The sequence below is a fragment of the Myotis brandtii genome, unplaced genomic scaffold (assembly GCF_000412655.1).
Source record: "Myotis brandtii unplaced genomic scaffold, ASM41265v1 scaffold628, whole genome shotgun sequence".
NCBI classification, from domain to species: domain Eukaryota; kingdom Metazoa; phylum Chordata; class Mammalia; order Chiroptera; family Vespertilionidae; genus Myotis; species Myotis brandtii.
The window spans coordinates 764,342-824,470 of record NW_005370403.1 but is presented as its reverse complement, the minus strand read 5'-3'; the positions used below and the strand labels follow the sequence as shown (position 1 = coordinate 824,470).

The 60,129-nt window shown below is 49.1% G+C and overlaps 1 protein-coding gene across 1 annotated transcript; it reads left to right on the top strand.

Annotated features, from left to right (window-relative positions):
- Positions 1–732: 732 nt before the first annotated feature.
- WDR11 (WD repeat domain 11) lies at positions 733–44,611 on the top strand. Its single transcript, XM_005880168.2, has 29 exons — positions 733–860; positions 4,753–4,864; positions 5,481–5,634; positions 6,593–6,766; positions 8,767–8,953; positions 11,581–11,746; positions 12,160–12,274; positions 13,313–13,508; positions 14,031–14,134; positions 16,884–17,060; positions 17,900–17,984; positions 22,350–22,456; positions 24,460–24,535; positions 29,024–29,132; positions 31,033–31,157; positions 31,899–32,046; positions 33,171–33,277; positions 33,711–33,825; positions 34,135–34,306; positions 36,633–36,741; positions 37,585–37,647; positions 38,739–38,804; positions 39,745–39,922; positions 40,488–40,583; positions 41,044–41,209; positions 41,640–41,737; positions 42,126–42,271; positions 43,393–43,472; positions 43,741–44,611. Exons 1-29 carry the CDS (start codon positions 733–735, stop codon positions 43,896–43,898), a joined length of 3,717 nt encoding a protein of 1,238 aa, XP_005880230.1. The 3' UTR covers positions 43,899–44,611.
- Positions 44,612–60,129: the final 15,518 nt, after the last annotated feature.

Below are 60,129 nucleotides of genomic sequence, written 5' to 3'. Positions count from 1 at the left end.
TCCCTGCAGTGTTGCAGCTACGCCCTGGTCAGAGGGACAGTCCTGGGGCAGGAGAGACAGACAGACTTGCCCCAAGAAGAGGAGACAGGAAGAAAGCTCATTTGCCAACCAGCCCCCTCCCCCCAGGGCCTCTCTAGTGCCCCAGGAGAAAGAGGAAGAGCCAACCAAAGAAGAACCAAAAAAAAAAAAAATTCCAGGTAGAGGAAGCAGGGTAGACAAAGGCCAGCACCGGGAGAAGAGAGGCGTTACCCTGGCTGGCTCACCCCCAGGAGGCCTGCCTGCTTCCTGCTGCAGCCCAGGGGTCAGGGGAAGGCAGGCGACCTCCAGCTGAGCCCGCCCCAGCCTAATAGGTGCTCTGTGAACACGTGTGGTGAGTGAGGATGGATGGGGGCGTGGAGGGGAGAGACTATGCAGGAGGCGGGGTTTCGGGGGGTGGGCCCCGGGGTGTTAAAAGCATTAAGGAGGCTTTTACTGCGTCTGACATGCTCTGTTTTAGAAAAACAGGTACTGTTCAGGGACAGACCATTTCCCCACGTTTAAAAATCGATGGTGTGTTGTTATCACTTCCTTAAATCACTAACGTTCGCATCAAGGTACGGACTGCCTCCTGTGGAGGATGAATGAGCCCTATGCCCATGGACCAATGCCAATAAACCCCGACAAGAACATATCAGCACGTAGCGGAGTCCTGAGGGGCCAAGCAAAGCAGATCCCTCAGTCACAGACACCGTGATGGCCGACAACGGCTGCTCCATCGCCCTCTCTGCCTGGCTTTCAGCCCCGAGCTCTCAGCCAGAAAACGCAAGACGTAAAATAAAGACATTTGAACCCACTGCCGTTTTACTGGAGGGGAAGTTAGGGTAGGAAAGGGAAAACATCACTTAAACGTGAAATGTAAGCCTGGCTCCTACAGGGAATTAACTTTCTGACGAGAGGAAGATTCGTGACTTCTCTGCTCTCTCCCGCAATCCTTCATGCACACGGGGCAGACGTGCAGAGCTGGGCACCGAGCAAAGCCAGGTGTGACCGTCTAATCAATCTGCCTGGAAGCCCCGGGCACTGACTTCACCCTCAAAATCGCATCCCTCGGAGGGAGGGGCCGCCTTCGCAGGGATCTGCTGGCGTGGTGTCTAGACAGGCCTGGAGGTGGGGTGTGGTCTGTGGCAGTCTCTCCCCTCCACCCGGAGTGCCTCCCATGGAATAACTAAATAACTTGTATATCCACTCTACCAAATATTGTGAAATCATTCAACTGGTAATTATGATCAGATTTAAATAGTGTAAATATGATTCTGATAGACTGTTCAAATAAGAACTGAAGATGTACGTGTATTATGCAACTATGTAAAACATATCTTCATTTGGCAAGAACTGGGAGAAATGTGTTAACACAGAAATAATTACATTAGCGAATGACGGGTATGGATATATTTTTAAGTTCTTATATTGTTCTTCATGTTGCAGAAGAGTCCAATGAGATGGTCTCGAAGCAGCACTTTCAGCAAAGGCCAGGGCACTGGGAGACCCTGCATTGTCTTTTCCTGGCATCTGGGCTGCTTGATTCCGTCTGTCCACACTCAGGCCTTGCTCTAGGGCATGTTTGAATCACGTCACTAGTCTTGAGTTATATCTTAAATTACAAGTCGGTCACCTGCCCTGGGTAGAAGCACAAGTATGACACTCAGAGATTCAAAGAAACAGTGGCAAATTGGCAATTATTTTTAGTTGCAACAATTAGAGGATTCTGTGAAAGAGCGGACAATGGAATTCTTAAACCTGCGAGAACGTCTCACAATCTATTTCCACCAAAGCCCAAGCTTGTTAAGAGGAGAAATCAATAGAATCATTTTTTCCCCTAAGAAATCATGATCACATATCAGATGCAATCCGATTAGGTTAATCGGATTTAGGAAGTGCTATCCATGAGTAACAATGTTAAGACACTGTTTATTTGAACTAATAAAACCTGAAAGAGAAACCAAATACGTCTCACAATCTATTTCCACCAAAGCCCAAGCTTGTTAAGAGGAGAAATCAATAGAATCATTTTTTCCCCTAAGAAATCATGATCACATATCAGATGCAATCCGATTAGGTTAATCGGATTTAGGAAGTGCTATCCATGAGTAACAATGTTAAGACACTGTTTATTTGAACTAATAAAATCTGAAAGGGAAACCAAATAAGAAAGTCCTCCAGTTTGAATAAAAGAGTCAATAACTGGACACGCACACCCAGGCAGAGGCTAAGTGGCCCCAGGAATGAGCTCTGCTGGCAGGTCAGTTGTGTGGCCACCTCTCCTGGGTACAAATTGTGGTTATGTTCCAGTGGGAAAAGGGGAGAATGAATGTTGGGAGCCATTTAGCAATCGGTAGTCACAGAAGAATTTTAAGAGGGGAGTGATACGTTTAGGTCTGTGGTGTGGGCCTCTCGGTGGCCCCGACACATCAGAGGGAAGGGTGTGGTGCAGGGAAGGTGGACAGCAGGCAGGGAGCAGCCAGGGGTGCCATGGCCAGAGAACCACTAAGAGCCAGACCCCGTTCACTGTCTTTAACTGAGTGGATTTTGCAGGTGGTCCCCGAGGAAGCTGTTTTATAAGAGCGGTAGGTGGACACAGGACCTGGGGGACAAAATACCAATATGTTGCCCCTTTTGTTGACCGAGGACCTACATGTGTTAGGCGAGAACCAGACATCTGTTGGAAAGTGCTGCAGGGAAGGGATAAAGGAAGCGATCTGAGCAGAGGAAGGCGAAGAGGAGAAACTGCAACATGAAAGCTCTTCCAACAGGCACCCCGGCACCTGGCCTCGGGAATAACGCTATTTCTCTAGTATTTCCAAACCAGATGTGGAATGTTCTCCACACTTAGACATTTTTATATTCAAGCCCTTAATCTAATTCTCTTTCTCCATTGCATCCAGCTCATCCCACTCCCTCGAGTCCTCTGTGACCTACAGGAGCAGCGCTGCCTGGCACTGGTGTTGCCCAGAGTTAACTGGCCAAAGGCAGAAGGGCTACCTGGGCCTTTTTAGCTCTTCTTTTCACGATTTCCAGCAAGATACGGAGGCCTCGGCAGTCTCACAGTGGAGAGAACAGGCGTGACTGACGGGAGCACACTTCTTCCCAGGCCCATCCCAGGCCCAAACACAGCTGCAGACCCTCAGGGCTGCGGAACCCTCAAGGGGCGGAACCTGAAGGAGGAGGAATCCGAAGGAGGCGGAACCTGAAGGAGGCGGAACCTGAAGGAGGCGGAATCCGAAGGAGGCGGAATCCGAAGGAGGCGGAACCTGAAGGAGGCGGAACCGGGAGTGGCGGACAAGGTCAGGGATAACCAGGGGGTGGTGGAATCTTGGAACCGGCGGAACCAAGTGGCGACGCCCACGGAGCCGCCCGGACTGTGTTGGGAGCGGAAGTGCAGAGGCCCCCGCTTCCGGATTGCCGGACCGGGACTGACCGTCCGTGTCCGCCTGGTTCCCGGGTTGGAGGACCGGGACTGACCGTCCGTGTCCGCCTGGTTCCCGGGTTGGAGGACCGGGACTGACCGTCCGTGTCCGCCTGGTTCCCGGGTTGGAGGACCGGGACTGACCGTCCGTGTCCGCCTGGTTCCCGGGTTGGAGGACCGGGACTGACCGTCCGTGTCCGCCTGGTTCCCGGGTTGGAGGACCGGGACTGACCGTCCGTGTCCGCCTGGTTCCCGGGTTGGAGGACCGGGACTGACCGTCCGTGTCCGCCTGGTTCCCGGGTTGGAGGACCGGGACTGACCGTCCGTGTCCGCCTGGTTCCCGGGTTGGAGGACCGGGACTGACCGTCCGTGTCCGCCTGGTTCCCGGGTTGGAGGACCGGGACTGACCGTCCGTGTCCGCCTGGTTCCCGGGTTGGAGGACCGGGACTGACCGTCCGTGTCCGCCTGGTTCCCGGGTTGGAGGACCGGGACTGACCGTCCGTGTCCGCCTGGTTCCCGGGTTGGAGGACCGGGACTGACCGTCCGTGTCCGCCTGGTTCCCGGGTTGGAGGACCGGGACTGACCGTCCGTGTCCGCCTGGTTCCCGGGTTGGAGGACCGGGACTGACCGTCCGTGTCCGCCTGGTTCCCGGGTTGGAGGACCGGGACTGACCGTCCGTGTCCGCCTGGTTCCCGGGTTGGAGGACCGGGACTGACCGTCCGTGTCCGCCTGGTTCCCGGGTTGGAGGACCGGGACTGACCGTCCGTGTCCGCCTGGTTCCCGGGTTGGAGGACCGGGACTGACCGTCCGTGTCCGCCTGGTTCCCGGGTTGGAGGACCGGGACTGACCGTCCGTGTCCGCCTGGTTCCCGGGTTGGAGGACCGGGAGTGCCGGTCCGTCTCCGCCTGGTTCCCGGGTTGGAGGACCGGGACTGACCGTCCGTGTCCGCCTGGTTCCCCGGTTGGAGGACCGGGACTGATCGCAGACGTTGCGCAACCTGGTCCCAGGCGCTTGGAGGCAGAGGAGTGTGGCCTCCAGGACCCAGGACAGGAGTTGCTTTATTCCTTCTCGGCTCTGTGTGCACGCACATCTCTTAGAGCCTTTTTTACCCAAATGAAACACGAATTTCAACAAGCATTTTTTGAGCTCAGCCAAACCTTTTATTTAAATGAGATCATGTAAAAGGCTGACCTTTGAGCTTAAATAATAAGGTTACTGATGGTAATTAATACCTATTAGTTATATCTGTCGTTTATCTAGGATGCCTCTTGCCCTGTTTTACTTGAATTTCCACATTGCTGTTTTGTTAGGGGCTGGCAAGGTTTGATTGCTTATGGATGCCATTCCCTTGTGGTGGTGGTCGATGCCAGCACTGCCCAGACGCTCCAAGTTTTAGAAAAGCATAAAGCTGATGTTGTCAAGGTAAGTCCGATGCCTCTTTGGCCCTGTAACCGGTTGTCTGTTCGAAAGTGTTAAATATCACACACTCTCATTAAGTCATACGTGTACATGTTGAACAGCTTTTAACTATAACAATCTATTTGGGGTTAACCTACTCCTTCCACGCATATGACTTAATGTCCTTCCAGGATGAGCTATGAAATGCTGGTTCTGAGGTGACTTCAAAGCTGATGGGAAACACCAGCGCTGTCATTCGCTGGGCCTCTCATTCATTATTAGTTCTGAGCACGTAGCATGCACCAAGGGGAGAGATGGAAGCCGTCAAACAACTCATTGTCTAGCGAGGAAGATGAAAGCACAATACGGTGTGATGAGTGAGACGTGCGTAATGCACTGTGGGGAGACCAAGGGGCTGCATATGACCTAGCGGTAGGGATCTGGGGAGGATCACGGGAGTCTTCGTTTCAGGGCCCTCTAGGCTGCAGGTAGGCACATAAAAAATTTGGGGAGGAGCAGGGCAGGAAAGAGGACGAATATACACAAAGGGAAGTAGGTGCCTATGGCTCAAGGACGGGACACACGTGTTTAATTTCATCCAGCGCAAGTGTTTCCTTGACCCTCTTTCTTCTTGATGCAGGTTAAGTGGGCCCGAGAAAATTACCACCATAACATCGGCTCACCCTACTCCTTGCGCCTCGCTTCTGCCGACGTCCACGGGAAAATCATCGTGTGGGATGTGGCGGCCGGAGTGGCTCAGTGTGAGATCCAAGAGCACGCCAAGCCCATCCAGGGTGAGGGAAGGCTGGCTCTGTGTTTGCATTCCTACCCTTCCTCTTAGTGTGTGTCCCCCCTTCATTTAATCCCATCCCTTCCCACTTAGCTCTTGATTGTGTTCAGCCTGGTCTCCGGATCTGAATCTAGTTGGTTTTTTTTTTTTTATCCTTATTAATATACTTCTGGGCATATTTCCTCAAATCTCAGCTGATTTGAGTTTTGGTAAAATGCACTAATTTCAACATCCACCTCAGTCATGCTTGATGAGAAAAATTAAGCTGCTACAAACAATCTTGTAAATTAAGCTACAGGATAAGTAAACGTGGCCAAACTGCTATTTTATATTAGCCCTTGGTGCTTACTTTTCATTAATAGACATCAAAATTTTATTTTCATTTTTATATAGATAATTTGTGTATTTGTTGTCTTAAAACCAATAAGAGTATGCTATGAACTCAAGGCTTTGACTGATGGGCTGTTTTGAATGAGTGAATTTTTAAAAATGACAGTTTAAAAAATACTTATTGAGTACTTACTATGTTCTAAGTACTGAGCTAGATATTTATCTTGTTTATTGTTGTGAAAAAACATGAAACTGCAAAGCCCCATTAAATAATTCCACAAAAACACTAGGAAAGCCCGGCACCAGAGATCATGCCCGGGACAGTCTCTGACATAAAGTTTTAAGTATTGATTACTGCAGATAGCCTTGTATTTTCTTTGAAGTAAGATTTCAGATTACTTTCCAATTTTGACCTTGAGATGCTGATGTCCACGCATCTAATTTTTATATAAAATTAACTTTCCTATGCAGTCTTGACACATAGACACACATATGCTACACTGCGTGGGAGGATCGTTAAGATTTTAAGGATTATGTAGAAAACAGCACACTACTAAATACCAAGGCCAGTCAGCATGCAAGTGTTTTGAGGTGGGTGATCACTGAGCTCTGCCCTTGTCTGGTCTTTGCAGACGTTCAGTGGTTATGGAGCCAAGATGCCTCCCGAGACTTGCTGCTCGCCATCCACCCGCCAAACTACATCGTGCTCTGGAATGCGGACACCGGCACCAAACTCTGGAAGAAGAGCTACGCAGACAACATCCTTTCCTTTTCTTTCGACCCGTTTGATTCCTCCCATTTAACTTGTGAGTAATGGTTTCTGTGGAAAATGAGTTGAGGTGTTTATCATATAGTTAACACTGTATACATGTCACATGCGTTCTATATCAAAACTGTCCAAACAGCTGAGCAGAGGGGGAGACACACCTCTGAGCTCCTCCTACAGACGTGAATCATAACCTGCAGCTGCTGATGCAGGTGCTGTCATAACCCATAGCGTTGGCAGGTGTTTTGATACTTAGATGTTTGATTCAGCAGCTGGACTCCACTGTGTTAAATTTGTGAATAGAATTAGATTAGCCAGAGAGAGAGTCGCTGTGCTGTTACCAACTCAAATTTAATTAAACTTGTTTTTTCTGGAACATTTAAAGAACCTGAGTTAAGGGTTTCATTTAATCTGACCAAATTCAGCCCTTCCTTTTTAAAAAAGCATTGTTCTAACCAGTGCCATAACCAGATGCATGCAGGGAACAGAAGCTGCTCAAGGGAGTTTTTTCCTGCAGAAGTTGCTTTTACCAACGTGCAAAGTAAAACAGGATAAATTAAGTTTTGTTTTTAGATATTTTTATGACTGAATTACTTAGAAAACATTTTTATCCATTTATCCAACAGATGTTTCTTGAGCTATTACTCTATGGCAGTGGTCAGCAAACTCATTAGTTAACAGAGCCAAATATCAACAGTACGACGATTGAAATTTCTTTTGAGAGCCAAATTTTTTAAACTTAAACTATATAGGTAGGTACATAGTTATTAACTTAATTAGGGTGCTCCTAAGGCTTAGGAAGAGCCGCACTCAAGAGGCCAAAGAGCCGCATGTGGCTCGCGAGCTGCAGTTTGCCGATCACTGCTCTATGGGAGCCGCCTCTTCTAGGGCCTAGAATGTATCTGAGAAACAAGGCAAGGACCCTGCCCTCATCGAGTTTGCGTTCTAGTGAGAGGGAGTCAGGTCTAACCTCAGAGCGTAATGAATTGGTAACGTCCAGTGTATTAGAGGTTACAGGTGGTAGAACAAAGTGAGACAGGATAGAGGGAACAAGGGAGAAGGGGGTGGAGAGTGGCCAGTTGTGTTGGGTGGAGGCCACTGTTGGTTTTCTACTTTTACTCTAGATCTACAGAGAAAAAGAACTCCCTAGACATCCTAAGATTCCATCTGAGGATCAAGAAGAAAAAGACATATATTTAGACTGAGTAGTTCATGATAATCATAAATTTATATCATCAAGTCAAATATTTGAACCTAGCTAAGTGTGATAGGCAGAGCCTCATGTATATGTGTATATAGGGTGTCCCTAAAAAATGTATACACACTTTGAATAATTATAAGGGCAGTGTTTATTAAAATACATTTCATTTTTGAAATGTAATAGAATCTACATTGTGTGTATACATTTTTGGGGGACACCCTGTATATATGGGGTTTTGTGATTTTATATTCAGAAAAGTATTTAGATGTTGCAATTATGTGATATAATGAGGGAGGGTTTTTAATGAAAGTCCATGCACTGAATTTGAAAGAACAAACATTTGTTTTTTCTGCCAGGAACCTTCTAGTATCTATTTTTTTTAAAAAAATATATATTTATTGATTTCAGAGAGGAAGGGAGAGGGAGAGAGAGAGAGATAGAAACATCAATGATGAGAGAGAATCATTGACCGGCTGCCTCCTGCACCCCCCCCACTAGGAATTGAGCCCGCAACCCAGGCATGTGCCCTTGACATGAATCGAATTCAGGACCCTTCAGTCCACAGGCCGACACTCTGTCCGCTGAGCCAAAATGGCTAGGGCTCTGGTATCTTTTTAATATAAAACATTAATTTAGAATGCTGAGCTTGGAGGCCTCGGATGAATCGTAACGGGCCACCTGTTTCACTTCAACTTGGAGAACATTCCGTTACGTTATGACTGCAAACACTGCCAGTTCTGTACTGTTAAAATTATCGTTACCTTGCTCTCAAAATCATATTGGAGAAAACTGTGCTAAACTGGATTAAACTTCAATCGGGTTTGCTTCTCTCCATATAGTACTCACCAGCGAGGGTATTGTGTTCATCTCAGACTTCTCCCCCTCCAAGCCTCCCTCAGGCCCTGGGAAAAAAGTCTACATATCCAGCCCGCACTCTAGCCCAGCTCATAGCAAACTGGCTGCCGCCACGGGGGCTAAGAAGGCTCTTAATAAAGTCAAAATCTTAATCACTCAGGAGAAACCTAGGTAAGTTACAGTGTGAAGCTGACAACAACATTCATCTGTTTATCGTCTGTTCCTGAAAAAATCGGTTTTGAACTTGTACTGTGATTGATTTTCTTCACCTCACCCTTTCTCCTTCCCACTTTTGAATTTATCGGAGGAAAAATATTCTTTTTGTCTCCTCCCCTGAGAGGAGACTCAGCATTTAACATGGCTCCTTTGTTTCCACTCATTGTGCCAAACCCCCCCCACCCCCGCTGATTTCTTCCTGATTAACATTTTTGACTTCTGATATTTACTTTTGAAATATGAATGAACGTTCTAACATTGTGGCCATTGAATATATTTGAAATTTGAGGACAAGATCTGGCTTTTTATTTTAAATAAATTTTTCTGACTTAAATGCTGTGCAATTCCATGAGCTGTAAAATAAGCGTATTTTTCTTATGCATGTAAAGATGTTTCTCATACTGGTTAAGGGCCAGGATTCTAGAGGAAATTGTAGCTATCTGACTCAGAAAATTCTTTGATCTTGCTTAGATTTCACTCTCCCAATCTCTAACATAGTGTTTTAAGGGATTTCACAGGGTTGCTGTGAGGATTAATAGATGCAGTAATCTAAGTACTTAACACAGTGGCTGATACTTAATAAGCATTCATTTGGCAAATCCTAGCTATTATTGTTCATATCAGAAACTGCAACTGAATAAAATTTTATTTTACGTAACTAATTTTATGCATTAGAAATAGATTTCTGTTTTCTTCATAGAGCCATGATTATACTTTCATTTTTTATTGCCTTGGCAGTTTTTTTTGCATTTATTTTAAAAGAGCCTTTACTTTTAATATGCTAAGATTATTCTATCTAGACTTTGTGGTAATTACCTGAAAAATATATGGTAAAATACAAATTGCTCTACAAATACATTTTTAATTTATATGTAAATATCATTTTTATATATTAATCTACAGGCTGGTTAAGTCCACTAATTTATCCCCCACCTTGTGCCAAAATAATTTAAGATAGCTCCTTAAATAGCTCATGAGAACTTTATTTTTCATTGATTCTGTCTCATAAAGAAATAATTATTTTGTAGTCTGAGTAGTTTTATAAGTTATGATTTATACATATTACATTTTTTCTCATATGAATCATGTTCACCTTGAGTTTAGGGGAAATGAATTATGAATACCGTCAAGTAGAAGTGCTTTGGGTTTTCACATACATTATTATATTTTAATCTTGCTACAATCCTGGGCAGTAGTACTGGTCCCATGTTATAAATGAGGAAACTGTGTCTCACATTGTTTTAAGTGTTACTCAGCTCACCCAAACAGGAAATGGCAGGGCCGGGCGTTTAATGCAGTCCACATTCCTCTCTCTAGTCCTCTAATCTAACTTTATTTTAAATTTCAAAACCTTATAATAGTATTATTATGTAGAAAATAGAATATAACTGTATGCCTATTCCTATTGAAATATATTATAAAAAGGTTATGAATGTCTAAGTATAAGCAATAATCACAGATTACTAAAATGCTTTGTTGAGACTCTAACAATCTTTTAAAGTCCTCATGGAGTTTTGTATATTTTATTTACACAGAAGAAAATGCTATGGTAAGTGAGTAAATTGCCCTACCTTGTTTCAAAAAAGATTTCAGGCAGCTTAAAAGGAAAAGAATCGCCGCTGGTGTGGCTCAGTGGTTGAGTGCTGACCGATGAGCCAGGAGGCCAAGGGGCCTGTGCCCAGGTTGTGGGTTCGATCCCCAAGGGGGTGTGCAGGAGGCAGCCTGTCAATGATTCTGTCTCATCATTGATGTTTCTCTCTCTCTCTCTGCCTTCCTCTCTGAAATCAATAAATATATTTTCTTTAAAAAAGGAAATGAAGACAGAGTAAAATATATGGTAAAAAAAAATATGGTAAAATACAAATTGCTCTACAAATACATTTTTAATTTATATGTAAATATCATTTTATATATTAATCTACAGGCTGGTTAAGTCTTGCCCAAGGCCACACACAGTCCACTGACCAGTGTCTCTCGTTACTCTAAACGTTTTGTTTTATCCTGAGTCTTGATTTCAGCATCTGTTTAGTACTTCTAATTGCAAATAAAAGTAAAACTACTGTCCTGTGAATGCCTAGTATATCATAGACTTACTCTTCTCTATATTTTTCAATATTTAGAAACACATCTCACTGAGCCTATACAATATTATTGTCATAATTTGGGTTTTGGCACGTGGTGGAGGTTTAAGTTTTAGATACTCGCCTCTGTTGGTCATTTCATAAACAGTTGTACATTCTCATTGACAGTTTTTTTAAAAAATATATTTGTATTGATTTCAGAGAGGAAGGGAGAGGGAGAGAGAGATAGAAACATCAAAGATGAGAGAGAACCATTGATTGGCTGCCTCCTGCACGCCCCCTACTGGGGATCGAGCCCACAACCTGAGCATGTGCCCTTGACTGGGATTGAACCTGGGACCCTTCAGTCCCGATGCGCTCTCCACTGAGCCACACCGCCTAGGGCTCTCATTGACAGTTTCATGTGGAAAGTACAAAATGCAGTTCTTGATTAGCTTTACCTGATATGAATAAACCTTTGACTCCTTTCTTGGTGCCTAAAGTACAGCTTTGATTTTTTAGTGCTGAGTTCATAACCCTCAACGACTGCCTGCAGCTGGCCTATCTGCCTTCCAAAAGGAACCACATGCTGTTGCTCTATCCCCGAGAGATCTTAGTCCTGGACCTCGAGGTGAACCAGACCGTGGGCGTGATTGCGATCGAGCGCACGGGCGTTCCGTTTCTGCAGGTATCGGCGTTTATCTCTGCCTCCCCAGAAGTCGGGGGTAGGGGAAGAGTCTAACCATGCAAAGGGCCTTAGTTCAACTCTCTCTTTTCTGTTTATTAAAAATTAACAATGTTGTTGCACATTTCTTATTTTCTTACACTTTTGATTGACTTGATGTATCCTAGAAATTCTTCTGACTGATCTGGAGATATTTACCAAACTATTTCAGTTACATGGATAAAGACAAATTTTTATGATTATAAATGGATCTTTTAAATGTTCATTTAGTTTTAAAACTTGGAAACTATGTAGTATATTTTTGTGTTTGTTTTTTTCTTTAGCCTATATCCTGTACATATGAACTTTTGAATTCCACAGTATATACTTTTTAATTTATCTTGTTTTAAAAAAATAAATGAATCATCTGTTTAAAGGTAATACCCTGCTTTCAGCGAGATGGTTTATTTTGCCTACATGAGAATGGTTGCATAACTTTACGTGTTCGAAGATCTTATAATAGTATTTTCACCACTTCAAACGAGGAACCAGGTGAGTTTCTATCTACAGTAATGTTACTTACTTTTTTTCAGAATTATTTTGTAAAGCAAGTACCAGCCAATCTTAGCGTTAACGAGAGTCCTGGCTTTGAGAAAGTAGAGTGTGTTACGCTGTGAGGCCTGGAACGTCTCCCGGTGTTACGGCAGTGCCCCTGCGTACCACACGGTGCAACCAATGGTCACTCCTTGGTGGCTTCCAGGGCCGAGGAGATGTGATCTTCTGTGAGTTTTCTTTAGCACAAGCCCAGCCTGGTGGGCACATTTATTACTTCCTTGACCTTTCCTCTGCTTCAGGAGTTTCCCTGGAAAGTGACAGGTAAGTAAGGCCCTAGGTTGTTGCGTTGTCAGTCTCAGTCTTACCCTGGAGAGGCACAGTTCTGTTTTGTGAAGTCCTGCACTACATAAAGTTGAGAGTAACGTTAACATCTTTTGTCAAGTACAGTTATTTGCAGGCTTATTACAGACATGTAAATTAGGATGGTCTGTAGTGCACTGTTCATGATGTAATCATATGTCACCGTTCAAAGCCTTTTCTTTATTTTAGAAATATTAAAAAACAAGCTATCTTTAAAAATATATATATATATGTATTTATTGATTTCAGAGAGGAAGGGAGAGGGAGATAGAAACATCAGTGATGAGAGAGAATCACTGATTGGCTGCCTCCTGCACGCCCCCTGCTGGGGATCGAGCTGGAAACCCGGGCATGTGCCCTTGACCAGAATCGAACCCGGGTCCCTTCAGTCCACAGGCCGACGCTCTATCCACTGAGCCAAACCAGCTAGGGCAAAAAACAAGCTATCTTGATTATAATCGTCATTTTGGAAATGAAACTTGGTGTAGACAATCAGTAAGGTAATTATCTGTATATTCTGATGAAATTGTTGAAAGAGAAGCCATTCTTGACAGATTTTCATTAGTGAAGGACTGATAACCTTCTTAGTGGAGGCTTTATTTAAATTAAAGGAATTACGAGTGATGGTGATGTGGTTGCTTCCTGATGTTGACAAGAAGGCATCACTGTGTTCAGATGCAGATCCCGTCCAGGAGCTCACCTACGACCTACGCAGCCAGTGCGACGCCATCCGCGTGACGAAAACCGTCCGCCCCTTCAGCATGGTGTGCTGCCCCGTCAACGAGAACGCCGCGGCCCTCGTGGTGAGCGACGGCAGGGTCATGATCTGGGAGCTGAAGTCTGCTGTTTGCAATCGAAGTGCACGGAACAGGTCAGTCAGTCAGTAGGGCTGTTCCTTTGTTTTCTGTTTCTTTTTTTAAAAAATTGCCAGAATCATGTAAAAATAGCAGAGACTTTTAAAGATATTTAAAATATTTTAAAGTGATAATTAAGACTTTATGTAGCCCTAACCGGTTTGGCTCAGTGGATAGAGCGTCAGCCTGCGGACTCAAGGGTCCCCGGTTCGATTCCGGTCAAGGGCATGTACCTTGGTTGCAGGCACATCCCCAGTAGGGAGTGTGCAGGAGGCAGCTGATTGATGTTTCTCTCTCATCGATGTTTCTAACTCTCTATTCCTCTCCCTTCCTGTCTGTAAAAAATCAATTTAAAAAAGAAAAGACTTTATTCTATCCCTCTCCCTTCCTGTCTGTAAAAAATCAATTAAAAAAAAAAAGACTTTACGTAAACCTGCTAGAGGTATTTCACGTGTGGGTAAGAAGAGTTGAATGCCATGACCTGAACTTGTGGTTGGTGAGTTGCTGTCTTTGATGCAGATTTTCCGGTGTCCTTGCAGCGGCTCCGGCGTGTCGCCTCTGTACTCCCCAGTATCGTTCTGTGGGATCCCGGTGGGGGTGCTGCAGAACAAACTCCCCGACCTCTCTCTGGATAACATGATCGGTGAGCTTTTGTTGTTCTCTGACTTTCCTGTTGTGGATTCTTTCTAAAGGGCAAAATTAATAGTCTCACTGATTTGCAATTACAAAGTCAAAGTTAATACTTGAGAACACTGCCATGTAGAGAGCCCGAGCTTTGTGCATCCCAGGTACACAGTGATATTTCCTGGAGGAATAATAAAGAACTGAGAAGGGTTGGAAACAATTATTTTAACTTGAGACATACATTGTCTTGTTTACATACTGGTGAGTCTTACTTTCAAATATTTATTTGCAGTTAAAATATTGCTTCCAACTTATTTCATTATTATAGGGCCAGTATAAATTAAACGAAGAATAAAGATTTGTGATTTCAAATATTATACAACTAGAAATTATAAATACTGTATGCCAAGCAATTTTGATGTCTAATTCTTTTAAAATTGTAGCTGTGGTTTATAAAGGATTTTCTGTATCATTATTTGTTCTTCCATAATGTAATTGAAAATCGCTATTATTTAGTAGGATATTTTGTTGACATGCTTGATAGATGATATATAAGAAAAGTGCATTACCTTATTAATCTTTTTTATGTATTTTTTAATAGATTTCAGAGAGGAAGGGAGAGGGATGGAGGGATAGCAACATCAATGATAAGTGAATCATTGATCTGCTGCCTCTTACACGCCCCCTATGGGGGATCAAGCTCACAACCTGGGCATGTGCCCTGACGGGAAATCGAACCTTGGCCTCCTGGTTCATAGGTTAATGCTCAACCACTGAGCCACAGCAGCTAGGCACTTATTAATTTTAATCAGAGAGGACATTTATTGGTTGCTCAGTATTAGGTTAAGTGCTGTGCTAAATGCTCTGTAGGTAGATGATATTGTGTCCATTTCATGTTTGTGGGAACTGAGATCCCGAGAGATTTTAAGAACTTCCTTAGAACCACACAGCCAGTAAGTGGCAGAGCCAAAGGTGAACCTGTTCCCCTGGTCTGGAGCCTGCTCCTTGGCCATGGCCTCCAGTCCTGGCTGCTCCACTGTGACCGCAGCAGGACCGGACCGGACCCTCCAGCCTCGGCTTTCTCATGGCTCCTGGAGACGCTTTTATATCTCAGATTCTCCCTCTTACCTTCCAGGCATAAATCCATGTAAAGAGGTTTGGACACAGACTCGTTTTGCAAAATGCATTTTATCAGTAACACAATTTCTGAGTTAATTGACCTTGTCTGCACTTGATGAAAATATTAAATTGAAAGGAATTACAAACACACACATGCACAGAACTAATTGGTAATATGAAAGACACTGGGATTTTATGCTGTTTAGGGATCTAAGCAATATAAATTACACTTTCAGGAGACAAAAGGACATGGATTGTGCACTCGTTCTTGACTGTAGTTGATTTAAAAGTATTAAACAAAGCTTTGTTACTTGAAAACATTTTAATTAAATTTTTAATTTGAAATTCACTATGTACTTAATGATCATTGAAAGCAGTTCAGAGGCCTGGTTTCTGTTCGTTGGGTAAAGGCTGCTGCTTATTAAGGCTGTCCCTGCCCTGCAGCGAATTGCTGCTGTGGAAGGTGCTTGCACTGATGTGTGGAAGGTGCTTGCACAGATGTAGGTGTTTGCACAGACGTGTGGCAGTTCTCAGGAGTCGCTGCACGGTGCTGGGGGTGGTGAGCGTATAGCTGCCTGTGAACTTCTCATTCCTTTGGATCCGTCTTTTGTAACCAAAAACTGATACTAATTGTAGGACTGATCCTAAGGGATCACTTTATTTGCATTAAATTGATGGCCATTTTTTTCTGTATGTCTTACGGATTTTAAAACAACTTCTTATTAAAAGAACTTCGTAGCTTTGAAAGATTATATTCAGAGTCCTAGCACACACTCCTAGTATTTACATTTTTCCCTTAAACAGTATATGTATGTGTGTATTCATATGTGCACTCACGTATTCTTTACTGTAGTATTTTTGACATTTTAATCCAGTCATCAGTAGTGGTTTATAGGAAGAAAGTTTGTTACCCTTGTTAGTAAACAGTATTGCTTTTGTTGTAGTCTTCAGATTCATATTTGTTACACTCGTTTTTAGTGGAGTCATCTTTTTAGTTGGAGACTTGGTTTCCTAAGTATGAATGTTACATCTGAAAGTTATGCCATTTAATACCTAGCTCTTGACAGTTACAGGTTATATGCAATATACATTATTTTATATATTTACATATAATGGGTTTAATTGTAAAGCTTAAACTTTGTAAGATTTCTTATAGAAATCCAAGTGAGTTCTTGAACCTGTTGTGTGGTATTACTGATTCTGGGTGCCTTTTACCACGTCATCGACAGAGTCACTCCACGGAAACTTCCCTCTCACCGCGTCCCCCTGATTGGTGTTTGGTGCCCTCATTCCAGGAGCTTTGGCTGAAACAGTGTTTCTTAGGAGACAGGTTGGCCATTCTGGAAGCACGCCCTGGAGTGTCTGCCTTGAGGTGCCCGGCAGGGCCGCCGTCCTCTTCAGCCCACGGCGCACCGCTCACCCTCCGGACCTGAGTTTGGCCATTCTGGAAGCACGCCCTGGAGTGTCTGCCTCGAGGTGCCCGGCAGGGCATGGCAAGGCCCACAGCCGAGGGCAGGGCCGCCGTCCTCTTCAGCCCACGGCGCACCGCTCACCCTCCGGACCTGAGTGTGCTCTTCTAGGCCTGCAGAGCGTTCCCACTGCAGATCGCATGCAACACAATTAATGTATCGCTATTGATTACCAATCAGGGCAAAGCGCGATTGCTGGGGAAGAACATCCCAAAGGCTCCGTTCTGCAGGAAGTGCACCTCAAATTCCTGCTCACGGGACTGATTTCAGGACTGCCCGCACCACCATTTACCGTCCGTATGTGTCCCCCGTTGACCACAAAAAACATCAAGATGTATCAGCCATTGCTTGCTGTTGGTGAGTATTGGACCTGTTTGTGTTTGTTGGTTTGTTTATTAAGACATTTTTATGGATTTCTAAAGAGAGGGAGGGAGGGAGGGAGAGAGGGGGAAGAGAGAGAGAGAGAGAGAGAGAGAAACATTGATTTTAAGAGGCAAACATTGATTGCTGCCTCCTGCACGGGTATGGAGCCTGCAGCCCGGGCATTGTCCTGACCAGGAATTGAACCGGCAGCCTTCTGATGCACGGGATAATGCCAACCCACTGAGCACACGTCAGGGCACAGACCTGCTTGTTTTTAATTTGTCAGCATGTTTTATATTTTATAAGACTTTTAACTTCGCTAGTTACTGGAAAATCCTTGTTTATCTTTGAGAATAAAGAGGAAGAGGCTAAGTGAAATTGTTTTCTTAAAGATGTGATTTGTTGGCTTCTGGCTTTCTCCCCAGGTCTATAAACATGTGATTTGTGATTTTTTTTTTTCTAAAATGAAAACCTGACCACATTTATTTTGTTACTGGTATGTCTGAGTTATGCTAGAATGTCAGCTTAATGGCTGACATGTGAGTACTCACGGCTCATTTGAATATTGCTATTTGGCATTGTTTTTTCTTCCTACTTTTTCATTACTATCTTCTGAAAGTGATTTGAATTTTAAGGTTCAGTAAGATTTCAGAGCACACAAGATCAGGCCCATTTTTGATAGGAAAGAAGACAGAGAATTTTAATTTTTTTATCTCTTAGCTTTGGTCCCTTTTATAAAAGAGAAATGTTGTAAATGATTGAAATCTTGAGAAAAGACTCATGTTGGAAAGATCTGGAACTCCCGCCAGGTAAATGCTCTCCTGTTTGGACAGGCACAGGTAACGGCTCCGTCCTGGTGTACCACCTGACCAGCGGGCTGCTGCACAAGGAGCTGAGCGTCCACTCTTGTGAAGTCAGGTGAGTGTCCTGTGTTGCCGACATCACACCAGGCAGAGGCTCTGCACGGGGTGCTCTGCAGTGTGGCCATGCCACTGGGAGCTTCGCACAGTCAGTATTCACGTCCCGCCGGCGGCTGCTCAGCCAGGATGAGCACTGACTGCTGCCTGTGTAAGGGCGTCCTGCAGGGGAGCATTGCCCTCACTTCCGTTGCTGTGACTTAATGGTTTCTCCTGCCCTTCAGGTATTTTACTGGAAATCACTGTGTCTCCTTGTTGAGGTTTATCTAGCTGGTTTTTCATTTCTATATAAAGATCCCTTAGTAGGACTATTTATGAAAATTTGAATAAAGTCATTTTAATAGTTAATCTCATTTATGTTTTTGTTTAAGCACCATGAGAAAAGGACCAAACTCTCTAGCATTTTTAAATTTCGAGCTGTGAACTGTTTTGTGAGTGTGCAGACATAGTGAGGGAGGGCCAGAGTGACAGAGGGCTGCGTGCCTCTTGCTTTCTCTCTTCTCATGGCCTTGCTTTGCTGATTGTATGGCTGTTACCCTTTGATGCCCGAGCAGGATGGACTGTATAATATAAAGTTATTAAATTGCCAGTATTTTTGATGATCTTTTAACAAAAGTATAGAGAAAGGCCGTTTTCTGTCCTCTGTGCGTTATAGGTCCAGGTCCCATGCGTGTGTGACAATTCTTAGTGAACCTTAAAGAGCACGTTATTCTGAGTAAACGCATTTCTGAATGGGCAAAGGTTAGCCCTTCCGTATCAGAGCTGCTGACGGGGATGGACGTGCTGAGGAGGTTACGTGGCCTCCTTCTCCCAGGTGCAGTGCTCTGTGGCGCAGCCGGAGTGACTGTCCACCCTGTGCTGCCCCTGCAGTGTCTCCCTGATTCGTGCTGTGGAGCAGGATTGTCTCCAAAAGCTGGCCTCTTCCTTCTCTTCTTCAGGAGTCCCTGCTGCTGACAGCTCCTCCTCCTTCCCTGCCCACAGCTCCTCTCTGACAGGCCTCCACCCTTTCCCTATGGCAGCACCAGCTCTCACTTACCCAGTGCTTGCTCTCGGGTTACTAGTAGGCACTGACACTCTGCAGGCATTCCTTCCATTGAACCTCCACTCAGTTCTCAGCGGGAGGCCTGTCCTTCCCAGTTCACTGTGAGGCCTTGGATGGTGTGTGCACCCGGGTGAGCAGGAAACGCTTTGACAAGAAGGCAAAAATTTGACTGAGCCAGGATTCATGTTAGGACTCTGGTCCAGGCCCCTGGGGAAAATCAAGCACATTTTACTTTTTTCTGAACACTGAAGTTTTTAATAAAGGCAGTAGCTAGTTCCCAGTGAGCTGCTCACTTCTTAAAGTAAGATTTGTTCTCCTTGCCCAGTTGGGTCCTAGATGTCAGTTAGTCCATGACTTACAGTTGCTATGGTAATACTTACTACCGAGTGACACTGAAAGTGCTTAGAAACCGTTACCTGGGACTCCAGATAACTCTAGGGATACACTCCTCACACAGGCTGGTGGGAAGGATACACAGATCTGCACCCTTTTTCATATGAATTCTCCCTCTTAATTGCCATTTTGAAGATAATTCACCTTTTATATTCAGAGATGGTACCCAAAAAGATGCTGACATCCTGCTGTCTCTGTGCTTCAATTAATGCAATTATAGTATCGTCATTAAAAGCCATTATGAAAATCTCACAGCGTGTGATAAAAACTGCCAGACTTATTAGCAATCAACCAGAACACTCTGGATATTCACATGCAAATTAAAGGCCAACTTTTAGAAAGTTGTTTTTCTACCACAGGCTAAATGTGTTGTTTAAAACCACTTAGTCGTAAGTACTTGATCTCATGCACGCTCATGGTCAGGGATCACCCAGCTGCAAGTTGCCTCTGGGTGGTCTTTGAAAGCCGCGGTGTTTTAACTGTTACCTTTACAAGTAGGCATTGAGCAGCTTCTGTGCCTGCAGACAGACAGCTGCAGCTCATGATCTGTTGGAAGATTCCTGGAAGTAGGTAAAGTGGATACATGTCAGTTTTCTTAGATTATTAGCTTGTGTCTTTGTCCAGTAGACTAGATTAATAATAATAATACTAGAGGCCGGGTGCACGAATTCGTGCCCGGGTGGGGTTCCTCTGCCTGGCCAGCGATCGGGGCCGATCGAGGCTGATCAGGGCCAGCCGGAGGAGGTTGGCTGTGGGAGCGCACTGACCACCAGGGGGCAGCTCCTGCATTGAGTGTCTGCCCCCTAGTGGTCAGTGCGCATCATGGCAACCAGTCGTAAAGGTGGCTTAGGCTTTTATATATATAGATAGCCCAATACTATTTTCAGTACTTACCATGTTTCTCTTTTATTAGTGTAGATAGCCCAATACTATTTTCAGTATCAGAAATTATTAGAACAGTAGTTTATATGGGTATCAGAACATTGACTGGCTCAGAGTTGTTTTGAGGGAATGGAGTGATTTGTGGAAAGTAAAATGATCTCTGTTTTGTCTTTCAATAAATTTGCAGACGTTTGTTTTATGTAATCCCAGGACGTCAGGGCCTGTCAGGAAGTGTGTGCTCCCCCCAGCACCACGGTTAGAAGTAGGAGGTGGCATCCATCCCCGGGGGGGTCCGCAGGCCCAGCTGGAAACCTTAGGGGTCAGAACCCCAGACGCCCACCAACAAGTTACATGGCTCAGTAGTTGGGGATCCTACAGAACAAGCCTGGATGGAGTCGGAGAGCGAGCTGCTGCCTCCCCTTGTGTGTGGAGCTCGGTGCCCAGTGTCACCTGAGCAGTGGTTTCTATTCCTTAGAGCAAGCGCTGGGGTGCTTAGCTGTGTCTGACAAGAGTTTTCATCCTTTTGAGGAATAATCCCCTTGTCTGATCTACTCGGAGGTCCAGCCCGATTTTCTTTCTCTGCAGTTGAGCAGTAGGTGTGGGACGGATCTACCGGCTGCTGCTGGAATCGGCTCAAAGGCAGCACGCCCGGTGCTAGAATCAAATAAAATCTAATAACAGCCACCCCCGTTCTGCTATGTCTGAACCCTGGGACTTCCTGTAAACCATGCGGCAAGCACTCCTTGAGTATGTGTGGCACTGACAAAAGATAGAACGTGAGGCTTTTCTCAACCTCATTCATTTAATCTGAGGAATTTACCGACCGGGTGCAAGCGTGTCACGTGCCTGGTGAAACGCGCCGGCACCTCCCTTCAAAGAGAGAGAGTACGTCTAGGTCTAGTGCCGTTTCTCAGCCAGCTGCCCTGTCCCCTTGTCCCCCCGTCCCCTTGTTTCCCTGTCCCCCCATCCCCTCATCCCCCCGTCCCCTTGTCCCCTCGTTCCCTCGGTGGTGCAGGCTTCCAGGCACAACCCTGTGCGCCCTCGGGGTCTCAGCCTTATGTCCTGGAAGCCTCGCCTGCCCCGAGTGACGGACAGCCCCTGTTGGCCTCTGCAGCACTCTCCTGCGTCCGAGGGAACGTGGGATGACTGTGTGAGCGTCCTGCCGCATCAGAAGCTCAGCAGGGCCGCGGTTGTATCTTCCTCGTTCAAGCCGCATTCCCAGGGCCGAGCCCAGGCACCAGCATGTCCTGGGGTCTCAGCAGGTGTATTTTTATAAACATGGAGTGGAGAGCGGGCAGGCTGGAATGGTCAGTGTCCAGCGACAGTGGCCTTCCTGTGCGGAGCCCAAGCAGTTCAGACGCCAGCAGCGAGGCTTGGAGAGCGTGCGCTGCGGTTTGTGTGTCTGATTGAAGCCCTCAGACTTAGAGAGCAGGAGTCCAAACTGATTCTCCTCTTGTTCAGTCTGAGGAGAAAACTAATGAGTTTGTTACACGTTTGGGGAAAGAGAAGCAGGAGACACGGGCCTTTCCCAGCGGCAGTTAACCAAGTTCCCGCTACTGTGTCACCGTAGGTGTGGTCAGTGTTTACCAAGTGGGGAGGCCGCTTCCAGGTCTTACGGCTCAGTGGGTGGTGTTTGCTTCGGGAATTTATGCCTCTTGACCAAGAATGTTGATAAATTTGATAAAATTCCTAAGTGGACTCAACGTTAAGCAGTTTGCTCAGAATATTTCTAAACCACTTGTTTTTAAGCAGAGAAATTCCCAGAAACCACTGCAGCGTGACTCCTTTACCGGATTTTAAGTTATTTTATTGCTGCTACCGATGCCGATAACCAAACTGTCTTGTCAGTATTTGGAGATAAAGTTTTAACTAGAAATAATTTCATATGTGTTGGAAATATATGGTACTTTAGGCTCTAATAAAAGGTTATATTAATATTGCTAATTAATTAACTTGTATAATTTAGGTCTTGGGAAAAACTTACTTGTCAAATAACTTTTTCAAACAGAAAAGGTATTAGATTAATCTGTGTTTAATTTCTCATTCTAGGGGTATTGAGTGGACGAGTTTGAATGGCTTCCTTTCTTTTGCTACGTCGACACCGAACAACATGGGCCTGGTGCGGAACGAGCTCCAGTTGGTTGACCTTCCCACAGGTGTGTGCACTGGGCCTGTTGCAGGTGCCGGTGGTTGTGTTGGTCGGAGCCATTGCCATTCTTGACGCTCTGAAGCACTGGCTTCCCCGCGGAGCTCTTGTGTGCTGGGTCTGTCTGCTCACGTCTCGGGGCTGTTCTCTCACAGTTGTCCTAGGGAAGACTCGGCGTTGTTTGTATGCAAATGGTGTTGCCACACGTGTGTGATGAAGGGCGTACCATGGGCCTGAACAGGCAGTTTCATAAATACCTGGCATCAGTTCTTCCTTTATACCTTGTTTTAGCCAGAAGTACAGTTTTAAAATAAGTCCAGGTAGCTCAACTCTATTAGATTCTTTTTCAGAATTTTGGACTTTAAAGGAAACCCTTAAAAAATTTACAGGTAAGGATTGTTTCTAAATGATCAAATCTAAGACATTTGATAGTCTCTGGCTGACTAAATAGGGAGATTTAATTTGGGAGTTTAAAGACTTTACAATAGGAAACTTCCTGTAAAGTAACTTGTTCAGAATTGATAAAAACCTACAGCCCAAAGAATTTTAAAGTGAAAAATTTGGAACTAGAATAAGGTGAGGATTTCAAATTATTTTATAGCACACGCATTGATTTAAAAAAAAAAATTTTTTTACAAAATTGTGGTTTCTTTAAAATGCCATAGCAATATGAATATACGTAGATGGTTTTAACCAATAAGATGCGTATGTGTGTGTAATGTGTGAGTAATAAATCAGGTATATTGTTGCTTCCTTATATTCTCAATGTGTATTTCCAAGATCGAGTTGAGAACAACTAAGGTACATATCAGAGTGTTACCAACCCTCAAGGACTTGGCGCCACCTGCAGGCCAGTGTTGCTCTCGCTTCCCTGGAAGTGACCTGGGTCCCAGATTCCCCAGGTGCCAACAAGCCCCTGGTCTCCAGTCACCAGGTGGTAGCCTGGAGGAAAGGGCGCTCTCTAGTGTCGTTCACTAAAACAAGCAGACAGACCAAAAACCCTGTTCACTTTTTCAGTCGGCTCGGGTTCAGGACTTGTGATAACTTCATCTGTCTTTTACAGTCTGTTTCTGAGGAACAAATTCCTAAGGACTAGTTATTGGCTTTTCTAAGTGGGAGACTGATGGCATGAAGAGCAGGGAGGCCTGCAGGCGTCAGTTGTCTTTAAATTGAGTATGTTTTCTCTTGATTAATGTGGATAAGACACTAGGAAGACATATTGAAATATATTTGTTCAGACATAAGGTACAATTTGCTTTTTTTTTTTTAAATCCTCACCTGAGGACACGCTGAGGGTTTGGGAGGGAGAGGCGGGGAGAAACATCGATGTGAGAGAGAAGCATCCATCGGTTGCCTTCTGTGCTGGGGATCGAACCACAGCCCAGGTGTGTGCCGGCCCGGGAACCAGCGGCAACCTTTCGTGCACAGGATGCCGTTCAGCCGGCTGAGCCGCTCCCGCTGGGCACGCGTTTGTCATTAGAGAAAGTCATTGGCTTCTTCGGCAGGTAACCGATTCCTGTCATTCCCCAATTTCAGTTTGTAGAGAACTTCTGATAGGAACATGTCCGAATATTTCAGTTGGGTATTTTGCAGCTGGAACAAGGACTCTTACATACCTGTCCGAGCTTTTCCCCACTCGTTAGTATTTGTGAGTGTGGGGATGTGTATATTCCTTTGAATGTACAGTAGTTTTACAGGGACAGTTCTCCTGTAATGCCTTCAATCTTTAGAAATTGATATTTCTAAATTTCTAAAAGTAAATTATTGAAGGACACCACAGAAGAAATATAAGAAACTGTAACAAGTGAAGATACCTTTTTATAAAATAGAATTTGAATATAAGTAACATATTATTGGTCTTTAACTTGTAAAACTTTTGAGAATATGGTTGGAATTTGATGAGACAGAAGCGGAGGGGAGAACAGGGTCGCGGGTCAGAGTGCTTGGTGCAGCTCCTAGTTTTCTGTTTTATGGGCCGTTTTTTCACGTTGTCATTAATGTTTTCAATTAAAGGCAGGAGCATTGCTTTTCGAGGAGAACGAGGCAATGATGAATCGCCCATCGAAATGATTAAAGTATCTCATTTGAAGTGAGTATCAACCTAAAAACCCCTATGGTGTTACTGCAGTGGAATCTCAAGGAATCGCTGTCATCTCTAAGAGTGAGAATGTGCTAAGACCCAAAGGCGCTCTCTTCATGTTAGCAAATGGTGACATGCAGCCATAGCAAAGGAAATAATTTGATCACAAAATTAATTTGCTATCTCTTTTTAAAAATATATTTTTATTGATTTCAGAGAGAAAGGGAGAGAGAGAAAGAGATAGAAACATCAATGATGAGAGAGAATCATTGATTGGCTGCCTCCTGCACACCCCACACTGGGGATCGAGCCTGCAACCCAGGCATGTGCCCTTAGACTGGAATGGAACCCAGGTCCCTTCAACCTGCAGGCTGAGGCTCTTTCCACTGAGCCAAACCAGCTAAGACAAGTTGCTGTCTCTGTTTCTCTACTTGTACAGAGATGAGGGTATTTGTGTGGATCGTATTTTATTAGGTGGTAAAATCAGCAGCCCTGTTTTGTTCTCCTGCAAATCGACGTAAATCCTGCCACCCACTAAGAAAAGGCAGTTTGTTCAATGGTGAAATTCTCTTGTACTTCCACCTCATGGTGGTTTATTAAGTGAAAGAACTCACTTTCTTTATTTGTGATTTATACCCATTTTAACTCCAGGACATTTCTGAGTTTTTTGTTCCAAGGGGAATATACAGCAGGATTATTAACCATAAAGACTAAATGAAAACCGAAAGATCAAAGACAGAAGTAGTAAACTCTCTAAAATAGTTTTCAAAATTACTGTACCTTTCCTAGGATCTTTGCATTTCCATGTAAGATATAGAATCAGTTTATCTGTTTAACCAAAACAGCTTTAGATTGGGGTGGCATTGAACCCATAGATCCTGTGGGAAGAATTGACATCTTATGTTTTGTGATTCATGAACGAGGTGTATCTCTCTACTTACTGAGATTTTCTTTAATATCAGCCATCAGTAAGCCACCTTGCCTTTCCTGAGTGAACTCCACTTGGATATGATGTGTTACCGGATGTAATTTGCTAATTTTTAATAAATTCTGGTTTGATTTGCTAGTATTTTATCAGAGATCTTTGCATCTATGTTCATGAAGGGCATTGGCCTGGCTCTGGAGTGAGGGAGGGTTGGCCTTGTAGCTGCATTGGAAGGCTTCGCTCCTCTTCTTCTGCACGAGTTTGTGTGGGATTGATCATCATTTCTTCCTTAAAGAGGAATTCACCAGGGGAGTGCTCTGTATCCACGAAGGAAATTGAATGTAACTTATATTACAGGGTGAGGCAAAGGTAGGTTCACAGCTGTTCATATGGGAAGTCCTATATAATAAAGAGCTACTAGTAATATGCTAATTAGACCAAACAGCACAACGACCATCTGGACAACCTTCTGGGCGAGGCCGAGGCAGCTGGGGCTGTGAGGGCCAAGCCCCTTGCACGAATTTCATGCATCGGGCTTCTAGTAATATAATCCTATCTAATAATAGACAAACATGGTAATTGACCATACCTTCGCTACGCTGCCCATTGGCTAATCAGCGAGATACTCAAATTAACCGCCAACAAAGATGGTGGTTAATTTGCATACGTAGACGCGAAGCTGCGGAGCGAAGACTGAAGGCGGCTCCAGCCGGAGCAGCAAAGGCTTTGAAGGCGGCTCCGGCCAGAGCGAAGGCCTTGGGTCCCAGGTGCTGGAGGAAAACCGGTGCCGGCAGCTAGGGGAAGGGAAGGCCTATTGCACAAATCTTTTCGTGCAACAGGCCTCTAGTAATTAATAATAATACAAGAATAAACTGTTTTAGGTATGCACAACTGTAAACCTACTTTTGCCTACCCCTTTATATAATTTTTTACCCCCAAGGAACTTTGGTAGTTGCTGTATTTCAAGTAACGTCTATTTCATTGACATTTTTGAATTTATAGATATTAACTCGGCTTTTTTTTAAATATATATTTTATTGATTTTTTACAGAGAGGAAGGGAGAGGGATAGAGAGTTAGAAACATCGATCAGCTGCCTCCTGCACACCCCCTAATGGGGATGTGCCCACAACCAAGGTACATGCCCTTGACCGGAATCGAACCTGGGACCTTTCAGTCCGCAGGCCGACGCTCTATCCACTGAGCCAAACTGGTTACGGCTAGATATTAACTAGTTATCATATTCTCTTATTCTTTAATGTCTGTGATCTGAGTGATGTCTGTTTCATTGCTGATATCAATAAATCCTGTCGATCAATTTCATTATCTTTTCAAAGAAACTCCTTTAGTTTCTTTTTCTCTGTGGTTTTCTATTTTCTATTTCATTGACGGCCATGGTTATCTTTTCTTTTTCTTCTGCTTTGGGTTTAATACATTCTTCTTTTTAAGGTAGAACCTTAGATGATTGAACTAAGAAAGGTCGTTCTGTAAAGAAAGATTTAAAGTAAGCATTTAATGCTGTAATAAGCACTATTTTTCCTGTACCCTACAATTATTTTGATAAGATTATTTTCATTTTAATTTATTTTATAATACTTTAAAATTTCCATGGGATAATTATAGATACATTGTTTCATTTCAAAATATTTGGAGGTTTTCCAGGTGTTTTTCTCTTAACCTCTAGTTCCTGTTAGAGTCGGGGAGCATGTTTTATTCTACCTCAGTCCTTGTTCCAGGGCCCAGAACGTGCTCCACCTTGGTGCCTGTGCACGTGCACCTGGAAAGGCCGTGTGTTCTGTGTGGATTAGAATATTCCGTACATGTCTGTTCAAGGTGGTTTACGGTTGTTCTTACTGATTTTCCGTCTGCTTTTCTATCTGTTACTAAGAGACAGATGAGTGTTGAAATTTTGAACTTGCGGGTTTATTTCTTTCTCGAAGATCTAAACTTCTTTGAGTATTTTATTTTATTTTTTTTCGGTATGGCAAAGGTGGAAATTTACTGAAGAACATGTACAGACTCCCACGTGGGGAGGGGGATAGAGTCCCCTAAACTTGTTTAAGTATTTTACAGCTCTGGTATGAGGCACATACATATTTGGTCTTGCTACATACTTTTGATTAGTTGACTCTTTTATTGTTGTGAAATGTCCTCTTTATGTTTGGTAATTCTCTGATGAAAAGTAATTTGGAGGTGTCTGTCCAGGTCGCCGCTCCAGCTCTCTCCCTCAGTGTTTAGGGGTATCTTTTCTAACCTTTCACTTCTATGTAAGGCTGATTTCTTATAGACAGCATATAGTTGGGGCTTGTTTTTCTCTTTGCTCTGACATTTATATTTAAAGTAGTTATCAAAGTGGCTTATGTTTAAAGTGACCATTTTGCCAGTTGTTGTTTTTTTTCATTTTAAATGAATTAATGTAGTTTTTATTTATTATGCTTAATTTCTACTATGCAAAATATCAGTTGTTATAATCCACACAAACAGTTCTTTGGGGGAGGTTCTCAATAATTTTTTAAAATGTAAAGGAGTCCTGAGACTAAAAGGTTTGGGAATTGCTCAGTTGAACTGTTTGGGCTCAGATCTCTGCTGGGGCCGTCAGTCTTGACGCCACACGTGCTGCTGAATTCATAAATCTAACGCAGCGGATCGCGTTCTCCCTGAGTGAAAGCCTCCAGAGACCCACCGCTCTCTACAGAGTAACTCTGCTCACCCCACTGGCACGTCAGGGTGCGTTAGGTCTATGATTGCGACCCAGTTCACACTTCAGTCTTCTTCCTCGCGCTTGATTGCTCTCAGAAACTCTGCCCTTCAGGCAGCGGCTTCCCCCAAACCCTGCGTCCTTTCCAGCCCTTTGCCATTTGTGAAAGCCATTTTCTTACTGTCAAAATATGTCTCTTCCATAGTGACCTTTCTAGCATGCACCAGAGTCTGTCTTTCGTCAGGTATTGACATACAGGCCTTAGATGCCTTTATAATAAGCAGGGAGCACTGCACCGCACAGTCCACCAAGGTTTGTAACACTCTCTCCCATGTGCTGCTCCTGTTCCTCCTCCCAGCATTCAGTGAGGCAGGCAAGCCGGAACGGGGTTTGTCTGCGGCCACAGAATGATCGAGTGCAGATGTGGTCCTGAGCAGGTGAACCTGAGCCTCTGATGCACTGAGCACAGGGACCTTCCTGCTGTCACACCTGCCCAACGTCGGCAGATAGAGACTCTGCGTCACTTCCACCCGCCCTTTCCCACCACCTGCCCCCGTTCCCCTCGGGGAGGCAGTGGTGTTCTCTGTCGTGTGTGAGCGCCCTGGCCTGGGAGGTGCGAGTGGCTGCGGCTCCAGGTGGACGCCTGCCTTTCCTGATCTTCTGCGCTGGCTCCTTGCCCGCGTGGCTCCGTGGCTCCCAGAGGTCATCTTGGAGCTTTTCCCTCCGTGGCTGTCACCACGAGGGCGAGATGTTAGTGTAAATTGTCTGTTTGGAAGGTGTCAGCTGGGTTTTTTGATTTACTGAACTTTTTACTTGTATTATGTATGGTGAAAATTTTGCAAAAGACACTTATTTAGTAATTTCGTTTATTTCAGGCAGTATTTGGCAGTTGTATTCAAAGATAAACCGCTGGAGTTATGGGATGTCAGGACTTGTACCATTCTTAGAGAAATGTCCAGAACCTTCCCCAGCGTAACCGCTTTGGTGAGTTACAATTTTAGAACGAGACTGTTTACTTAGGTGTGTGGATGTGTGGTGGATAGTTTTCTTTAGCTTAAATTGAAATCATTATTGCCATGTATTTTCTTGTAAAAATGTATGTCCAAAGAAGATGATCTAAGTAAAGAAGATAGCCCGTATTCTTGGATGTGTTAAGCTAATATTACATTAGTGCAAGTCCAGATGTTTGAGGAGCAGGATGGATAGCACAGTGCTACTTATGTAAGTTACAAATGCGTACAAAATAGCTACATGCTACACCTATATAATAAAAGCCTAATATGCTAAGTGTTTGGTTGTCCGGTTGGCCATTCAACCAATCAAAGCGTAATATGCTAATAACTAGGGGCCCAGTGCACAGATTCGTGCACCTTGAAAGGAACTATGGGCCACAAGGCTGCGGTGGGCACAGGGGCAGGTCTCGGCTCATCCTTCATGCCTCTGCCCGGCCCCTCCTGCTGCGTCCCTGGTCCCCTGTCTGCCGGCAGCCCTGCTCCCGCTGCCACCACTCCCACGCACTGACGGTGTGGAGCGATTGGGGCCAGTGCCAGTAGTGGGTGTGAGCGGCAGCTCCAGCGCCGGCAGCGGGTGTGAGAGGCGGCTTCTGGCCCTGATCGCTCCTTAGGAGCAGGGGAAGGTGGAGAAGCCCTGAGGGGCCATCGGGGCCGGCAGCCACTTCTCGCATCTGCTGACGGTGCCGAGTGATCGGGGTCGGCACTGGGCGCTGGCAGCGGGTGCTAGCGGGGCCGGTGCCAGCAGCAGGTGCGAGCACCGGGCGCGACAGTGGTGTGCGGGAGCCAAGAATTTTCAGTAACCACAGAGGCTTGCCTCAGTGACAGCGACCGGTGCCCCGCCTTGGACTGGTGCCCCTGCTCACCTGCTCCACCATCCCGCCACAGCTGATACCCGCCATTTCCATGCTCTGCCGCCTGCTGCCAACGCCTGCCATGTTCTGCGCACACCGCCTGGTGGTCAGCACACATCATAGTGACCGGTTGTTCGGTTGTTCCGCCGTTCAGTCTATTTGCATATTAGCCTTTTATTACATAGGGTAGGATATGCTAAGACAGCTCAACCGCTTGCTATGATGTGCACTGACCACCAGGGGGCAGACACTCCAACCAATAGGTTAGCTTGCTGCTGGGGTCCAGCCGATGGGGACTGAGCGAGATGGGCTGGACATGCTCTGGAGCCCTCCCACGGTCACTCCCCGACTGGCCAACCTTCCACGTCCCTCCCCTGCCCCGATCGTGCACTGGTGGGGTCCCTTGGCCTAGCCTGCGCCCTCTCGCAGTCCGGGACCCCTTGGGGGATGTCAGAGAGCCGGTTTCGGCCCGATCCTGCAGGCCAGGCTGAGGGACCCCACTGGTGCATGAATTCGCGCACCGGGCCTCTAGTTTATACATATGAGAAGGTACTAGACTAAATGCATTAAAGTAGGTAGGCATGTAACAGGAGCAGTAAATAAAGCGAGAGGTTGGAGGTGGACCTGCAGGTGATGATGCAGTGAGCAGAGAACACCGTCCTCTCTCCCTGGCACCAAGGCTGTGGGCTGGAGGGTGGGGCTAGGAGATACACCATTGACTTTATTACTTTCAGTTCATAAAAAGATAGTATCAAAGGGTTAGACTTTTTAGAAGTTTGCCATTAAATTCTTCTACCTTAAGCTCTAATTAAAGATGAGAGGTAGCAAGAGGTAGAGGTAGATTATGAAAATCGTCTGCCTTAAGCTGTAATGAAAATGCATTCATTCAGCCTTTCTGTAAAGAGGCACAACTGTGAGCTCATGGGCAGCAATAGTAAGTGACGCTTACTAATTATAATAATTGATAATAAGTGCTGCTCTGGAAGGACACTGAGCACGTGCCGGGGTCTCGCTTCACAGGAGTGGTCCCCGTCTCACAACCTGAAGAGCCTGCGGAAGAAGCAGCTGGCCACCCGCGAGGCCATGGCCCGCCAGACCGTGGTGTCTGACACGGAGCTGAGCATCGCAGAGTCGTCTGTCATCAGGTGCGTGTGCCCTTGCGCCACGGCCACCAGCGATGCCCGGGTCACGGGGGAGCTTGACCAGTGCCCTCCGAGGCTCTCCAGAGGCCCCGCTGCCTGTTGGTGTTCAGTCCTCACCCAGCTTCCTGTGTCGTCGCTGCCGCACCGCTCAGTGCGGTCAGTGCCTTCGTCACGTCCCTTCGTGACGTGACCCTTCTGTTCCAGACACGTCCGCTCCTGACGGTAAAACAAGCGTAGCCTTGAACATACAGAGATCATGTTGTCATTGACGTGCACCAAAGAAAACATTCAGAATTCTACATGTATTATTGTTCTCGCCCATCCCCACCAGTTTTCCAAATAAAACCGTCCCAGAGAATGACGGGTCAGGGAAGGGCCCCACCACTGCGGAGAGAGCCTGTAGCGGAAGCAGCGAGGAGGGGTCTCCTGTGGGGACGGAGGCTGCTCCTCCCCGCGGTGCATGTCCTCCCGGGAGGATACTGGGGAGTGGTTTGTGTTTTCCTGTTATTAGCTTCAGCTTTTTTTAAAATGGTTTTGGACCCCATTGTATTTGTTCCCGTTTTGTTTTTTTACTTCAAAATAAGATATGTGTAGTGTGCATAGGAGTTTGTTCATAGTTTTTTTTTAAACTATAGTCCCGGCCCTCCAACGGTCTGAGGGACAGTGAACTGGCCCCCTGTTTAAAAAGTTTGAGGACCCCTGCTCTAAGGAGATGAAGTATTTTTATCTCATTTTACCCCAAAGCTTGCTGCAGGAGGCGGAGAGTAAATCTGAGCTCAGTCAGAACATCTCGGCCCGGGAGCACTTCGTGTTCACCGACAACGACGGCCAAGTCTACCACTTCACTGTCGAGGGCAACTCCGTCAAGGACAGCGCTCGGATCCCACCCGACGTGAGTCCAGCCTCGAGCACGTCTTACTGAGCCTTCTTGTCAGAGATTTTGTTGGTTCTGTACCCAGTGAAGCCATACCTAAGCTGGAAAGCTATTTCAGAAAAATGTAATGTAAATAAGTTCAGTGTCTAAGGAGGCGCTGTCACTGATGGAGCTGTTCACTCGGCTGTAGCATCACAGCTGCGTCCAGTCCTCCGTGTGCTGCTTCCCTGGAGAACTGACTGTGTGGCTCTCACACTGCTCCATAGAAGCCAACACAAGACACTTCTTAATAAAGAAGTAATGGAGCAGTAATATTATTTGATGGCTAATGTGTGTGGACCCTGTACTGTGTGGCAGGCGTTATTTTAAGGCCTTGACCTGTACACTTTTATTAATACTAATGGGAACTCCTAAGTTTCATGACTTGCCCCACTTTATTGATGATAAAATCCAAGACAGAAAGATGAAGTAACACGCCCAAGTCACGCAGCAAGTTCAGTGACAAGTTGGGGTTCCAGCCCAGGCTCCTCGGCTCCACCCCACAGCCTCGGGGTCTGTGCTGCCGCTGCAGGTCCTCTCCCACCTCGAGGGCCAGTCGTGTCTGCCTGACCTGCCTCTGCACGTGCCTGCTTTGCACGGCTCTGGGTCCCAGTGTGCAGGTGCCTGTGCGGGTGCAGTCTCTTCACCCCCACTGTTCCCGGGGCCACAGGCTGGACCCTCTGCCTCAGTAGAAAAATCGCTGCCCGGTTGTTGTGAAGCCACTTTGGCTTCCCCTGGGGATTTCTGTCTCCTTTGCAGGGAGAGAGAAGGTGGAGACAGAGCTCTAGGTCAGAGCTGCCTTTCCTTCTCTTTCTTTTCTCTTTCAATTTCTTTTCTTGCAGATAGTTCTTCCTCCAGGGCATCCCTTCTCTGTAAAGCTAGTTCAGATAACTTCCTATCCATCAAGCCGAAGTCTGGTTTCTCACTGTTGAAAGTGATATGCTAGGTAGCTCTTTAGTGTTGATTGCATTCATAATAAAGCAAACCATTTATAATTATTACTAAAATGTCATTATTTTATCAGGGTTATTAAGTAAAAACATTGTTCTGTTATGACAGCTTATGAGTGGAGTTTATGTGTACTTGTTGCTGTTCTTTTCTAGGGAAGCATGGGTAGTATTACCTGCATCGCTTGGAAAGGTGATATGTTAGTCCTTGGAGATATGGACGGAAATTTAAATTTTTGGGATTTGAAAGGCAGAGTATCCAGGTATGAGCTCAGAATGCATTCTTGTTATTTGGTTTTTTAAAAAAGTAACCTCTTGATATGAGTCTCCTGTCATTGAACTTGGGAGGAAGGCCCTGGGCGAGAGTATCCAGGTATGAGCTCAGAATGCATTCTTGTTACCTGGTTTTTAAAAAAAGTAACCTCTGATATGAGTCTCCTGTCACTGAACTTGGGAGGAAGGCCCTGGGCCGAGCCAGCCTCTGGGTCGTTCATCCCTGCAGGGGGTCCATGCAGAGGCGCAGGGACATTATTCCAGCTGCTGGGAGGGGCAGACCCTTCTGTCAGATTGGCCCGTCCCAGGAAGTGAAGTGGCTCTCCCAGCACAGACCTTGTCAGAAACAGAAATAGAAAGAGACGCTGGACAGTTTCCAGTGTCCATCTCTCCTCACACTGTGCTCTGTGTGTGTGTCCTCAGAGGGATCCCGACCCACCGCAGTTGGGTGAGGAAGATCCGCTTTGCCCCTGGGAAAGGGAACCAGAAGTTAGTTGCCATGTACAGCGACGGAGCTGAGGTGTGGGACACCAAGGAGGTAGGTCCAGCTTGGGCGCCGTGGAGGGAGCCGCCCGCTTCAGCGGTGACTGCGTGGTGGGCTGTCAGACTGAGAACAGTTTCCTCCTCTGACAGTGTCCCCTCACAGAGTTTCTGTTCCAAAGGGGACAGCTCAACGGACTTGAAATGTTATCACTGCCTTTGGGACCTTTAAGGTGCAGCCTGCGTGTGGGAGGCAGACAGACGCCGAGTCTTTGGTTTTGCCCTGGGCCTGGGCCTTGGCTGTGACTGATCAGAAGATGAGCACCCCTGCTCTTCCTGAGAGTGACAGCCACATTCATTCCTGAAGGTGCAGATGGTGAGCAGCTTAAGGAGCGGGAGGAACGTGACCTTCCGGGTGCTGGACGTGGACTGGTGCACGTCAGACAAGGTGATCTTGGCGTCCGACGACGGGTGCCTGCGCGTCCTGGAGATGTCCATGAAGTCCACGTGCGTCCGGGTGGACGAGCAGGAGCTCCCGGGTATGCACTCGGGACGGAGCTTTATTCCGTGCAGGCTGCTCTCTTCCGGGGGAGAGCGGCTTCTGTTCCTCAGTCCTGGCTTCCCCAGGTCTGAGTGGAAGGGGTTGGAGCTGGGGTGCTGCTCGCAGAGATGCTGGACCCTTGTCATTGCTGATGTCATTCCCCAACTCCAGTTTCCCACGTGCCTTCTCTGACCCACTTCTGGGTGCTTTTTCGAAAGATGAGAGAAGTTTGCATTCATAAAAAGGGCTGACTCGGAATTTAGGGGAGCTCATCAGAGGGCACAGCTCTGGGGTGGGCTGCTGCTTCCCAAGACGAGCCTCATGCCCTGGCAACCCTCTGTCATTGGAAAGTCACTCTGGAAAGTGTTCTGAGTGTTAATGAATGTTGATGCCTATCTTACGACTCTTTAAAAATGAAAACAGCATGAGAGATCAGAAGCAAAGTGGGAGGTCTGTCCTGTAGCCTCGGAGACAAGAGACAGCACAAGCCAGTGCAGGCGGGGCCCTGATCAGGCCCTGGGTTTCTGAAAAGAACACAGCTCTCGGGCACGTGAGGATCACAGAGCACTTTTGAATGTGAACTGCATTTTAGGTAATTTCATTGAATCAATAGTAAAACTGTCGGTTGTGGAAAAAAGTAGTATTAGAAATACTCTTGACCACTTTCCAACTTCGAAATTGAAAAGTTCACATAAAATATTTTATCTGTGATTTAATTTATACTTAACTACAGAGAATGAAGTGTTCTGAAGCAGTGCTGTCCAATAGAAATACAAGGTGCACCACATAAATTTAAATTTCCCGGTACCACATTAAAAAAGAAACAGATGAAATTGATTTTAATAAGAATTGTATTTAAGCCAGTATATACAAAATTATATCATTTTAACATAAAATCATTATTAAAAATTACTAATGAGATATTTTACATTTTTCAGTACTTAGTCTTTAAACTCCAGTGTACTTTCATTTAGAGCATATCTCAGTTCAGAGGCAGGTTCTCAGCCGAAATGCGTGTTAGTCGTATTTAGAGTTTATAAAACTTACAGCTGAGAGAGTAGTGCTATAGCCAGATTCTTCCCAGTATTCCTAAATGACTGAGCAGGTGTGATATTTTAAACGTAAATTAATTAAAATCAAATGAGAGAAGAGCTCATTCCCTGTGTGACCGTGTTGCCAGGTTCCCAGTGCTCAGGAGCCAGAGACAGAGGCGGGACCGGCAGCTCAGCATGGGCTGCGTCTCACTGAGGCAGCCCTGGTCGGATTCCTGTCATCCCTGTGGGTGCACCTGTCCCCAGGATCCTGGAAGAGGGCTCGGCGGGGTGCGGGGGGGCAGCGGATCCCAGAGGACTGTCTCCAGGCGGGAGTGTGGGGGTGCGGTCCTGTAGGGAGTCAGAGTCCAGATGTTGGGGTTGGAGTGCTGGATCTCCTGTTGGTTCGCACAGGAACTTAATGAAAACAGGCAGATGGTCAGTGTGTCCTAAGGAAGCCAACCACTGGGTGTCGGGATTCCAGGGCCCAGAGGCCAGGAAGATGGGGCTTTTGTTCAAGGGCCCCTTCTCATGAGGCCTGAGCACACACTGGCCCGAGGGGCCTGGCCCTGCAGCCAGCAGCTCAGGGTGAGGGCCACGCTGGTTTAATGGTCTCAGAAAAGCAGCCATCGAATGGTCAGGTGTGGCACCTGCTGAATCGTTGCATTGGGTCTGTCACTCGGTGGGATCATTATCCCGACGCAGGACGCCGGGTCTTTGAAAGAGAAAAATTTTAGTTTGAAGAAGAATCTCTCCACTTGTGTGTCTGAGTGGTGATTATGTCGGCCACAGTCTCCCCTGCCACCATACTCTGTGAACTCTCTGTAGCTGAAGCTTCATCCTATATAATAAAAGCCTAATATGCTAAGTGTCCAGTCATCTGGTCATACGATCAACCAATCAAAGCGTAATATGCTAATGATATGCTAAGGCCACTTAACCGCTCGCTATGACGTGCACTGAGCACCAGGGGCAGAGCTCCAACCAGTAGGTTAGCTTGCTGCTGGGGTCCGGCCAATTGGAACTGAGCAAGATGGGGCGGACACACCCCTGGAGCCCTCCTGAGGTCCCTCCCTGGCCCCCATCATGCACCGGTGGGGTGCCTCGGCCTGGCCTGTGCCCTCTTGCAGTCTGGGACCCCTCAGGGGATGTCAGAGAGCCGGTTTCAGCCCGATCCTGCAGGCCAGGCCGAAGGACCCCACTGGTGCACGAATTCGCACACCAGCCTCTAGCAGTCGTATAACAATGTGTTTTCTTAAAATAACCTGTGTGTGTGTGTGTGTGTGTGTCCAGAGCCCGTGTGGTGCCCGTATCTCCTTGTCCCAAGAGCCTCCCTCGCCCTGAAGGCTTTCTTGCTGCACCAGCCGTGGAGCGGACAGTACTTGTTGGATATTTCTCACGTGTAAGTGCCTGCACTTCCGTTTTCCTTTGTCATCTCCTTGGGGGTGAGAGTCAGCAGTGGCTGCACTCCAGGACCTGAGAGGGCTGGACCCTCAACCACACGAAGCGAGCCACCACTCTGCTCGTCCTGGCCCTCGGTCTCCCCGGGGGTGTGCCCGGGGCTGGGAGCCCGTGCTGCCCTCGGCTGCCCTGTGGTCCCCTCACAGTCTGAACAGGCATCATGCGGGTGGAGGCCAAGGGGAATTTGGGGCCAGGTTTCAATCTTTTAAAAGCACCAAGAATGGCCTAGCTCAGGTGTTTTGTTCTATACATTTCAGTGCCTGCCTCGTTGTAAAAGAGCATCCACAGAAAGGATTGCTAGCAGGTGTGAGTAAACCCACACGTGTTCCTCCCTGCACTTGTGCCGTGTGGGGTGCAAGGCAGGCATTCTCTCCAGGGGAAGGAACCCCCGATGGGCCAGCGTGCCTGCTCTCAGGGCCTGTCTGCCTGGAAGGAGCGCCCTCTGGTGGAGCGGAGGGCGCAGACGCCGCTGGTCCTCGCTGAACTTGTTATTAACACGATCCAAACCTGCAGGTTTCGGCGCCCACTGATAAGTCTTCTGGTTTCTTGAAATCAGAGGGACTCTCTGAACCCGTTTCTTTGTTTTGATGAAACGAGGCAGAAGCCAACACCAAAGATGATGGGTGGGTCCCTGAGAGCAGTGCTGCTGTTTGGTCTGCAGCCAGGTTTTGACCAAGGACTACAAAGAGGTTGTTTCTCTAATTAACACACTTTTTTTCTGGTGAACAAATAACTGGTTGTAAGGGAAGAAATAAGGAACTCATTCAAAATCTCTCCTGCGCAGGGATTACCCAGAAAATGAAGAAATAAAGAGCCTCCTTCAAGAGCAGTTGAATTCGTTGTCCAAGTAAGCACTCCAGTTATGTCTTTAGAAGATTAGAAGATGAGATGAGAAAGGAAAGTATCCGTCAGGCTGTTTAAAATGAAGACACGTCGCAGTTCAGGAGACACGCGTGGCGGGGTTTGTGTCCCTGGAGCCTGGTGGTTGGGCAGTGACTGATCTGTCTCAGCTCGTTCCTGGGGGCCGGGGCCCTGGTCTCCTGTCTGGGCAGGAGCAGAGCTGGGGTGAGCGTCCCCTGGCTCAGGCTGCGTCCACCACCAACCCCGTGAGCTCATGCGAGGACATGCCAGGCGGTCTGTGTGCCCGCTTCCTGCTCCTGAAGTGGGCTCCCCGTCCAGGGCCGAGCACAGTCCTGGCGAGGAAGTCAGTGCTCCATCAGCCACGAGCAGGGAGGATTATGTAGGAATAACGTTGCAAAGGAAGTGGAAGCATACGGGTCCACAAGGAGTTCTTGGTAACACCAAACACATGGATGCAATCTAGAGGCTGTTACACCTAATTATCACAGTTAATAAGGTCGCCATAATAGAATGCTTTATTGAGATCAAATGCCAAATAATACTTGTTTTCTCTAGGCAAAGGTTAACGTGTGTTTAAATGGAAAAGGATAGATTTAAAGAATATTCCTCCTTTATGAACGTGCTGTATTTGGCTATCTTAGAATATCAGTTTATGAAAACACTGGCCCTTCTTCCTTAAACATTTTACATCTGGAGAGTTTCAGAAGCAAATGCTGAGTGCGCTGCTCTCAGCAGGCGCTGCTCCTGGCGACATCCCCGCTCCTGCACGTGGGCAGCTGCTCCCATTTTCAAGGTCAGCCCCGTCAGAGCCTCAGCCCGGAGTGAGACGGACCCTCCAGGCCAGACACGCTGTAGGCTCCAGAGCTCTGTAATGTCAGGGATGTGGCGAAGGCACCTCTATATGACACGCTGTAGGCTCCAGAGCTCTGTAATGTCAGGGACGTTACAGGCGAAGGCACCTCTATACGTTCTAAGCACAGCCTTTGAGTGGGATTTCCCATTTCTAGAGCCTGTGATTGATCCCCTTGCTTTATTGCTCAATTAAATGTTTTTTCTTGCCTTTGGATTCGTCTGCAGTGACATAAAGAAACTCTTGCTCGATCCGGAATTCACTCTTCTGCAAAGATGCCTGCTGGTTTCGAGGTAACACTCTGAAGGATTCGGTGCAGAGCCTGGCCCTGTGGCCCAGCTGGCTGAGTGTTGTCCTGGCATCAGGGGTGGTGGTTGACTCCCAGTCAGGGCCGGGGCCTGGGCTGTGGGCTTAATCCCCCGAGGGGGCTTGCAGGAGGCGGCCCCGGGATGTTTCTCTCTCATCGATGTTTCTATCTTCCTCTCCCTCTCTCTCTAAGGTCAATCTTTAAAAAACCATATATTTTAAAAAGAATTCTGTGTAAGAGATAGAATTGGCTAGCTCATTTCTTTTATGGATTTTTAGTTAAGACCAAACTCTCTTAGATTAGAAAAATATATTGTAGTTTATCCTTTAATATGACAGTTTTTAAAGTAGTAACAAATAGAACAAACATGACATTTAAACGAGAGATCTAGGCCTTATCTATTGAGAAGACTCCCTCGTACAGACAGCTTCTTACAGTGTCAGCTATCAGGGCATGCACCTCAGTGATGTCATTCCGATGGGTGACGTGAGAGTCGATCACCGGGACTTTCACGTACCGTGGAGTGTCACCTGTGAAAAGACGTTTCCCTCCGCTCCCCGGAGGACAGTGGACGTTGTCTCCAGACCTCGTGGGGCAGTTAACCCGGCACCTCCTCCGTGTGCTGTGGCTCCGAGGGGAAGGCGCTCATGCACACGGGGCCTCTCGTGGCCCAAGCTTCTGGATGTGCTGCTCTGGGCTCCGCGGAGAGGCCTGGGGCTGAGGGACCCACTGCGGCCAGGCCCCTGTATTGTTTGGCCGGGCACAGGGCTGGAGGACTTGCTGCTGCAGCACCTTCTCTGAGCCGGGCACTTCCCTCCCCCGCCCGGGTCACGTGGCAGCACTGAGCCCGGCGGTTCAGGTGCTCTGAGAGCCTGTCCAGGCCGCCTGCCAGGTGGTTCCGTGGACGCTTGGCTTTGCCTCCGCAGGCTCTACGGCGATGAGTCGGAGCTGCACTTCTGGACCGTGGCCGCCCACTACCTGCACAGCTGGTCCCAGGAGAAGTCGGCCAGCACCCCTGCTGCGCAGGAAGCTGCCCCTCGGGACCGGGCGAGCAACCCACTGGACATCTGCTATGACGTGCTCTGTGAGAACGCCTACTTCCAGGTGCTGTAGCGCATTCCTACGCGGATTAGCCCTGCGCGCTGTCTCCTGATGACTTACGTGTCTGTAAGCCTCTTCCCTTGGGAAACTTTGGAACTAAGTTAAAATCCGCAAAATAGAATGAGCCCATGCCCACATTTGCATAAAAAAGGCCGGACCCAGGACTTGAAACGTTTATGAATGTTTCTAGATTTTTTAATACACATTGAAATTTTATTAGCAGTCTTATTTTTTTTCTTTGCCTAAAAAATTTTAACTTAGGTTTGTTCTCTCTCTTTTATTATTTTCCGTAAAGAACAGATATTTCTTTCTCTTGGCTTGAATGTGCTTTTTATATATGAAAGGGCAGCTTCCTGACTTTGAGTCTGTGGTACACTCAGCGCTCACAGGGCTTCCCAGCTGCTCACAGGTGCTGTCTGAGGGCAGCCTGTGCGAACGGCAGCCTCCCCTGCCCGTCCCAGTCCTTCCAGAAGTCAGTGATGTCAGCATAAATGAAGTTACTAAGTATAGTGAAATTTAAATCATCAAGTCTTTTAATCCAGGTTCACTTCTCCTTTCCCCCCTCTAGAAGTTTCAGCTGGAAAGGGTTAATCTGCAGGAGGCGAAACGGTCGACTTACGATCACACGCGCAAGTGCACGGACCAGCTTCTGCTCTTGGGTCAAGTACGTCAGTTTTTATAGCTTTTCATGCTTCATGGAGTTGCTGGTTGATTCGTATTTCAGAGCATCGCACCTCTCTCCCTCTCTGTCCCTCTCTCTCTCTCTCCCACCATAGCATTTCTCTGAAAGCATAAGTATAAATATGGGCTTTCTCTCAAAGACAGACCAGTACATCTTCTAAGAAAGTGAAACTATATGGTTACTCAGCTTGTGATCTGGGCCTCATGGTGCTGAGGGAGGCCTCGGTGTTTCTGTTGGTGGCCGGAGCTGACGGGCACTCCTGAGGGCAGGCGGGCCATGCTGCCCGGGGGAGCAGGAACCCGCTCAGTGTGCGTCTCGTGAACTGAGCGTCGGGAGTCCTTGGAAATGAGAGTCCTCTCACGGCTGTGAGCGTCAGGGTCCAGGCGATGAGCCTGAGGGTGGTGCTGGGGGAGAGTCATTGGAGGAACCGTGTCCCTGCCAGACAGACAGGGCCGTGCAGCTGCTGCTGGAGACGAGCGCGGACAACCAGCACTACTACTGCGACGCGCTGAAGGCCTGCCTGGTCACCACCGTCACCTCCTCTGGCCCCTCCCAGAGCACCATCAAGCTGGTGGCCACCAACATGATCGCCAGCGGCAAGCTGGCAGGTAAGCGAGCTGGGGCCTGCTCACCAGGGCCCTGGGAAGTCAGGCTGCTCCCTGCAAAGGATGAGGGACGTTTCTGCCCTTTTTATGGGTGCTGGAGGGAGAGGAGGACTATTGCTGGCTCTTTAGGAGATAGCTCTAATTTAATCGCCTGGGCCAGAGCACCTGTCAGGAGTGAAAGGGGCCCTGGAAACGAATGCCAAGACAGTGGGCACCAGTCGGACACACCTGGCCGATGAGACGCCGTGCTGACAGCCAGAGAGGGAGGTGTGCTTGACCTGTGTGCTTCCTGCCTGGTCACTTGAGGGGCAGCATCGTAGAACTTGAGCCGGGGTCTCCAGCAGGTGCAATGACCAGGTGGAGTCAGGCGTGATCTGACTGTCAGCGGCGGACAGAGGGCGTGGGGCTCACGGGGCTGCCCGGGGTCTTCCAGAGGGTGTGCAGCTGCTCTGCCTGATTGACAAGGCCGCGGATGCCTGCCGCTACCTACAGACCTATGGGGAGTGGAGCCGGGCCGCGTGGCTTGCAAAGGTAGGCGGTTCCTGTGGGTGCCCTGAGTGATTGGGTAGAAACTTTAGTCTTGAACCTTACACTCGAGATTTAGAAGCAGTTTTGGCTGCAGAGCTGCTTTGCAAATATTTTCTTACAAATCATCCTCCTGCTCTTTTGAGCACAGACTGCATTGCTTCTTACTGGGAGATGCAGTTCCCACTGGTGACGGTGGTGACCAGGGTGGCAGCTGGCTCACACACCATGTGCTGGCCCCACGCCCTGCAGGCCGGCCCTGTGCCTCCCAGTCGTGGTCAGCAGCGGCATCAGGGTGTTGCCAGTGAAGCCACACCCAGCCTTGGTCTCAGGAGCGTGTTGTGATCGGTACTGGTGTCTGTGCAGATGTCTTGCTCACACGGCGTCTCTCCAGGTCCGGCTGAGCCCGGAAGAGTGCGCCGATGTTTTGAAGCGGTGGGTGGACCACCTTTGCTCTCCCCAAGTCAACCAGAAGTCGAAGGCCCTCCTGGTCCTCCTCTCCCTGGGCTGTTTCTCCAGCGTCGCTGAGATGCTGCACAGGTACCGGGATGCTCCGGGCTGGGCCCCCGTGCGTGCTGCGTCTGTCACTGCCCAGGCCCTTGGGGCTCCACAGCGGGAGAGGGGGCGGTACTCAGTGCCTGGGGTGGGGGAGAGGCTTGCATTCAGGTTGATTAAACCCTAAAAGGAGTGGATGGTGCATTGTTTATTCATTACTTTTTTTTAAAGGATAGTTTGATTTTTTAGGGAGAGAGAGATAGACACATCAGTGATGAGAGAGAATCATTGATCAGCTGCCTCCTGCACGCCCCCTACTGGGGATTGAGTCGGCAACCTGTGCATGTGCCCTGACCAGGAATCGAACCGTGACCTCCTGGTTCATAGGTTGAGGCTCAACCTCTGAGCCACACCAGCCAGGGCCATGTTTATTTTTATTGGTTTATAATCCTTCACCCGAGGATATTTTTCCATTGATTTTTAGAGAGAGTGGGAAAGAGAGAGAAACATTGATGTGAGAGAAACACATCGATTGATTGCCTCCTGCATGTGCCCTGGTGAGGGCCTGGGCCAGGGAGGAGCCTGCATCCAATGTACGTGCCCTTGACTGGAATCGAACCCGGGACCCTTTGGCCTATAGGCCGACCTCTGTCCACTGAGCAAAACTGGCCAGGGCAGGGCCATGTCTATTAACCCTTCGTTTGCTCTGGGAGCTGTGCTCTATTCCTGCCTGTCCTGGTCAGACCTACAGGTGCCTCTTTAAGAAGAATACGGAGAAGTCTTTAGTGCACATTCAGCTTTGAGTCGAGCACCTGAGGGGCAGGCCCGAGGGCAGTGGGGAGGGGACAGCGTGGGGGGTGGGAGGGTCGCCCTGAGAGTCTGAGGAGCGGTGCCCATGACCCATGATGGACATTTCATGTGTTTCAGAGGAAGGATGCGGGGGAGGTCAGTGCAGGGAGAGGGTACGTGTGGACAGTGGTGCAGCCTGCTGTCCCGTCCCTGGAGGTTTCTGTGTCTCGGCTGCTGCTCACTTCTTCCGTGTTAGTGGTAGGGGGTGCGGGTGAGGGCCCGGTGCCCTCCTCTCCTCGGAAGCCCGGCTTAGGAAGGCGCCAGTGAGCCTGGCGCAGCCGTGAGTGACGGCCTGACCTGTGTGTTCTCTCGAGCAGCATGAGATACTTCGATCGAGCCGCCTTGTTCGTGGAGGCGTGTCTCCAGTACGGGGCCCTGGAGGTCGGCCAGGACACAGATATCCTTTGCCGGTGGCGATGCTGAGGAGGCAGCAGTGGACGAGTGGGTTTAGAACCCCTCTCGGGCGCGCCGCCTGGGTAGGGGCTGTATGGTGGGCTCCGCTGGTGCTGTGTCAGGAGGTCACAGATGGGACCGCCCTCGCCACGCCAGGAGTGGCCTCAGTGCCTCTGCACCTGTGGGTGGAGCTGGTCCTCCCCACGGGGGAGCTGGGTGGGGGGGAGGGGGGCGCTGAGCCTGCCGCCTTCAGCTCCTTGACTGCGGCTCACAGAGACTCGTCTCCGCCGTGTACGCAGACTACGCCCGGAGCTTGAAGAGCCTCGGTTTTAAACAGGGAGCAGTTCTTTTCGCTTCAAAAGCTGGAGCCGCTGGCAGAGATTTATTGAATGAGCTGCAATCCCCCAAACAGGAACTGGCTGAAGAGTGACAGGTTAACAGGCACCAGGAAATCTGACCTCGCAAGCCAGGTGAGGCGGGCGTCGGTCGGGCCGTGGTCACGGTCACAGCCCAGGCTGATGGACGCTTCGCTCCAGGTCCTCGAGCTCTCCCCAGCTCCCAGGCCCCTGTGCACAGCTGTGTCTCGGAGAACAGCGTGAGCGCTCCGATTGTGAGAGAGAGACCACTTTATGCTTTAGGAGAGAGAGCTTTAAGAGTCCCTGGAAAGACTTAATTTTTTTAAACTGAAAATTCAAGCAACTGAATTACTTTTCTCATCGATGGCATTTAAAGATGTTTGGGAAACCTGTAGTGAGTTTGTGAGACCGATTCTCAGCTCTGTGCTGTGCCTGTGTTTATACTCAGCCGTGGAAGATGCAGACGACACGCAGCCAGCAGTGCCGAGGTCACCGAAGCGCCTGTGTCCCGGCCTGGACACCCTTGTGCCCAGTCCAGGCAGGGCTGCCTCGTGCTGCAGCGCGGAGGCTCGCGGGGACTTCCACCTGTACGCCTGGTTCCACTGCCGGGTCTTTGATCTTTGCATTTTAACTCCTGTGACGCATTATGGGAACCTCCTTTTTGAAATCTTCATGCTTTAGTTTTGTCTTTGTGTTCTTAACATGAGATGTGACTATTGTAAATTATTGCTGAGATTTTAATGTCCATAACGTACAGAAATGAGAAATAAACAGGAAATCCCGGCCAGGCTTTTGTGTTCTCTGTGCCTGAGGCGGGCGCTGTGCTGGCTCCTCAGGAATCCGTCCGGCCGCCCACCCTCCGAAGTCCAGGCCGCGCGCCGAACCCGAGAACCCAGGCTGAGGTCCGAGGGTGCGGCTCGGAGCAGGACCGAGGGCCTGGACCCCGAGCCTCGGCTCCGGCTCGGCGTGTGGCTCCCAGAGTGAGGAGGAGGGCGCCTCTCGAGGTTTCCCTCCCAGGTGTGTGCCCCCCTGCAGGTGGGACTGCAGGTGGGATCCCAGCTCTGCCTGTCTCCTCCGCGAGGAACTGGATCCATGAAGGTCCGTCCGGGGTGCCTGTTCCAGGCCTGCGCTGTGGACCGTCGAGCACCCAAATGTCCCCCTCAGGCGCTGGGTACAGCGTGACTAGTGACCCTCCGCTGATTCACTTCATGTGCAAGTTCAGGTCCACCGTCTGTCCCCCCGGACCCACCACCAGGGCGGGAACCAGCGGGAACAGCCGGCTCCCGCGAACAGCTGGCTCGTCTGCAGGGGACTTGCTTGGAGCTCAGTGAACAGGTGCCAAGTGGGTGGGGGGGAGGGAGGGAGTGCAGGTCAGCTCTGGAAAAATCCAACCCCTGCGCCGTGACGTCTGCGTGGACTCTCGCCCGCGTCCGAGACCCAGGGAGGCTCTGTCCCCCGGAGCGGCGCCCGCATCGCTCAGGTCAGACGACTTTCCACCCACCCACCTGGAGGAGTCTGTTCTCCGCAGAAGCTCTGACCAGCCCGCTGTGCGGTGGGTGGGGGGGAGGGAGGGAGTGCAGGTCAGCTCTGTCTGGAAAAATCCAACCCCTGCGCCTTGATGTCTGCGTGGACTCTCGCTCGCGTCCGAGACCCAGGGAGGCTCTTTGTCCCCCCGACCAGCCCGCTGTGCGCCTGGGAGTCGACGTTCTCGCGGCACCGACCTGCCCACGTGGAGAGGAAGCAGGTGGTCCGTGCCACTCCTGCGTTTCCCCGTCGTGTTCCTCTTGCTTTAGTTGTCGCTGCGCAGGGTCCTCAGAGGGTCCGCTCTTCTCCCAACTCCTCCTCTAGAGCATGGGACTCCCGGGGACTGAACGCCAGGCGGAGCCCCATCCACTTCCTACCTCGAGGGCCACGTGGGGCTGAGAACAGCCTGCCAGCCAGTTCCCGGAGAGGCGGGTGTCGCTGCGCAGGGTCCTCAGAGGGTCCGCTCTTCTCCCGACTCTAGAGCATGGGACTCCCTGGGGACTGAACGCCAGACTTGCTGTGTGGCCTGGGGGCGACCCCTGCCCCTTCCGAGCCTCAGGTTCCCGTGGGTAAGAGACCCTCCCAGCGTGGCTCTGCCTCCTGCTTTCCGCCTGCACCGCGCTCCAGCCTGCGCCGGGCAGCAGGGGGCAGCAGGGACCGGAACATGCAGGCCGTGGCCTCACCGCAGCCCTGAAGCTCCCGGTTAGGGAGCTGCCCTTTGTCTGAACATCTGTCTGGCTCAGCGCCCAGAAGCCACCAGCCCCCGAGCGAGGAGCTTCCCCCCACTGGGCCCTGGTGAGTGAGGAGGGGGGACTCGATGCCGGACTTCGATGTGGCCTTACAGCCTCTGCACACAGGGCTGCTGAGGCCGTGGTCCCAGGTTGGGGATGCGAAGGCCTGTCAGCCCGACCCCGGGAGCTTCCTGTTCTAGGCAGGGGACCAGCCAGCAGGCCTGAGGTGCTTCCTCCCGGGGCTGGGGCTCTGGAGCCCAGGGCCTTGGGTGTGGACGGGGCATGAGTGTTTGGGTTGGTCCCTCCATGTGCAGCGGGAAAGGGGGTTCCTATAAATGTGTGACCCCAGGGCCCCCAGCATCTCCTCCGAGACAAGCTGTGCCTCTGCTGCCGCCTCCCCAGCCCTGGGAGGTGTGCAGAGGCCCAGGATCTGCGTGCCAGACAGAGACCTGGGCCTGGGAGCCCGGTGCCCGGAGACTGCAGAGCCGGGACGGCCTCCTCGGGCCTGGCCGGGGCTGCAGGTGGTGGGAGGCCCACAGAGGGACTGAGGCGTTCTCGGGCCTCACACCTCGGAGGCTGCAGGCAGGGCAGCACCAGGCTGAGCAGGCTGCCTGGAGGGGGCTGTGGGCAGACGCAGCTGGAAGGGGAGGACTGCCTGGGCAGGCCCGGAGCCTCAGGCAGGACCAACCACAGCAGCCGAGGGGCGGGGGGGGGTTCAGATGCAGCTTTCTGGGCTCCTCCTGAATCAGGGGAGCTGGGAGTCTACATTTTAACGAGTCCCCCGAAGACTCTAATTCACACGAAGCAAGAGAAGCAGAACTTCTATCCAGTCAACAGACATTCGCAGAGCACCCCTCCCTCCCTGCACGTCAGATTCCTGTCCCTCCCCAGGCACCTTCCCGCCCTCCTCTCCGAAGCTCCCCTCCTCGGGCCTTTCCCCAAACCGCTGCCCCTCCGGCCCTCTCCACGCAGCCCCTCTGCGCAGGCAGCTCCCGTGCGTGTGTTTACTCACTGCCGTGTCCCTCTACGCCCCCTGCGCAAGGCCAGGGCCTGGCATGTGGAGGTCACGCCTCCACCCTGTGTCGCTGGCACAGAAGAGGCCAGTGTGTTTGTCGGACGAAGGATGAGGCCACGTCTCATAATGGACAGTGGGGCGGGCGTGTTGGAGAAAGGACATGTGAAATGAGGGAAGGTGTAGGCCCAGCGTGGCCACTGCCAGCCCCTCAAGGGACGCTCACCCGTGGGCGGCAGAGAGGGAGCGACCAGGAGAGCTCGCAGCGGCGTTCCTGTTGGGGCTCAGGGCCCAGCTTCCGGGGCTGGGTCTGTGCAGGTAGGAGGCCCACCCGGCTCGGCTGTGCCAGCCCGAGGCCCCGCGGTTCCAGGAACCCTTCCCAAAACCTGCTTGCAGGGACTTGCCCCCTGGCACGCCATGAGCTGTGTGCTGGCTGCCTTGTTAGGAGATTAAGCTTTCTTTTAAAAAGATGGAAAAAAAACCTAGCAAAGGCTTGACTGGAGCTGACCCCCGAGGAGGCGGCGGTAACTGATGGGCACCACGTTTGTCTGATTAATCTTCTTGTCAACAGAGTTGTTCCCTGCCGGTGCCAGCTCTGACATCACCCCGCAAGCCTGCCACGCTGGCTCCTACCCAACCACACGGCACCTCTGACCCAGCCCTGAGCTCCCAGCCACCCCAAAACGCGGCCTGTGGTGCTGCCGCCGGTGGAACCGGTGGTGGGGACAGGTGCCATCCCTGTTGGCCTAGGAGTGACCCCGGGTCACAGTGGGATGGACGGCGGGTGGAGGCCTGGAAGGACCCCGATGCTGAGCTTCAGCGGCAGGTTCAGCTCCGGGAGGTTCGACTCCCCGGGCTGCTGGCTGTTGTCAGGCGGGGTTGCCCCAAGCGGCAACATTGCAAATTCAAGTGCCAGGACCCAGGCAGGTACAGAAATGAGTCTGGGTTTAGAATTGGGGGTGGGGCTCGGACTGGGGTCCTTAGCAGGCGGGTCAAGTGTTCAGACTGGGTGGGTTTACGGGCTGAACTGGGCCCCCTGGTGGCCATTGCCTCCCTCTGCACCAGGCTCCTTCACACAGTGCTGACCCCAGACTGTCCCGGTAGCTCGGGCTGTCCTTCCGGTTTGTCGTCAGAACGTCCATGCACCTGCTTCTGTATCATTTGTTCCGCCCACACCCGGCTTCCTAACCCAGGGGTCTGCGGACAAAAGCTGGGGGCCCCGCGATGGAGATGGGGGGCATGGCCCTCCTTGTTCGCACTGACCTCTGACGGATGGAGCGTTTTCAATGATGGTCACACTTCGCAGTGGGGGACTCGCACCTGCAGGAGCGCAGCTCCTTCCCGATCGCGGGGCGGTTGGCGCAGAAACTCAACACACCGACCGTCTCCTCCGTCTGAAAGGCCTGCGGTGAGGACGCGGGTCTGTGGACCTGTGACCTCATAGAGGACCTGTGACCTCATAGAGGACCTGTGACCTCATAGATTAGAGGACGTGGCTACCGAGCATTTTAGAGTCTGATGGCTGTTTCAGTGCAGCGGTGGCCTGTCGTCCTGAGCACCTCGCTGTCCCTGTTGTCACAGATCCGGGGCCCAGCGCCTCTGTGGACGCCCTCGGTGCTGCCCAGCCACCTGGACCATCAGCTCCCCCTCAGGTCCTGGCACACAGTAGGTGCTCATGACGTTTTTGCCATAAAATGGGGCCATGTGGGCCGGCCCTTCTGTCAACGTCCAGTCGCTCCGTGGGGTTCCTGAGACGTCGCTATTGCCCGTCAGCTATAACCACGATTTTCAAACGATGTTCCAGGAGGAACGGCCTCGCCCGGTTCAGGGACCCGCTCGTCCCCGGAGGAGGTCCGGGCCCTTTGCCGGATGCATGTGCCTCTTTCTCCGGGACAAACCCGGCCCCGCCGGCAGAGGGGGCCTTGCTCCCTCTGTGAGTTCGGGGCGATCCCGCCAGGCAGGCCCCCCCATTTCCTGCTGCAGCTACAGGGGCGCCTGCGCCCCAGCTGCCGCCCAGGATGTTCCCAGTCCCTCTGCCAGGGAGCAACGAAGACGGACATAGCTAAATGCAAGCCATCGCTTCCAGCCAAGCGAACAGACACCTTTACTAAGAGGGTGACCGACCACGAATTAACTTTCTGTCAATGTGGCCCAGCGAGGCCCTCGCTCTGTCTCCATCGCCCTCGTTTGCTCCTCTGAGCTTTTTCCGCCCTGGCAGCGTGGCTCAGTGGTGAGCGTCGACCTAGGAACTAGGAGGTCACAGTTTGATTCCTGGTCAGGGCATGTGCCCCGGCTGCGGGCTTGATTCCCAGTGTGGGGCGTGCAGGAGGCAGCCGATCCATGATTCTCTCTCATTGATGTTTCTATCTCTCTCTCCCTCTTCCTTCCTCTCTGAGATCAATAAAAAAATATATTAAAAAGAGCAAACACAAAAAGCTAAAGAGCATTTTCCCAGGGAACAGCTGTAAACCTGACTCTGAATGTGAGAGACAGGGCGGCTGCTCAGTTCACCTCGAGCTCGTTCAGACGAGCCGTGCGTAGCCTGGGTGCTCCTTCTAAGGAAATCCTGGCAGGTCGATCCAGCCCAGAACACCTGAGAAAGAAGTGCATTAAAAGCATTATATCGTTGAGGGGGAAAAAGAAAAAATGTCCGTCACCAAATGAGACCATCACCAGGTGACAGCTCTACCCACGCCTCCACCACAGACCCCAGTGGAGTTAATACTCGTCCCTGGTAAAGGCCGTGAAGAAAATGAGATTAGTCAGTAAATGATGTTAGGACCAACCATGTGGAAAAAATTAAAGGTAATCCCCAGCTCTCCCCATAGACCAAATAAGTTCCACATGCAGTTAACAGTTATGCAAAAATAACAAAAGCAAGAGGGCTTTGTAGCTATAAATGCTTAAAGATAGGCTAATAAATAAACGATTATTGGGGCTGACCACAGAGACGCGAAAACTGCCTATCAGCACATCGGAAGGTGTTGGTGAAAAGTATCACAGAGTTAACCTTACTGTTGTGTGAAAGGCTAATGCAAAACAGTGAGAAAATAATTAACAATAGTCACGGGCAAAGAAGATTAAGTAGCTAAAGTACAAATATTCAATAAGCATTAAATCATATTCAAATTTATGAATTAAAACATGTAACTCGAACCAAAATGTAACTGTAAAACATAGTTAATGGAGTGCCTCGGACCAGCGTGGCTTTTAGGGTGTTTTCCTGGTTCTGCAAGGGCTCCCCAGTCAGACCCGCGGAGGCTGATTTCAGAGGCTTCCCGAGTTCGGAGTGACTTCCACATTTGAGAGGTAGCCTGTATGTCCAGGAATTAGAGCTGTTACCATCCACCAGACAGACTATTACTCAGCCATTATATTATTGTTTTATTATTATTAAGATTTAAGGCTATGGGGAAGGGACCAGGATGTCATGCGAAGTGGAAGATTGGATATGAAACCTGTGCACAGAGTGTATGCCCTGAAGTTTTCTGTAGGAATACTGGGCGTGGCGTGTCGTCTCTGTTTCCCCTTTTATGTATTTTCCCGACAAGAAAACAGATCAGTTTAGGACAGAAAACACCTTGTTGAGAGTAACTTGAGCATCTCCGTCTGACTCCTGGGCGCAGACCCATTGGGGGCCAGTGGGCAGACTTCCTGGGAGCTGGTGGGGGCCGTTCTCACTGGAACCCCCACAATCTCAGGAAGAGGCCCCACGCCTTGTCCGTGTTTGCTCTGCACTCAGACCCCCAGGGCAGGTTTGCCCGCTAGTCAGGGAGGCAGGGTCTCAAGGACGGTCTCGCTCGCCCACAGCCCTCTGCACCTCGACCTCTGCACCCCGACCCCGCGGCAGGGGAGGGCCGGCGCCAGGACCGTTTTCACAGCGTGAGGTGACGCTCTCCCATCCGCTCCTTTGGCAGACACTCCCGGCCTGGCTGCCTCCCCCGCTGAGCACACCCTCGATTCCTGAGCTGACACAGGAGGTGCTGAGAGCCAACCCCACAAACAAGGCGGCTCACTCCCTGGACACAGAAGTTCCAGAAAAACATGTGACAACGGTTATGGTTAGGGTTAGAGTTAGTAGTTAGGTTTAGGGTTAAGATGGAGTCACCTGTCACTCAGACCTTATCCTGGGCTAGGGTTAGGGATATGGACAGGTTAGGGTTAGGGTTAGTAGTTAGGTTTAGGGTTAGGTTTAGGTTTAGCAGTTAGAGGTTGGGGTTAGGGGTCGCCCTGGGGCCCCCTCCCACCCCCTGGCCGCGTCCCTGAGTCTGCCCCTCCCGCCTGACCCTGTGTGTGCGGCCACTGGGTGTGCAGGCTGGAGCTGGCCCCTCTGAGTCAGCCAGGTCCGGGGTGACCCCGTCAGGAGGGTAAATGCCTGGGGCTCCCAGCCCAGGAGTCTCACCTGGTGACTCGGGACAATGGCCGGCGAGGCCGCCTGGAGGAGCCGTGTTACTGTGTGAGGCTTATCAGCGTAACGAGCTGCTTATGGCGTGTTAAGTGCAGGCCTCTGGGCTCGGTTTTATGTGTAGACTTCAAACTGGGCGCTTGGCATGTTGAAAATGCCAATTAATGGTGCAAAATCAGAATTTCCTTTCTTTAAAAATCAGAATTTCTAATGGGGAGGAAGGATTTTGCAATAGCTTTTTAAATGATCCCAGAATGTATCCAAAGCACACAGGTATTCACACACAATCAACCGCAACCACAAAGACAATGTACATACACTTTTTTTTTATTAAAGAAGCAGTAATTCACTGCTCTGTTCTGCATGGTGGCATGATTTGTGCTTTTGCTGGAGGGAAGAATGATAAAACAGGTGGTATCACCAGCACAAATCTCCCACAAGTTGCTCTAGGAAATCTGTCATTTCTACCCGTTTCTTGCAGGCCCGAGAACAGACGTCTCCAGGAGTATTTACTGCGCTTTCATGAGAAGAGTTTCCAGGCTGCCCCTTGAAGCAATGAAGTTGGATTTGGAGCAAATGGAAACATTGTGAAATGGCCTATTTTCTTCCAAAATTTGTATTTTCTTCCTTGCTTCCTGTTCAGTCAGGCCCACTCATTAGCAACCATGTTTTTGCGTTATACTCAGCAGAAGTTTTGCTCCGTGACCATATTCCAAATTAAACTTTCATGTTTCCAGGAAAAGTGTAACAAGTGTTTAAATCAGTCAGAACTTAAACTAATGAGAGGATGGGGCGGGGGAAGGGGAGAAGCCCGAAACCTCGTCTTCTGTGCAACTATTGCTTTTTATCTGCTTCACGCTTTGGGGAGCTTTTATCCCTGGGTCTTAGAAGGACTTCTCACAAAGCAAGACGCCCCCGGGAAGCCAGAGGCTGAACTGAGAACTGCTGGAAAGTCCTGGCCAACGCCGGCCTCAGGGAAGACACGGGGGAGTGTTAGTTTCTGAGGGTGTGGACGGCTGCCCGCAGCCAGCTGCCCTGTGGGAGCTGGGAGGGTGTCCTGTCTGGAAGCCGCACTGTGCAGATGGGGTGACAGCAGCACACCCACGAGAACCGAGGGATAAAGCGACAGGTGGCGCTCACACCCTTTGCTGCCTGTTCTTATGAGCAGCTACTTGTCGCACGTCCGGTGTCCCTCTGCCAGGGAGCAACGAAGACGGACACAGCTCAGTGCAAGCCATTGCTTCCAGCCAAGCGAACAGACACCTTTACTAAGAGGGTGACCGACCACGAATTAACTTTCTGTCAATGTGGCCCAGCGAGGCCCTCGCTCTGTCTCCATCGCCCTCGTTTGCTCCTCTGAGCTTTTTCCGCCCTGGCAGCGTGGCTCAGTGGTGAGCGTCGACCTAGGAACTAGGAGGTCACAGTTTGATTCCTGGTCAGGGCATGTGCCCCGGCTGCGGGCTTGATTCCCAGTGTGGGGCGTGCAGGAGGCAGCCGATCCATGATTCTCTCTCATTGATGTTTCTATCTCTCTCTCCCTCTTCCTTCCTCTCTGAGATCAATAAAAAAATATATTAAAAAGAGCAAACACAAAAAGCTAAAGAGCATTTTCCCAGGGAACAGCTGTAAACCTGACTCTGAATGTGAGAGACAGGGCGGCTGCTCAGTTCACCTCGAGCTCGTTCAGACGAGCCGTGCGTAGCCTGGGTGCTCCTTCTAAGGAAATCCTGGCAGGTCGATCCAGCCCAGAACACCTGAGAAAGAAGTGCATTAAAAGCATTATATCGTTGAGGGGGAAAAAGAAAAAATGTCCGTCACCAAATGAGACCATCACCAGGTGACAGCTCTACCCACGCCTCCACCACAGACCCCAGTGGAGTTAATACTCGTCCCTGGTAAAGGCCGTGAAGAAAATGAGATTAGTCAGTAAATGATGTTAGGACCAACCATGTGGAAAAAATTAAAGGTAATCCCCAGCTCTCCCCATAGACCAAATAAGTTCCACATGCAGTTAACAGTTATGCAAAAATAACAAAAGCAAGAGGGCTTTGTAGCTATAAATGCTTAAAGATAGGCTAATAAATAAACGATTATTGGGGCTGACCACAGAGACGCGAAAACTGCCTATCAGCACATCGGAAGGTGTTGGTGAAAAGTATCACAGAGTTAACCTTACTGTTGTGTGAAAGGCTAATGCAAAACAGTGAGAAAATAATTAACAATAGTCACGGGCAAAGAAGATTAAGTAGCTAAAGTACAAATATTCAATAAGCATTAAATCATATTCAAATTTATGAATTAAAACATGTAACTCGAACCAAAATGTAACTGTAAAACATAGTTAATGGAGTGCCTCGGACCAGCGTGGCTTTTAGGGTGTTTTCCTGGTTCTGCAAGGGCTCCCCAGTCAGACCCGCGGAGGCTGATTTCAGAGGCTTCCCGAGTTCGGAGTGACTTCCACATTTGAGAGGTAGCCTGTATGTCCAGGAATTAGAGCTGTTACCATCCACCAGACAGACTATTACTCAGCCATTATATTATTGTTTTATTATTATTAAGATTTAAGGCTATGGGGAAGGGACCAGGATGTCATGCGAAGTGGAAGATTGGATATGAAACCTGTGCACAGAGTGTATGCCCTGAAGTTTTCTGTAGGAATACTGGGCGTGGCGTGTCGTCTCTGTTTCCCCTTTTATGTATTTTCCCGACAAGAAAACAGATCAGTTTAGGACAGAAAACACCTTGTTGAGAGTAACTTGAGCATCTCCGTCTGACTCCTGGGCGCAGACCCATTGGGGGCCAGTGGGCAGACTTCCTGGGAGCTGGTGGGGGCCGTTCTCACTGGAACCCCCACAATCTCAGGAAGAGGCCCCACGCCTTGTCCGTGTTTGCTCTGCACTCAGACCCCCAGGGCAGGTTTGCCCGCTAGTCAGGGAGGCAGGGTCTCAAGGACGGTCTCGCTCGCCCACAGCCCTCTGCACCTCGACCTCTGCACCCCGACCCCGCGGCAGGGGAGGGCCGGCGCCAGGACCGTTTTCACAGCGTGAGGTGACGCTCTCCCATCCGCTCCTTTGGCAGACACTCCCGGCCTGGCTGCCTCCCCCGCTGAGCACACCCTCGATTCCTGAGCTGACACAGGAGGTGCTGAGAGCCAACCCCACAAACAAGGCGGCTCACTCCCTGGACACAGAAGTTCCAGAAAAACATGTGACAACGGTTATGGTTAGGGTTAGAGTTAGTAGTTAGGTTTAGGGTTAAGATGGAGTCACCTGTCACTCAGACCTTATCCTGGGCTAGGGTTAGGGATATGGACAGGTTAGGGTTAGGGTTAGTAGTTAGGTTTAGGGTTAGGTTTAGGTTTAGCAGTTAGAGGTTGGGGTTAGTGTTAGGTTTAGGGTTAGTGTTAGGGTTAGGGTTAGAGTTAGGGGTTAGGGTTAGGGTTAGAGTTAGGGTTTAGGGTTAGGCTTAGCAGTTAGGGTTAGAGGTTAGGGTTAGGTTTAGGGTTAGAGTTAAGGGTTAGTGTTAGGGTTAGTAGTTAGGTTTAGGGTTAATAGTAGGGTTTGGATTAGTGTTTGGTGTTATGGTTAGGGTGAGGGTTAGCAGTTGGGTTTAGTGTTAGGTTTAGGAGTTACGGTTAGGTTTCAAGGTTAGGGTTAAGTTTTGGTCTAGGGTATGGTTATTATTAGGGCTAGGGCCAAGTTTAGATTTAGGAGGTAGGGTAGGACTCGGTTTTTTTTATTAAAGAAGCAGTAATTCACTGCTCTGTTCTGCATGGTGGCATGATTTGTGCTTTTGCTGGAGGGAAGAATGAGTTTAAAACAGGTATCACCAGCACAAATCTCCCACAAGTTGCTCTAGGAAATCTGTCATTTCTACCCGTTTCTTGCAGGCCCGAGAACAGACGTCTCCAGGAGTATTTACTGCGCTTTCATGAGAAGAGTTTCCAGGCTGCCCCTTGAAGCAATGAAGTTGGATTTGGAGCAAATGGAAACATTGTGAAATGGCCTATTTTCTTCCAAAATTTGTATTTTCTTCCTTGCTTCCTGTTCAGTCAGGCCCACTCATTAGCAACCATGTTTTTGCGTTATACTCAGCGAAGTTTTGCCGTCTCCAGGAGTATTTACTGCGCTTTCATGAGAAGAGTTTCCAGGCTGCCCCTTGAAGCAATGAAGTTGGATTTGGAGCAAATGGAAACATTGTGAAATGGCTTATTTTCTTCCAAAATTTGTATTTTCTTCCTTGCTTCCTGTTCAGTCAGGCCCATGTTTTTGCGTTATACTCAGCAGAAGTTTTGCTCCGTGACCATATTCCAAATTAAACTTTCATGTTTCCAGGAAAAGTGTAACAAGTGTTTAAATCAGTCAGAACTTAAACTAATGAGAGGATGGGGCGGGGGAAGGGGAGAAGCCCGAAACCTCGTCTTCTGTGCAACTATTGCTTTTTATCTGCTTCACGCTTTGGGGAGCTTTTATCCCTGGGTCTTAGAAGGACTTCTCACAAAGCAAGACGCCCCCGGGAAGCCAGAGGCTGAACTGAGAACTGCTGGAAAGTCCTGGCCAACGCCGGCCTCAGGGAAGACACGGGGGAGTGTTAGTTTCTGAGGGTGTGGACGGCTGCCCGCAGCCAGCTGCCCTGTGGGAGCTGGGAGGGTGTCCCGTCTGGAAGCCGCACTGCGCAGATGGGGTGACAGCAGCACACCCACGAGAACCGAGGGATAAAGCGACAGGTGGCGCTCACACCCTTTGCTGCCTGTTCTTATGAGCAGCTACTTGTCGCACGTCCGGTGTCCCTCTGCCAGGGAGCAACGAAGACGGACATAGCTAAATGCAAGCCATCGCTTCCAGCCAAGCGAACAGACACCTTTACTAAGAGGGTGACCGACCACGAATTAACTTTCTGTCAATGTGGCCCAGCGAGGCCCTCGCTCTGTCTCCATCGCCCTCGTTTGCTCCTCTGAGCTTTTTCCGCCCTGGCAGCGTGGCTCAGTGGTGAGCGTCGACCTAGGAACTAGGAGGTCACAGTTTGATTCCTGGTCAGGGCATGTGCCCCGGCTGCGGGCTTGATTCCCAGTGTGGGGCGTGCAGGAGGCAGCCGATCCATGATTCTCTCTCATTGATGTTTCTATCTCTCTCTCCCTCTTCCTTCCTCTCTGAGATCAATAAAAAAATATATTAAAAAGAGCAAACACAAAAAGCTAAAGAGCATTTTCCCAGGGAACAGCTGTAAACCTGACTCTGAATGTGAGAGACAGGGCGGCTGCTCAGTTCACCTCGAGCTCGTTCAGACGAGCCGTGCGTAGCCTGGGTGCTCCTTCTAAGGAAATCCTGGCAGGTCGATCCAGCCCAGAACACCTGAGAAAGAAGTGCATTAAAAGCATTATATCGTTGAGGGGGAAAAAGAAAAAATGTCCGTCACCAAATGAGACCATCACCAGGTGACAGCTCTACCCACGCCTCCACCACAGACCCCAGTGGAGTTAATACTCGTCCCTGGTAAAGGCCGTGAAGAAAATGAGATTAGTCAGTAAATGATGTTAGGACCAACCATGTGGAAAAAATTAAAGGTAATCCCCAGCTCTCCCCATAGACCAAATAAGTTCCACATGCAGTTAACAGTTATGCAAAAATAACAAAAGCAAGAGGGCTTTGTAGCTATAAATGCTTAAAGATAGGCTAATAAATAAACGATTATTGGGGCTGACCACAGAGACGCGAAAACTGCCTATCAGCACATCGGAAGGTGTTGGTGAAAAGTATCACAGAGTTAACCTTACTGTTGTGTGAAAGGCTAATGCAAAACAGTGAGAAAATAATTAACAATAGTCACGGGCAAAGAAGATTAAGTAGCTAAAGTACAAATATTCAATAAGCATTAAATCATATTCAAATTTATGAATTAAAACATGTAACTCGAACCAAAATGTAACTGTAAAACATAGTTAATGGAGTGCCTCGGACCAGCGTGGCTTTTAGGGTGTTTTCCTGGTTCTGCAAGGGCTCCCCAGTCAGACCCGCGGAGGCTGATTTCAGAGGCTTCCCGAGTTCGGAGTGACTTCCACATTTGAGAGCTAGCCTGTATGTCCAGGAATTAGAGCTGTTACCATCCACCAGACAGACTATTACTCAGCCATTATATTATTGTTTTATTATTATTAAGATTTAAGGCTATGGGGAAGGGACCAGGATGTCATGCGAAGTGGAAGATTGGATATGAAACCTGTGCACAGAGTGTATGCCCTGAAGTTTTCTGTAGGAATACTGGGCGTGGCGTGTCGTCTCTGTTTTCCCCTTTTATGTATTTTCCCGACAAGAAAACAGATCAGTTTAGGACAGAAAACACCTTGTTGAGAGTAACTTGAGCATCTCCGTCTGACTCCTGGACGCAGACCCATTGGGGGCCAGTGGGCAGACTTCCTGGGAGCTGGTGGGGGCCGTTCTCACTGGAACCCCCACAATCTCAGGAAGAGGCCCCACGCCTTGTCCGTGTTTGCTCTGCACTCAGACCCCCAGGGCAGGTTTGCCCGCTAGTCAGGGAGGCAGGGTCTCAAGGACGGTCTCGCTCGCCCACAGCCCTCTGCACCTCGACCTCTGCACCCCGACCCCGCGGCAGGGGAGGGCCGGCGCCAGGACCGTTTTCACAGCGTGAGGTGACGCTCTCCCATCCGCTCCTTTGGCAGACACTCCCGGCCTGGCTGCCTCCCCCGCTGAGCACACCCTCGATTCCTGAGGTGACACAGGAGGTGCTGAGAGCCAACCCCACAAACAAGGCGGCTCACTCCCTGGACACAGAAGTTCCAGAAAAACATGTGACAACGGTTATGGTTAGGGTTAGAGTTAGTAGTTAGGTTTAGGGTTAAGATGGAGTCACCTGTCACTCAGACCTTATCCTGGGCTAGGGTTAGGGATATGGACAGGTTAGGGTTAGGGTTAGTAGTTAGGTTTAGGGTTAGGTTTAGGTTTAGCAGTTAGAGGTTGGGGTTAGTGTTAGGTTTAGGGTTAGTGTTAGGGTTAGGGTTAGAGTTAGGGGTTAGGGTTAGGGTTAGAGTTAGGGTTTAGGGTTAGGCTTAGCAGTTAGGGTTAGAGGTTAGGGTTAGGTTTAGGGTTAGAGTTAAGGGTTAGTGTTAGGGTTAGTAGTTAGGTTTAGGGTTAGGTTTAGGTTTAGCAGTTAGAGGTTGGGGTTAGTGTTAGGTTTAGGGTTAGTGTTAGGGTTAGGGTTAGAGTTAGGGGTTAGGGTTAGGGTTAGAGTTAGGGGTTAGGGTTAGGGTTAGAGTTAGGGGTTAGGGTTAGGGTTAGAGTTAGGGGTTAGGGTTAGGGTTAGAGTTAGGGTGAATAAAACTAAAAAAAAAAAAAAGACCGAACCCTTTTATGTAATGATGTTTACTTTGAATTTATATTAGTTCACACACTCCTTCCATGCTTTTGTTCAGGCCCTCCGGTCCAGTTTAAGAACCCATTGTGGCCCTCGAGTCAAAAAGTTTGCCCACCCCTGGCCTAGGCCTAGGTGTAGGTTCAATGTCAGGGTCAGGGTTAGGGTTTGACCTGAATTGTCTCCAAAACTGGGTGCCGCAGCCTTCTCGGCTGCCTCTCGAACTAAATGTGCGACCTTTAGAGGGGGCTGCTTGGACGGGTTTCTCAGGGTTAAATATCACAAGAGTGTTATCTTTTATCACAAGTCTGTCTTTTTAAATATATATACTTTGCTGATTTCACAGAGGAAGGGAGAGAGAGAAACAATGAGAGAGAATCATGGATCAGCTGCCTCCTGCACGCCCCACACTGGGGATTGGGCCCTAACCTGGGCCTGTGCCCTGACTGGGAATCGAACCCTGGCCTCCTGTTTCCTAGGTCAACACTCAACCACCGGTCCACACGGGCTGGGCACTAGCCTTTCATTTGCAGCCATCACAGTGTACCAGGCACAAGAGCAGGACGGAGTACATATCTGTGTGACTGATTGATCATCAAGATCAAAAGTAAGCCGCCCCTTGTTGCACGAAGGCTCAGGTTGGCCTTGGAGTTGCCCAGCCACAAGAAAGGGCGCTTGACCCTTGTGTTCAAAACCTCCTCACTGAATTCTGATGTGTTTGGACGGGAGGAGCTGGGACAGACAAAACGATGTTCTTGTCGTGTGAGGGCTCCTCTTTCCAGAGCCCATCACCTGTGCCTCTGTCCTCACACCCTTCTTGGAGGGACCCCAGGGGACAGACAAGCTGGTGGGAACAAGGGGTTGCTCCACGAGTGGCTTCCACTCCATGGCCCCTGGTGGCCCCGGTGCCTCGGCCCCTGACCCTCATAGCAGCTCTGGAACCCCGGGCAGGGGGTCTGGCATGGGGCCTGGACCCCTTGTTTCTCTCGGGGTACCCCCACAGAGAGGCAATCTCCCTCCTGATTAAGAAAACGCCACATGTGGGTGTCGGACCAGCCCGTTCTGCACCCCCCGCCCCCGCCAGTCTCCACGCGCTGTCTTCTCTCCTTCCCTAGTTGTAGGGCTTCCACCAGCCAGCTTTCAGGTGGTTCTGAATGATACTTATCCTGCATTTTGTTTTATTTTATTTATTTAGAAATAGCTTTTTAAAAATATATATATATTTTTATTGATTTCAGAGAGGAAGGGAGAGGGAGAGGAAACATCGA

What these genes read in the sequence shown, in the direction of transcription:
- WDR11 (XM_005880168.2), top strand. Translation starts at nt 733, where the DNA reads ATGGCCGACAACGGCTGCTCCATCGCCCTCTCTGCCTGGCTTTCAGCC. An exon ending in ATAAAGCTGATGTTGTCAAG is followed by an intron (nt 4,865 to 5,480) that starts GTAAGTCCGATG and finishes TTCTTGATGCAG; the next exon opens with GTTAAGTGGGCCCGAGAAAA. An exon ending in GTCGCTGAGATGCTGCACAG is followed by an intron (nt 42,272 to 43,392) that starts GTACCGGGATGC and finishes TCTCTCGAGCAG; the next exon opens with CATGAGATACTTCGATCGAG.